Source organism: Magallana gigas, chromosome 6 (genome assembly GCF_963853765.1).
Source record: "Magallana gigas chromosome 6, xbMagGiga1.1, whole genome shotgun sequence".
In the NCBI taxonomy this organism is placed as follows: Eukaryota; Metazoa; Mollusca; class Bivalvia; order Ostreida; family Ostreidae; genus Magallana; species Magallana gigas.
In genome coordinates, this window is record NC_088858.1 from 619,125 (window position 1) to 680,446 (window position 61,322).

General features: G+C 34.9%; 5 protein-coding genes and 1 long non-coding RNA gene across 8 annotated transcripts; 2 read left to right on the forward strand and 4 right to left on the reverse strand.

The window, feature by feature from the left end:
- Positions 1-4,231: 4,231 nt before the first annotated feature.
- Positions 4,232-6,718, reverse strand: LOC105339255 (D-aminoacyl-tRNA deacylase 2). Its single transcript, XM_011444720.4, has 3 exons — positions 6,470-6,718; positions 5,824-5,893; positions 4,232-4,682 (listed from the first exon to the last, which is right to left on the reverse strand). The coding sequence occupies exons 1-3, from the start codon at positions 6,572-6,574 to the stop codon at positions 4,363-4,365; spliced, it is 495 nt and encodes a 164-aa protein (XP_011443022.3). The 5' UTR covers positions 6,575-6,718; the 3' UTR covers positions 4,232-4,362.
- A 52-nt stretch (positions 6,719-6,770) lies between these two features.
- LOC136276263 (uncharacterized) lies at positions 6,771-9,303 on the forward strand. Its single transcript, XR_010714723.1, has 2 exons — positions 6,771-6,926; positions 8,954-9,303. It is a non-coding gene; the product is annotated as an uncharacterized lncRNA (long non-coding RNA).
- A 1,718-nt stretch (positions 9,304-11,021) lies between these two features.
- Positions 11,022-22,615, reverse strand: LOC105339254 (protein phosphatase 1B). The gene is made up of 6 exons (XM_011444719.4): positions 22,270-22,615; positions 17,015-17,871; positions 16,792-16,909; positions 16,518-16,623; positions 13,948-14,002; positions 11,022-13,296 (listed from the first exon to the last, which is right to left on the reverse strand). The coding sequence occupies exons 2-6, from the start codon at positions 17,864-17,866 to the stop codon at positions 13,282-13,284; spliced, it is 1,146 nt and encodes a 381-aa protein (XP_011443021.1). The 5' UTR covers positions 17,867-17,871; positions 22,270-22,615; the 3' UTR covers positions 11,022-13,281.
- Positions 22,616-24,081: 1,466 nt separating this feature from the next.
- On the reverse strand, positions 24,082-42,031 carry LOC105339253 (FERM domain-containing protein 8). Of its 2 annotated transcripts, XM_066087815.1 has the most exons (13): positions 41,974-42,031; positions 34,157-34,250; positions 33,739-33,909; positions 33,415-33,516; positions 33,260-33,318; positions 32,988-33,154; positions 32,571-32,789; positions 30,956-31,091; positions 29,829-29,948; positions 29,505-29,537; positions 28,340-28,457; positions 27,933-27,998; positions 24,082-25,525 (listed from the first exon to the last, which is right to left on the reverse strand). In XM_066087815.1, exons 1-13 carry the CDS (start codon positions 41,992-41,994, stop codon positions 25,494-25,496), a joined length of 1,338 nt encoding a protein of 445 aa, XP_065943887.1. In that variant the 5' UTR covers positions 41,995-42,031; the 3' UTR covers positions 24,082-25,493. The 2 variants fall into 2 exon arrangements, with proteins under 2 accessions (XP_065943887.1, XP_065943886.1); XM_066087814.1 differs by lacking the exon at positions 29,505-29,537 and having other exon boundaries at positions 29,796-29,948.
- Positions 42,032-43,600: 1,569 nt separating this feature from the next.
- Positions 43,601-54,693, reverse strand: LOC105339251 (cap-specific mRNA (nucleoside-2'-O-)-methyltransferase 1). Its single transcript, XM_011444717.4, has 22 exons — positions 54,552-54,693; positions 51,679-51,818; positions 50,763-50,924; positions 50,557-50,649; positions 50,396-50,467; positions 50,114-50,208; positions 49,834-49,906; positions 49,531-49,723; positions 48,922-49,040; positions 48,287-48,383; positions 48,018-48,150; positions 47,593-47,778; positions 47,411-47,467; positions 47,219-47,276; positions 47,056-47,124; positions 46,783-46,923; positions 46,585-46,710; positions 46,197-46,288; positions 45,681-45,797; positions 44,315-44,433; positions 44,060-44,168; positions 43,601-43,916 (listed from the first exon to the last, which is right to left on the reverse strand). Exons 1-22 carry the CDS (start codon positions 54,571-54,573, stop codon positions 43,778-43,780), a joined length of 2,412 nt encoding a protein of 803 aa, XP_011443019.3. The 5' UTR covers positions 54,574-54,693; the 3' UTR covers positions 43,601-43,777.
- A 1,734-nt stretch (positions 54,694-56,427) lies between these two features.
- On the forward strand, positions 56,428-60,502 carry LOC105339250 (cylicin-2). 2 transcript variants are annotated; one of them, XM_011444714.4, is made up of 3 exons: positions 56,428-56,577; positions 56,942-57,233; positions 58,115-60,502. In XM_011444714.4, the coding sequence occupies exon 3, from the start codon at positions 58,520-58,522 to the stop codon at positions 60,356-60,358; it is 1,839 nt and encodes a 612-aa protein (XP_011443016.3). In that variant the 5' UTR covers positions 56,428-56,577; positions 56,942-57,233; positions 58,115-58,519; the 3' UTR covers positions 60,359-60,502. The 2 variants fall into 2 exon arrangements, with proteins under 2 accessions (XP_011443016.3, XP_011443018.3); XM_011444716.4 differs by having other exon boundaries at positions 56,942-57,210.
- The last annotated feature ends 820 nt before the right edge of the window (positions 60,503-61,322 follow it).

The following is a 61,322-nucleotide window of genomic DNA, read 5'->3' on the forward strand; positions in this document are numbered from 1 at the left end:
GAGGTAAACAAGTTTAATCTTTTCTATCTTATTTTGAAGAAATGCAAGTATTTGAAAAACAATATAAGAGAAGTTATAAAATGTGATACAAAAAGCATTAGTTCTCCACTCTTTTTTCCATATCATGTTTTTTTTGTCGAAAATCAAAGTCGATGATGTTAAATTTCCTTCTAAAAATCGGACGGAAGACCTCCTCGTTGCTCGCAACGAGATCGTGTCTAGTTATTCTTTTTTTTCTTTTTCTGACTTTTTTGGAGCGCTATTTCTCAAAAACTATCCAACCGATTCGCACAAAATTTTCAGGATGGATAAAGCATGATCGGCGCTACATTTAATAAAATTTTTAAATGATGACGTCACTTCCGGTTTCAGATATTGACGATTTTGTAAATTTTTTAGGGTCATTTTGTCCACGCATCTTCTCCGAAACTAATCAAGATAGAAGCTTGAAATTTTCAGGGATTGTAGATGAATGTATGTAGATGTACCCCCATGCTTCCAATGATGAAAATTGCTAAAGGCCTCCAAGCTCGCCTGAACCTGAAAATTGGCACCAAATTTGTTCACGAAATTTTTGCACATTTTCTGTGATATCTTTTGATGTATAAATATTTTGTTATAAGATGTAATGCAAAAGTTGTTTCAAATTACACGGGCTTTTGTTTGGTATCAAGAAATAGGGACTGGCCCCTCAAATTAGGGGCCAAGAGGGCTGTAAAGTCTTCTTACAATAACTCTTTACTGAATAATAATTTGTTATTAATTATAGAAGAAAAAATGTTCATTGTTCGGCTGTTTATCTATACAGTACCATACCTAAGTCATATGTTACGTAATAAGGGGTTCCAAGGGGCCAGAATTTCAAAATTTCGATCATTAATATCTGAAAAAGGAGAAATATTTTGAAAAGCATTGTAGAACAAAAGTTGCTTAAAATAATGTTCTGAACAATATGCTTTCTTAAATTTTTTTGTTCATGACCCCATTTAGGAGATAAAGGGCCGGCCCCTAAAACACATTTGTAAAGATATCCTAAGAAGGGTTAACATTTCGTGAACACTTGTTGAACAAAATATGTTTATATTTTCAAGACCTTTCATTTGATATCAAGAAAAAGGGGCTGGCCCCTCCAATTAGGGGTCAAGAGGGGTCTTAAATCTTCTTACAAGAACTGTTTACTGAACAATAATTTGTTATTAATTATAGAAGAAAAAATTTTCATTGTACAATTGTTTATCTATACAGTATCATAACTTAGTCATATATTACGTAATTAGGGGTTTCAAGGGGCCAGAAGTTCAAAACTTTGATCATTTTGAAATATCTGAAAAAGCAGAAATATTTTTTAAAAGCAATGTAGAACAAAATAATGTTCTGAACAATATGATACCATAAATGTTGTTATTAGTGGCCCCGGTAAAAAGTTAAAGGGTCGGCCCCTAAAATACAGTTGTTTAGATATCTCCATAACGGTTAACCATTCGTTAACATTTGTAGAACAAAATATGTTTATATTAGCGAGACCTTTTATTTGATATTAAAAAAAAAGGGCTGACCCCTCAAATTTGGAACCAGAAGGGCTATTAAGTCTTTTTATAATAACTCTTTTCTGACCAACAATTTGATAAAAATCATAAAGCAACAAAGGAGCTTTTATTAAGCTTAATTTAAAACTGAAATCCGTTTTAAAATCGGACGATGCATTACAAAAATATTGGGATTTAAAAATTGAGTTTTCCGGAAATTTTGTTTCCACGTTCTTGGTTAAAAAAATAGTGTTATTTTAAAAGTTAAATTAACTCATACCTTAAATAATTCGGAAATTGTTAATTCGTACTTGAAGACATTCGGGACTTTTTTTATTAAGTCGTTCTAGAAATTGTAAAGGTTTTTGTTAATTCGTTCTTGAAATCATTCAGACATTGTAAAGTCGTACTAAGAATTATTCGATTTTTTTTTAAAATTTTTTTTTAATTTTCTTTGTAGTTGGTTTTAGAACTCTGCTTCTTACAGGAGCTTCTATCTTTACTCTCGACACCACCGGAAGACCCACTCGTTGCTTTGCAACGAGCTTTGCTCTAGTTTTCAATACGTATTTTGTGTTTTACTAGAGAAGAAAAAGAATGTTTTGTTTTCCGATTCTCGTATTTAAGGACTGTGCACCATAAGAAATAAGCAACAAGGACTTAAACTTCGGAATTCTTAAAAAAAAAGAAATAAAAAACAGCATGTGTTCTAATTTTTTTTCTCATGAATTAAAGCTTCCTGTATAAACCAGCATACTTTCTGTGGTCACTTTATGCAAGTTTTAAGCACAAAGACTTTCGTTAAGTTGCCAAATGAAAACAGGTACATGTTAACATGTAAAGCTTTTTACACTCATACTACACAAATCACTTACAAAATAACATTGTAACGACCTTTATAAGATCCCAACAAACAACTTTTCCAGCGACAGCCATATCGAAATCCTAACCGTTTTTGAGTTATTCAGCAAAATCTTTTAAGGGCTACTGGCCCTTAATTGAAGGGGTCAGCCCTTTTTTATTGGTGTCAAATGAAAGCCCTTAACATTCTGCACAACTTTTGTTCAATATGTATTTAGGAAATATTTCAAACTAAAAAGTTACGAAGCTAAACCATGAGAAAATTTTTGCTATTTTTAGAACATAGATTTCGATTGATTAATTCGAGTGGAATAATTGGAAAAAAATTAAATACAAAAATCAGAGGACAATATTCAAAGTGTCAATAATAAAGATTTTTAACTATAAATTATTTACTACGGACCATTTCGGAGCCTTTGTCTGGAAACTAATGCCCCTAAAATTTTAGAAAAAGGGAAATAACTCAAAACTGGAAGTTGCGATATCAATTCTTTTTGTGCTCTAGCAACCTTATTTAATTTACAATATACCGTGAAAATTTGAACGAAATCGAATAACAAACAAATAAGTTATTGAGGATTTAAAAACGTCTAGAAGAAGAAAAATTATAATGAAGAAGAACCATCAGAATCAGTACAAGGTCTTCCGTTGGAAACGGAAGACCTTAATTAATCGCTCATATTTTGACTGTTACCTTCCTTGTCAGTCGTCAGTGCAAACCTGGACTGTATGCCATTGAAGGATCGTAATATTACGTCATGGGCAAAGGGGGGGGGGGGTCACTCACACTAAATATTTTGGGGCTTAAAAATTAAAGGTATGGTTGAACGTTTCTGTAAAAAATCAGCTCAAATACATAACGTCCGCCATGTTGCCGTATAAATTTTGACGCTCACCGTGAAAAGAAATTTATATGGCAATCATGTGACGCAATTCATCAAATGACCTCGAGACATTCTAGTCCGAGGCAAAACAAATAAACTATGTTGGACTAAGTCTTACAACCAGTTCCACATAAACTGTGTGAGGATTAGTCTCACAATCTGCTTCACATAAACTGTGTAATATATGTATTGACAATGATGCAGTGATGTGTGCACCATAAGTAGCACAGCCGTGGGTCAGTGGTTGTGATACCGTATAACGGGTATTTTCTGCGGCTTGAAATTTTTGCGGTTTAACCCCTAAAAAGTATTAAATTATATTCTGCGTTTTCAATTTCTGCGGTTACATTAGACCGCAAAAAACTACATATGTTTACCGGATTTGTCTTAGGGAATGTAAACTAGAGAACTAAACTTACATATCTTAAAATCGACATTCTTACCATGTTCACGGTGAATGAGAACCAACTCTCAAATGTTTTACAAGTCTACTAAATACTGCTTGTGAACTTTTCTCAGATCATGTTTATTTCATACTCGACTAAACACACAGTCCTTATATCTGTTCAGCTATAATTGATATCGCCTAGGTAACATGAGATAATTAGGTGTGAAATACGACGCAGAGCCCCCTAATAACGGACTGATCACGTTTGAAAATTATAGCTTGTATTTTAAATATTGTCAAAATTAGTGATTTTTTTTAAAGAATATTTTGCGTTTTGAATTTTTGCGGATTTTACTTATCCGCAAAATACCGCAGAAAATAAACAACCGCAGAAAATACCCGTTATACGGTATTGCAGTGGTGTCACCACCAACTTAGTGTGTACCGGTCTAAAATGTGGACCTGTGTCTTGGACTTGAATGTTGATGCTACTATGTTAATACTCTATATGGCAGCTGATGTTTTTATTTGTCAGGAACTGCAAGTTTTAAATAATTAACTATGAAAATGATCTTTTTTCTTTTATTGGATAGCATTATAAGCCATCATTGATGACAATGAATTTTTGAATGAAGAAATTATATGAATCAATAGTAAATCAGTAATAAATTAGAAAGTAATCAGCAAGCGTGTCAATATTTTGTCAGAACTTTATAAGATGTGTGAAGGGTCCATTGGTGTCAGTAGAAAACACTTGTCGGTTTCCATAGGTCCCTGCTTGAACTTCACAATCCTTTGATTTCTCTTGACCTTGAACTGTTTTTCTACAAAGGTCAACAAATGCACGGTACAGATTTTCTCCCTCTTCCTTGTTGATGTTTCTATGGTACTGCATGACCTTGCCCTTTAGGTTCCCGCCCAAGGTCGCCTGTGGAATAATAAGGACATCCCCGGGAAGGTCAAGGACAGACACCAGCTTCCCGTTCTCTGCATCACTCAGTCTTGTGTTCAAGGCTGCCTTCGCTTAATAAAAATAAACAAACAAAACAAATCTAATACTACTGATACATCTTATTCTTAGTTCTTGTTAAATGCAATGAAATTAAGGTATATTCATAATGACATTGTGAAGTATATTCAAAATTGACATTGTGAGGTATATTCATAATGACATTGTGAGGTACATTCATAATGACATTGTGAGGTACAGTACCGATCAGACCCAACCTAACACCAGAGTAAACTCCAACTAAACCCCTGGTTTACTTTCTGGGTTTAATTTTGGGTTTACTTTTTGAAAATTTGGGTCCACTCTGGGTTTACTTAGAGTTTACTCGGGGTTTACTTTGTGTTTACTTGAGAATTCCTTTTGGAGTCAACTATACGCACTGAAGTGTGAAGCAGACCTGTATTTTAACTTATCATCCTACTGCCTGTGCTTCCAGCCCCTTGTATATTCCGAATACACATGTAGCGTCTGCTATCAGGGTATACTTTTGAACGGGGTTTACTCTCTGTGTCCAATCTTGGTTTACCTAGGGTTTACTCTGGGTTTACTCTGGGTCCACTCTAGTAAACCCAGAAAGTAAACCCAGGGTTAAGTTGGGGTTTACTTTCTGTTAGGTTGGGTCTGATCAGTACTGTATATTCATAATGACATTGTGAGGTATATTCATAATGACATTGTGAGGTACATTCATAATGACATTGTGAGGTATATTCATAATGACATTTTGAGGTATATTCATAATGACATTGTGGATATATACATAATGACACTGTGAGGTACATTCATAATGACAATGTGAGGTATATTCATAATGACATTGTGAGGTATATTCATAATGACACTGTGAGGTATATTCATAATGACACTGTGAGGTATTTTCATAATGACATTGTAAGGTACATTCATAATGACACTGTGAGGTATATTCATAATGACACTGTGAGGTATATTCATAATGACATTGTGAGGTACATTCATAATGACACTGTGAGGTATATTCATAATGACACTGTGAGGTATATTCATAATGACACTGTGAGGTATATTCATTTAGGAAAAAAAGAACGTTATTTAGTGAACATGGCGTTATGAATAACAATTGCTCTGTTGGCATATTTTCCATGGTGCGCGCTAGGTAAGTGTGTAATACATTACCCATCTTTTCAACAATCTCCATATTTGCTCCTTGCAGGAAACAGACATAAACTATTAATCCACGATTAATCTGTTTAAAGAAAAATAAATCTTGTTAATTGCTAATTAAGACCCATCAGCTAACTTATCAATTTAAAAAAAAAAGAAATCATGTTCAGGCACTAATATATGCCAACAGTTTGAATAAAAATGAGATATAGACCCTAATAAAATCTAGTTGGCGTCTTTGTTGCCCATTTACGAAAAATATTTTATGGACACATTATATAGATCCTTTCCCCCAGTATATAACAGAATTGGTGTTGTGACTTGACAGCAAACTTGGAATAACAAAATCTGGCTTGGATGATTTTTATAAAAATAAAAATTTAATGTTGTGTATTAAAGATTTAGACCTAAATACTCTGCTTCTGGTGTGGGTTTCAATTCTTACTCCAATCCACACACACAAAAAATCTGATCATTAGGCCTATTTCCCACACATAAATTTATGTATGGATCACATTTCTCAGTATAAACTTCTGAGCACAAAATGGTGCAATCGAGTCTTTTAACAATCTATATAATTCATACACGTGTCCCTGTCCGTATATATACAGCTATAGTAAAAAAATCAAACCGTTTATGAGAAAAGATCGGATCTTACTGTTACATATTTTGCCTCCTCATCTTCCGTTGCTGGTTGAACCATAAGTTTAGCGGACAAACACTGCTGAAGAAGGATTCTTCCATTTGGCTGTGCACTTGTCATTTTCGGTCAAACCGAAACCGAAAGTATAAACCAATACCCGCTAAAACGTGGTATTTTGGTCTAATTTTCTCAAACGAGCTTTTTGTGCAGTTCAATAATCCTGTATTGCTTCATAAAATATTATTTTTAGGTTGAAATATTTCCTTTATTTTCAATAGTTTCTATCTCACTGAAATGAAATAAATTATCATTGTTCTAGGCGACAGTTTTTCAACCAAGCATGGTTTCGTAATCCCAAAAAATGTCACATCATAACAGAACAAGGCAGCCAAGCGAAGATGATGAAGAGGACGACCCTTTAGACAGAATACTGAAGAAATCTGGCTGTGCAGATCTTCACTACAAAGTACAGGTAGATCTAAATCAAAATTTCATTTTTAAACCAAGATTTACTCCGCTTCATATTATTCATTTATTGGAAAAGACTAACTCTAAGTTAGAGTTAGTCTTTTCCAATAAATGAATAATATGAAGGAAGCAACTTGTGGCTTTTCCAGATTCCCACGACCTTTTGATCACATATTTTCCATCACTGAATCAACTTTCATTCACTTTGATTTTATATTTTGCATTGATAAGTATCCTTGACATGCCTTTTGAAGTCAAGGTCACTAGATGACTTATTTTGCAGCGAGGATGGCTGACATTGAATGTCAACAAATATCTCTATGACATAGTTTAAAGGGGCATGGTCACGATTTTGGTCAAATTTCATTTTTCTGTTTTTATTATTTACAATGCTTTAGAAATGCATTTCTAATGATCAAATGAAATTTGGGTGTCAGTCATTGTGTTTTAAGCAAGATACAGGGCTCACAATTCTTCGTCATGTAAACAAGGCTCGTGCCCTTTTTTTGTATACATAGGTTCAATATACCAGTAAAAAATCTTTTTCAAGCTGATTTGTCTATCTTCTTATTCATTTTTACGAGGCCAAGTACAGAACGAGTACGCATGCTTTCACGCAGCGTTTCATTTGTATTGTGACGTCATCTTTTTGCTTGGTTGACGCCATGGCGTGATAGTTTCAACTACAGATATTCAGCGAAATTTGTTGAAAATAACTCGTTTGATGTGTAAAATTAATGTTGTATTGTGGAATAAACATATACTAAGTATGTCTCGAAGTATAAGCTATATTTGGGCTCGGGTCGAAAATGTGAAGAGGGTTCAGCAAGCCTAGCTCTCTGTCACGTTTTCTTAACCCGCCTAAATATGGCTTAATTCATATATTTCAAGACAGTAACCATGTATTTTATATTAATGACCCTTAATATGTGGTGTTATATATTCATTTATTACTTAAATATGTCTGAGTGTTTTAATAATACTATAAAGATTACCATTTCCGCCTTTGTCAAATAAAAAATAGCCATTATCTGACAAATCTGGGACAAAAATCAACTTTGATAAGACCCCTGGATCAAACCAGGAGGTAAAATGTTTTTTTTATTTGACCATTTGATGTCTTTTAGCAATAACTTTAATATGTAGAACAGAAAAAGAAATCCCTAGGGCAGAAGTTTTTAAAAAATGTAAAAAATGTGCAAAATTAATAAATTACAAGCAAAATCCCATAGGGTCCTATGTTAAAAATTAACAAACTTTGAGATGACCCCCTAAACAAATGGTGTGGTAAATGTCTTATTTTTTATCTTAAAATAATATTTATATCAGTAGAAATTCATGCAAAACATTTCATTAAAAAATCTAGGGCAGAACAAATTAGACCCGGCCTCGTTAAGCGTAAATAAACAGTTCCTAACGATTAGCACATTCATTTTAGGTCTAAAACTTTAATTTTCACTAATACATTCAAAATGTAAACAAAAGCTTTGTTTCTATAGTGAAGAATTGTGAGCTCCGTAACTCGTTATAACTCAACAAATGACACTCAAATTTTGGTTGCCCATTAAAAATGCTTTACTCAAGCATTGTAAACTTTAAAATTGAAAAAATAATTTTTGACCAAAATCGTGACCATGCCCCTTAAAAACAGTAGCAAAGGTCATACAACATCATCAATTGATTAATGATAAATCCTTGAAGATCTTGTTTGACTTTTGTGGCTTGATCATGGGTATTCTCTGTACAGTGCTCTTACGGTGCAAGGGGAATAAGCCTATTCTCTTGTAGGCTATGCCTGCATGTCCACTTCTCAAAAGAGAATAGGGATAAGTCATATTCATAAGCTTTACATCACTTGGTCATTCTATAAGTCAAATGTTATTAATGTGTTATTTCTAAAAATTACTGGTATACTGGAATCGTTGTTATACCCCCAGTGGGTTCATATTGGAATTAAGCTCTTTTCTATCCAATTCTTTGCGTCGTGATATCGTCAGTTATGTCAATTTATCATGGACATTTCTTCCACAGTTCTGCATGGCAGAGAAGCAGGATTGGCGACAATGTCAAGTGGAGGTTAAGGAATTCCGGGAGTGTGTGGAGAGGAACAAAACCAAGCCCCCAGAGAAGACCTGAGGCCGAGGCACTGGTCCTTACCTCCAGCAGCTCTGTCTTGTAGACTCCAGGCATCCCAAGACAATCAGGACAAGAGTCATATCCGGCAGCTCTCGGTCTTAATCAGTTGTGAACATTCTCTTCGTGAACATATTTTGTACATTGTGTATTTATTCTTATAATATCAACCATTGCCTTGTGATTTATTGATTTATATTTTACATTTGAAAACTTTTTTTTACCATACATAAAGTCACTAATGCATATTTGTGTGAACTTTTTTCAATGGTCAAGAGCTCATATTTAAGGAATAAGGAACCATTCTTTGCGTATAATGAGATAATACTGGGGTGATCAAATCCAATGAAGCCTGAAGGGCTTATCATAGATTTAAACAAGGCCGACCGTATTTGATCATCTCAAAATATTCAAAGATTGATTCCTTATTACTTAAAATATAATTTTCAGCAATTGTACAAATACAGAAAATTACAGAATATGGTAAAGTTTTCAATAGCTTGCTGAATTGCTATATATGGTATTCAATTTGGTCAGCTGGAGTTGTCACATATGTCTAAATCTAGGTCATGTGATTACTCGGGTTTAACTTCAAGAAAGTGAGTTATATCTTGTAAATGTTTGCACTTTTTTATTTTTTTATTAATGGAAATATATTTTCTGTACATTTTATCCAACAGTGTTGCTTTTGTGTGAACTAATTTAACAGCCTTAGCACAAAAATACCATTAGTGCTGTATGTTGTACCAGGAATTGAGGAACAGAACAATGAATTTTTTTTTGTTCTTTGTAAGCTTACACTTGTAAAAGTGTCCCTTTTGTTCTTCAGAAATGTCTTTTGAATAGCAGTTATGAAATATTTTCATAGTTATTCTTAGGCAGAACTGATACTCTAGAACCCAGTGCTGGCCAGCTGAACATTCTTTTCAAAAGACCTTGGATAGAGTAACTAACAATAGGAGAGAGTGTTCTCAGACTAAAGGATTTCTTTGAGCAATATGAATGGGTTGAACGAAAAATAACAATCTACACTTGAATAACCACAAGACTCAGATTCAGATCTGATGCGATACCTTGCTGACCAAATTCAATACCTTATTCAGCAATCCGACAAGCTACTGTAAACTCTACTGGTATTCTGTAATCTCTGTAAATATTAAATAGTCGTTGATGAAATGTACTGGACTATGTTACAAAATCAATTTGTAGTGTTATCAAATGAAAATATTAATTATGAAATATGATGACCATCACATGAGCTGACTAGGGGACTATAAAGCTTAGACAACCTCGCTTTTGATCTCTGTCTCATTTCCCAATACATGTACTAGTATTCCTTTTAAAACGGAGATCAATATTAAAAGCAAGATTGTCCAAATAACCTTCATCTCATAATGAATTTTTTTAGTCTTTTAGTGATTTGTGATGCATCTTGCTCCAACCTTATAATTAAGAAATAACAATTTAAAAAAGTCCAGTGGGAATAAGTTATTACTACCGGTAGCTCAAATCTTCTGTAAGCATTTTTGGCAGTGTTATAATAGGTAATTCAAGAAAGCGATTCGACCAGTCATAAGCCATAAAATTTTGCCGAATTTATGACCTAAAGATAGTAATTAAATGTACGGTATATTTTAATTTTTCTTCCTTCATATATTTCGATATAACTGCCATTGTAAAATGCTCCTTTCTGAGAGCTTCCATTAATTAAAAGTTTTCGTCCCATACATTTCATTACAAGCTTTTCACTTTCTAGCAGTGGAGCGAGATTAGGCATTAGACATAAAGGAGGGGTGAAGGGTGGACTCCTCCACTCCAGGATACTACAAGTGAGTCAGGTCTGATGATTCTGGGCAATTCCAGCCAGCATGCTGGCTTTGGTACAGGCCCTGTTTTACATTCAAACGTTTAGATGCCCCCTTGAATCTCGGTGTTTGTCATTCATTGTGATTAAAAAGTCACAAAGGAATATTTCAGTTTTATTGGCATATTGTTCTAGAGCTGAGACATGTCACTACAGAAATGATAACAGACACAAAGGAACAGAATCTAGCGGACATCTCTCTACTGAAACACACCAATCTAATACTGGACACCCGTCATCTGACCCTCTTCTAGGTTCATACACAAAGATACACGTCTCTCAAAGACTTTTACAGAAACAAAAATATACTCGTTTAATATACATTGCCCTATTCAAAACTTTCTCCATTCAACAAGTGTGTGGCTTCCATAAAATATAAATATGTAACTAGTACTACACAAGCAATCTGTACACATTTCATCATTTGATCATCGGAATGTACCTGAAGGTGTCATTTACCTGGACTCTGATGTGCATCTATGGAATTTTAGGTTTGATCATTATCCCCTTTTTTAGTAAAACCAACAAATTCAGTCATTGCACTGACATATTATGCAAAACAAAAATTAAATCATTTATTTCAGATTTAATAGCAATTCATAAATGAAAAAAGGGATAAATATAAAAAAGATACAATTTGTCAGCAATCAACAGTAATCTTTTCAATAATCACTAAAAAGGAGAAGAAATCAGAAATGAACAATTGCACAATAATCAAGTCAAATTAATAAAGGCCTCTGTTAAAATGGCATGGTCAAGATTTGAGCTGAAAGTTTTTGAATTATATTTTTCCAAATGTTTAAAATGCTTCATTAAAGTATTTCCAGTGGTCAACAAAACTTTGATTGCCAGTTGTTGAGATATAGGCAAAGATACAGAGCTCACAGTTTTGTTGTGTAAACACATCTTGTTCAATATTTTGGTTTACATACCGAGTGCTAGGTTTAAAACACAACTAAATGTGACAAACAGTAGAAACTGTTTACCTTTTTGTATTTATTGTATTCATAGTGAACAAGAAAGTAGAAAACATCTCCTTGAAACAGAATTGGGCTGAGCATTTAATATACCCAAATAAAGCAATGGTAAACATTAAAAGTGACAAATAAAATTTGAAATTTTCAGGTAAAATCATGAACATGCCGCTATAACCGAGAGCTAAAGAAATATTCTATACAAAGAGTAAGGTGAGAAAATTATGATTAACTATGATATAATAAAAACTGAATTAACGTTGTTCCTAGATTGTCCTGTCAACGACGGGCTGACTACAGAATGCTGCATTATTTGATGATGAGCCTCAAGTGGCCCCCTCGAGCGGGCTGAGGACGGGCCGGGGCCCCCTCACTGGAACAATAAGCAGTGAAGACTATCTAACAAAATCCAAACAGGGGCATAGCAAGGGGGGTAACTCAGTTCATGTCTGATACCATGTATTGCTACAGTAGAAATCCATTATACAGTAGTAAACACGCAACAACAATTTTGGTAGGTTATCTATCAATTATCATCAAGTTTGCATTCAATATACTATCTGATATAAACAACAACAAAAAGTCCATCAAATATAGCACTAGGTCAGTATGTTTGACAAAAGCAGACGGGCAAGTTCTGCCAAGAAGTCATGTTACAGAAGCAGAACATAAATACTGAAATTTAACACAATAAAAACTGAACAAAAAAAATTACAGAAAAAAGATTGTTATTACTTTGGTATCAATACATTTTAACCATGGCAAAAAATTTGAAATCATATTTTGCTTACAGAATTAGTCCTGAATCGTTGTGAAGACATAAACAAATATGTAACCAAGGTTGCCCGGGCCCGGGGTAAACACTTGTGTATACCTTGCATGAAGGAGCCGTTATAATATATATACATATGCGATATGAAAAACATGACATTTCAGAACAACACGTACACTGGTATAGAAACACAGCTCACACACTCAGCCTGAGAACCGCAAACAGGCACGCTCTCTCTCTCCCTCACACACATACCAAACTAAGGACAACAACTGCTCCCCGCCGAGAGAAACATACCGATAGCAACCAAAGACAGTGGGGATTACCAGAATTTCCACTAAATAAACATTTGTAAGAATATAACAAGTTCAACATTTGACAATCAGCTGTAAATTCACCACTGTGTGAACCTGAAGAGTTCCAGTATTACAATGCAACTGTCCATTCAATTCAGTTTATCAGTGACTTTTAGTCTGACTATAGATCAATGTTTAATCAAGGAAACCTCCAGACAAAGGTGTAATTGAGCAAGTACGAAATGTTAGAACATGTAGATCTAAATGAAATCACTCGGTCACTGGTACTTGAGAAACCTTCAGTCTTCCTTCTTGTCTGTCTAGCCTCGGTCTTCCTACAAAATAAGGCAAAACAATCACACTGAGGTGAAGGAGGAATATTCACTCAAAGTCCTTTATATAACTTCACCCCTATCCCATTCTCCATAGGGAATTCTTTAACCAGAGGCCTTTCCCCTCCTTTAAAATGCAGCAACTTTGACTGAATCCTTTCAGAACACTCTCCCACTTCCTTAATAATATAACTGGTTCATATGAAATACTTTTATCACAGACCCTCCCCTCCCTTATAATGCCACATGTTAATATGCAAAAGGTCAATATGGATAATTCACAGACCCTTCCCCTTAAAAACAAAACAGGTTGATGCATTTATTTATCACCACACCCCTTTCTCCTTTCGTTATGCAAGGCTAACATATAATATGACAAAATAAGGCTGCATCGGAGTGACTGTACGATAGACCTTCCTGTTTGAAACAAGGAACACTTGTTGGATGACTAATGGTTGTTTGATAACAGATTGATTCATGAATAAAACTGTTCTAAATATGCTGCATTTGCCTGCACGAATATTTTACATTGATAAAAGCAAGCTCTTTATAACATGATCATAATAAATGTACTGTAATGGACCTAAAGTGTAGCAAGGTCCCTATTAATTAACCCTTTCTCCGAGATAAAAAGAATAAAACCGCATGACTTACATCTTCTGTTGTGGAAGGTCGCAGTCTCTTTAATATGCTTTCTATTGTACTTCTCCTGTTTAATAGATAATAGAGTTGGTTAGAGACTACAAGGAAACCATACATCTGTTTTGTCAATATGAATTACAGTTTACAACCCATCTTCACCTGTCTTCACTGTATGTAAAACGGGAAATATTCGCCCCCTTTTCATTTTTGCCCCTTTTGCCCTCGTTGTCAGAGGGTAAATTTAAAAATGGGCGAATGCTATGTTGCAAACAATATTTCTGTTTGCACAACTGTATCTGGGCGAAATTAAGATAGGATGAAACTGTTTGCAAGTGTAAAAGGACGAAAATAACATGGGGCGAAAATAACTCTGTATACAGTATCAATTATTGTTTCCCTCGGACTGAAATGTCACACTTCCATTGGTTTAAAAACACAACATGTGACTGCCTCATATATCTCTACGTCCATTCTGTGAGAATTAATATTCAGCAATATGACAGTTATCAGCGGAAGCTTCACCTGCTCATTTCAACATTTCATATTCACCCCTGTCATTTGTCATTTAAATTTAGACCATGTGGTTTTATTTGACCCTTTCAGTTTCGCAGTAAAAATCGTGCCTCGTGTTTATAGTCTATTTTCTAGAATCTAGGTACTTGAAGTCAAATATGAAATCTAGACAGTTGTTGATTTTAAACTTTATCTTCATTAATAGGTGGATAATATGAGTTTTAGAAATAAATATGACAATAGAAATTATAGGTTTTTTCTGCTGTTGCAACAATTAACATGTTTAGTAGATGTCCTGACCTAAGGATTAATTTTCAATCCGCGCCTGACCTAGCAATAGCATCAATAATGAAATAGACTATATTATTTTATGCAATGTTCTTTGAAAATGGCTTGATACACTAAGTTTTTATACAAAACAGGCACGCATTCTTTCTTTTTTTTAAAGCACACCAAAAGCATCAAACATGGCTATGATTTTATTGAACAACCAAATGTTTTTATTTTCAACCACGTGTAGAGTGGTTGAATATGAACGATAACTCCGTTCTAGATACCATCGTATTGTTAAATAACCAGTATGAATCAATATGTAAGAGTAGAATGTGTCCTATTTAATGACCTTTCCCTTTTCTTGAAGAGTGGTCCCCCTTTGCTTTAATTCTATAAAAATTAATCTTAAAAAAATCTATACAGTATAAAATTTATTTTCAATAGTTTTTGTATTCCTAAGAACAAAATACACCTTTCCACCAGGCATTTATTGATATTCCTAGTATTTATTTTTTTATTTTAAAAAATGTGCTTGTCCCCTTAGACCATAATGCAATCTTCATTTATTAATTACTACTTAGTTAATAATATTTTTGAAAATCTCTCTTGGTAAATCTTTTTCTACTCTAAAATGCTTTAAATTAATATCAAGTATTAAATACATGATGGATATTCAAGGTTTGAAAAATTAGGTCCTAATATGGATCGGATACCTTAATTTTTAGTTAAAGTTTTTTAAATGAAATATTTGTACATCTATCTGCTGTACTTTTGACTGATGCTGAAGATCTCTATGAAGACTTTTGTCTTACTTTGAGGCCCTATGTACTTTTGAGTCTAACTTTGCCTTACACTGCGAGACCATCATGTACTTTTGAATTCAACCAAGTCTTACACTGAGGCAACATGTACTCTAGGTTCCATCTTTATCTGAAATGAACTTAGTGTCTAACTTTCTCTTACTCCGAGGCGATTTGTTGTTAAGAGTTTAACTCTTAAGAGATTTGTACAACAAACTGCTTCATCTTAATTTAAGGTGATTTTAACAGTAAGCATGGTAAGAGTGGAGTTTTATTTATCTAAGGTGATTTTAACAACAGAGTTCAATGTTTTATTCTGTGGTGTTTTTAAGAAGCTATGCATCCAATGTACATTTAGTCTTGAAATTAACATACCACAATATGATTAAGTACATTTAGTATTGCAGTGATCAGAGCTACGGTACCATGTGGCAGAGTACAGTGTCTTAATTTTTGGGGGGTGGAAGGGGATTTGAATTAGATTGCAGTTCTACACACTGTGTCTTTCTTAATAATGCAGTTTAGACTGTCTTACTTTGAAGTGATTTTTCATAATACAGTTACATGTAATACTGTCTTACTTTGAGGTGCAGTTACATGTAATACTGTCTTACATTGAAGTGATTTTTTCATAATAGTTATATGTCATACTGTTTTACTTTGAGGTGATTTTTCATAATACAGTTACATGTAATACTGTCTTACATTGAAGTGATTTTTTCATAATAGTTACATGTAATACTGTCTTACTTTGAGGTACTTTGAGGTGCAGTTACATGTAATACTGTCTTACATTGAAGTGATTTTTTCATAATAGTTACACGTCATACTGTCTTACTTTGAGGCGATGTTACGTGTAATACTGTCTTACTTTGAGGTGATTTTTCATAATATAGTTACATGTAATACTGTCTTACTTTGAGATGATTTTTCATAATAGAGTTACATGTAATACTGTCTTACTTTGAGGCGATGTTACGTGTAATACTGTCTTACTTTGAGGTGATACCCCCTCCTGGTGGGAATCCATCCATTTCCTCGTTAAGCATGTGCATTATGTAGGGTAAGTCTGCCTCGGCCATGTCTGGCTGTGCTATTATTTCTGAGTACAGGGAAAAAATATTGATTATTATACACATTTTGAAATATTTTGTTTGACTTAAGCACATAATCAAATATCAACTGAAATTTGAAACTCAGTTATGTACTTGCACACATATGATGTACTCTACTTTAATCATGTTTTCAGATATATAATTATGCGATATACCTTTAATTTTTGCCTCTATTTTTGCATCCAAATCCTGATCTTGTTTAACTGCTTCCTCTGAGAGTCGGGGCGCTCCTTCAAAAGCTACTATGACAATACTCATATTATCTCGGCTACCCTGTTGATAATCAGAAAAAAAAATTATGAATACTAATGGATACATCTCATAAACTATTGGACCATTTAACAGCATAGACTTGTATCAAACAAAGTGAAGTCCTACCTTATGAAGACAAGTATCCACCACCATATTACAGATCATCTCCAAACTGTCTGTAACTCTCATTCTGCTCCTAACAAAATCACAAAGTTCATCATTACTCATTACATCCCATATCCCATCACAAGCCAGCACCAAAAATTCATCTTTGTCGCTCCTGGGTTCCACAGAAATTTCTGGCTCAGGGGACACCAATTGTTCACAGGGACCCATTCCCTGTACGTTTTTATATTCAAAGTCTCCTAAAGCTCTTGATACAGCCAGGGAACCGTTGACCCTTTGAATCATCACACTGCCCCCTGCCCTCTGAATGCGCTCCTTCTCTGCAGGGTTGATTGGTTTATGATCACAGGTAGTGAAATGGCATTTGCCACCACGAGAGAGCACTGCTCGTGAATCTCCGCAGTTGGCAAAAAATACATGCTGAGGTGAAACGATGACACAGACAGCAGTTGACCCACTTTTATCCTCGCCGCTCACCATCTCTGGCATTCCCCGGATCTTCTCGTCCAGCTGAAGGAACCCTGTCTTAATTCCCTTGTTGACGTCTTCTAGAGATGGTTGGATCTCTGTGCCCTCTTTTAACTCCAATTTTCCCTTAAAATCATCATTAGAGACTATCTCCTGCAATAGCTGCTCTGCACATGTTGCTGAGACTTTAGCACCAGCGTGCCCATCAAAGACAGCAAAGAAAGACCACTGCTTCAGTCCATAGGGCAGCCCCAAGATGGCGGTGTGTGCGTCCTCCATCTCCACCCTCCAGCCCTGCATGCTGCTGAGGCCATAACGCAGGGTGTTCCCAACTCCTCCCTCATTGTGCTTGTCTGTCTTTGGTTTGTCTAAAAATGCTCCCATTCTGCCTGGAAAACAAAATTTGAAAACATCCATTGATTTTCAGTTTTCAGGATAATAATGAAGCAGTCGGTAACAGTTATTTCATGACATCACGAAGAGCCATAATGTAGTCATTTGGCCTTCCCTCTTTTGATATAATTATACCCAAGTTGTAATAATTACTGAAAAGCAATTAGCTGCTTCTTTCCTCTTGCTGCATTATATTTCTTATTATTTACTGTCTGTTTTTGTAAATTTAGGTTTTTCTCATTCAGCCCATGTTTTAGCTTAATCCTGGGAATTTATACACAAACACCTAATAAAGAAGACCATGTTATAAAATCACTACATGTTTTCTTGATAGTGTACAAAATCACTACATGTATCTTTGATAATGTACAAAATCACTACATGTTTCTTTGACAGTGTACAAAATCACTACATGTATCTTTGATAGTGTACACAATCACTACATGTTTCCTTGATAATGTACAAAATCACTACATGTTTTCTTGATAGTGTACAAAATCACTACATGTTTCCTTGATAATGTACAAAATCACTACATGTATCTTTGATAATGTACAAAATCACTACATGTTTCTTTGACAGTGTACAAAATCACTACATGTTTCCTTGATAATGTACAAAATCACTACATGTATCTTTGATAATGTACAAAATCACTACATGTTTCTTTGACAGTGTACAAAATCACTACATGTTTCCTTGATAATGTACAAAATCACTACATGTTTCTTTGATAATGTACAAAATCACTACATGTATCTTTGATAATGTACAAAATCACTACATGTTTCTTTGACAGTGTACAAAATCACTACATGTTTCCTTGATAGTGTACAAAATCACTACATGCATCTTTGATAGTGTACAAAATCACTACATGTATCTTTGATAGTGTACAAAATCACTACATGCATCTTTGATAGTGTACAAAATCACAAAATGTTTCTTTGATAGTGTACAAAATCACTACATGTATCTTTGTTAGTGTACCAAATTATTTCGTGATTCATGTGGGATATGAAAGTGGCAACATTGCAGAAAAAGTACATTTGGAAATTTTTTCGGCATTGATCGCTATTACCATAACATATATGAATCTTTCTTTTAACAAATTAATAAATCAATTGTAAAAAGTAAGTTACCCGTAAATTATCTAAATTTTTGTTAAAGCTGCTTGGTCCGATTTAATATCAAATTTTGTGGACGTTTTTAAATGATGGTTATGCTAAGTATATGTATAATAATAGACATTGCAGTAGTTTTCCTAGTTGGTAAAGCCAAATTTCAATGACAAAATTAAGTACAAAATTTGTTAACAAAACAAACGACATAAATAGGGTATTGCGTTATTTCGCTTCATGATAAAATTCACCCGACGTAGAGACGAGTATGGTAAAAAAAAAACGTTGTATTACGACTTTGACCTCACTATAAATAAATGTTATAATGTTCAAACAAATTACATATAAACCTTGCATGTTTTGTTCGCTAACATTTCTGAAGTTTGCTTTGTTTACAATTGGTGCATAGTATGCGGGTTGAATAACCCTAATCATTTGGGGGACGAAACCAAACAGTTCCCTTTACTAAACATCCCATGATGCAATTTGGTTTGTTTTTTCGTTTGCCCAAAGAGAAATTATTTTTATTCACTATTTCTAACTTTGAAAGAAGACCGATTCTGCTGGTGTAAATAGGAAAAAGTCCATAACTTTCTAAGATAAATCGTTTGTATGGAAAATTATTTGATACTATAATAACAAAAACATTGGACCAAGCAGCTTTAATAATGAAAGTCTCCCTGTCAACAATTTTTTTAAAATGTTTCAATACAGACCATGCTTGAAGCTTTAAGCTAAAATATTACAATAAATTTGTTTGAAAGGTTAATTGCTTTGTTTATAAAGGGGGGAAGGGGGGATGGATTGCATGTTTAGGCCTAGAAGAGTTGTGTGTTTAGGGTAACCTGACCTAACCTACAAAAATGCCCCTATCCTACAATTTTTAGATGTCAATTTTTATCCGATTGTGAATTTTACATTATTTCTATAAAAAATAATTTTTTAAATGTGACAAAATCATTCTTAGGATTCATGCAGAAAAAAATATGATAAAATAAAAAAAAATCCCTACCTAATTTTTTCATCAGTGTTACCCTAAACACAATTTATTTTTATAGGCCTTAGAGGATTCATTCTGTTGGTAATGACATGTGTCAACTTATTCAGCTCTTTCATAACCAAGGATTTTCCACATCAATTTGGAAATAAAGGCCAGGGCCCATAGGATTGGGGATTTTACAATTTATTTAAAATAGAGAAATCTAAATGTGCTATTGTAAGTCTAAATTTAAACTATTTAACACTTAACAAATTTTTTTAATTTAGTCTTACAATAGCACATTAAGAGATATCTCAATTTTTTTCCAGCTCATGAGCACCGCCATATTGGCCACCATTTTGTTCGACAAAGTTAACTTGGTCATCAAATGACCAGTGGTCATTGATGCATATTGGCCATGAACTTGCTTAAAATCTTTCTGAAGACTGAAAAATTGAGTTGAGGCCAGTCCACAATGAGACAAAATATTCCCTGTCATAAGATGTTTCAAGATTTCTCCATTGATACGCCCCCCTCTACATTGCCAGGTTAGAGAATGTGGCTAAAAATAACGTTTTCCAAAAAAAAGGCATTACAATTAGTGCGAGAGTAGTCAGATGACATCATATCCTTATTCAAATCATTGTAAGCAATTCATTTTCGTTCCTTTGAATATTGTCTGGTAAAACGAACGATCTATCAATCAAGAAACTTGGATTTGTTTCCTTTATATTGATATCAGTTGTACTTCTTTGTACAATAGGTATAATTTAATTTTAGTTTTAATATAAACGACGTCAAAGATGAATACCTTTTTGGTTGGTTTGTAATTTTTAAGGAAAGGAGTTAATGAAATTATATATTAAGAAATACTTCTATGTATAACCAAGTATGGCAAAATTTATTGATTTGTTTAATTCTGATTCTATATTTATGCTAAAAAAAAAATGGTAAATATGTGTATGAATGTTTCAATAAGAGGGATAACATTACCATCAGGCGTGAATAAGCTTTGTTTGTCTGTTTGATATTTGTTCATCAACTTTAAATATACATATATTTATATACCCTGCCTCCCACCTATACCCACAATTATTGTAAATTACTGCTAAATTTATATGGCAATGTATGTAATGTATACGCCAATAAACTACTACTACTACTATAATACATGTAAAAAAAAAATTAAATTGTCAACTAAGTTATAGAAACTTCCACGTGATGGTAAACTATAAAACTACTGTTACGGGCCAATATAGCTTTATAGAATTCCAGTGGCTGTCAGATAACACTGAAAAAGTTTGTTAAGAGTTTTTTTTAATATCGTTGCAGTCTGTAAATATGTTTTCAGGACACAATGTGAACTACTTTTTGTAAGCTAATTGTGCTATCCTGTTAGTGTATAAATAAGGACATATTATTATTAAGAGTAGTGGCAAGTTAAGCATGGCATGTTGTTTGTACATCTTACTCTTGCTATACTCTGTCCCAAGATAATCATAAATACCTTTGAGTTCAAACTACGTTCATCCACTAATATGAAAAATGTCCAGATTATCTGTTTTGAAACGCCCCCTCTACCGCTTCAGGTTTCAAAACACATCGCAAAAAAAAAGTCTACAGGGATTTTGCATTGCATCAGCCATTAATAAGCCCGGATGATAACGTTGAAAAATTGTGCGAGGTGTCCCGAGTACTTCCGAATGGAGAAAAGATGTAAACATTTCCCTTTATAAATCTCAGTAAGAAATTTGTTTTCGTTCCTGTGAACTATTATGAGTGAAAAATGATAATTTGTCAATGAAGATATCTTGGATATTTTACCTTTTATCGATTTCAACAGCATTTCTTTCACAGGTATGTGTTTTTTTGTTTAATATTAATCAAAAAGTGATGGAAGCAATAAATTGGGACAGACTATAAAATCTTTTTTCAGCAGCATTGGACTACTAGCTGTCACTTGAAAATGGAAATCCATATGTCTTCATTTCTAAGCAATCACATTTCTAAATATTAAGTCAAATAGAAAATATTCATATTTCATGTAGCCAACACTACCCGACACCCGTTGCTAATTTAACAATAGTTTGAATGCTATAATTTTCCGTATCTTGGGACAATATATAGCCGATTTCAAAGACATGAACACATAACCTTTTTGTTCAAGCACATTCACCTTAAACTTATAGTTAATCCGTTTGAAAATGATAAAACATTTTAAATTAAACAAAAAAATATCTAAAAGGAAATTCAAGTTAACATTGGTGTGCAGGAAACGAATTAACAAATATTACCTAATTTGTATTATTGTCAACACAGATCTGTATTATGGAATCCTTTCTGTTACAAGTGTTGTAACTGTTAACATCACTAATTCTCCGCGTTAACTGCCACTTGACTTGAAAACCAACGCCATGAATTCAAGCAAACTATGTCGCGCATATTACAAGCTTAAATTGGAGACGATGCTGCATGAGTAGACGTTTCGTAAGAAATCGTCTATCAAAACCAATTTACCAACTTAACGAAATTCGATAGATATGACAATAAAATGCCTCGGTTAGTGATTTTCAGTCAATTTTTCTCGTAGGGACCACTGACAACCAAAGGTCAATATGGCTTCTGCCATAAATGAGCATGCCCAGAGCCACGGGAATAAATCTTAGTCTTCAAAACGTTTCATGGAAGCGGATATTAATTGTAAAATCGAAGCGTATTTGGGATCACAAAATGAAGAAATGACGTCATTTATTAAACAGGGAAATTATTTCACAAAAGATATATCTTTGCGTTAACTGCAGATACGTGATAATAAGATTTTATTCAAATATTCTTGCTTATTTCTACAGAGATACTAAATGTTGACCTTTTCGAACTAGTTCATATTGATAACTTGTACATAAAATCTTCGTGAAGTGCTTTCCTATTGATAATTTGTACATAAAATCTTCGTGAAGTGATCTGTCACTTTCCATTTTTCTAGACATGTACATGTTGGCCTATTACACTATAGTTTAAATTTTGAACTTAAAGCCCAAAACTAAATACATGAATTCAATAACACGGTACCGTATCTTTTATTTACTGCTGTAGGCTAATATTTGATTCCTGATTTCCAACAATTTCAGTATAGATCTACATCAAAATTAACTCTTTTTTTTAAGGTACATGAACTTAATACACCTTACACTTTTAAAAGACACTACATCACAACATAGTGATATGAATGTTTTTTAAATTGTTTGTATCAACAGATTCCCTTGTATATCGTCATAGGGGCTAAACATTTTATTCATACTACTTACCGAATTAATTTTTTTTATAAATAAAATTTTAATCCAAAATTGTATATTTTTTCGCCTGTTTGACTTATATATTTCTTATCCATCATGCTAATCTATCATAATCAAGTACTTTTCTGCTAATTTGAGAAACCATTTCAAGGTGTAGTGATCCACCTGGCTATATAATTGTATTTTAAGCATGTTGGCGCATGCATCGACTCACCAAATACATGTACTATTAGCCAGCAACCTTAGCTTAATAGTATATTTTGTATTGTACAAAGTATATTTCTGAAAAAGCTGAGATTTTTGCTTGAAAGACTTAATTGTTGGTACCATTATAGAAAATGGTTTTCTTTAAGTATTTCTTTGTCTAATGAGTATTATGAAGTGATAATTTCGGTCGGGGCGTGATCAAATCCAATGAAGTTCTAAGGGCTTTATGATAGATTTCATCACACTCCAACCAAAATTATCCCCTCATGATATTCAAAGAATGATTCCTTATTACCGGGTACTTATATTTAAATAATTTTCAGCCATTCTGCGATTAAATGTTTAAATAAGCAAACCCCGCTGGCCCCCCAAGTATACATCATTTGAAGTTATTGGACTGAATAGTACAAAATCGTCATAAGTGTTATTACATGTAATACTAAGGCAAAGACACTAAAAAATGTAAATATAAAGAAGTTAACAGGACCTGGATTGTACCAATTAGTGCTAAAGAGAGACATGCAATCATACATGCTGTTAGTTTTCATCCCACGTCAGTGTCCGTGAATTTTATTTCAATATTAGAATGAGTTTATATATATCATAAAAGTTTCAAATAAATTTATTATCAATTATCAATAAAACATCTTTTGATTAATATCACAGTAACCTAAAGGATAAATAAATATTACATCAACCATAAAAATAATTATTATTAATAGGAAAACATAAACTACAGTCAAACCTCCCTCTGTTCAGTAAGTTATTTTGCAAAACACAGCCCAGTTCAGCAGGCATTGCTAAGATTCCAGATATTCGGGTTATAATCCATAATATTAATTATTCTAAAACAAATGGTAACTGGAATTTCCATATCTCACTTGGACTAATATTATAGTGGTATTTGAGTACTGAAGTTGTACATGTATTTGCATTGCAGATGCTGATGCTTATAATGATTAAATTAGAGTTCAGTAATGTACAATTAATTAAAACTGTAAGGCAATATCCAGATACTAACAATCATTTTCAAACATCAAAGAAATACAGACATATCTTTGTATATTTAAATTGCATAGCTCTGCAACTGTGTGAAGTTCCATAAAAAATAATTTTTGTAGAATAAATTGTGAACAAATACAAACTATTTCCATAAATTCTTTCCAGTTAGACACTGTAATGTTATATAAAATAAGAGGTAAAACACTGGAATGAAAAATATAATAATATTCTCAATGAAAGAATTGCATGTAAATGTGTATCAAACACTACAGTACGGTACAAAGTATTTATACAACCATAAACTCAATACATATAAATGAAAATGTGTATCAAACACTACAGTAGGGTACAATGCATTTATACAACCATAAACTCAATACATATACATGAAAATGTGTATCAAACACTACAGTATAGTACAACGTATTTATACTACCATAAACTCGATACATATTATATGAAAATTAACAAATAAGAATGTCCAAGAAGTAAAGTTAAACAATTACCAACATTGCCAGTAAAAACAGTTGCCGTATTATTAAATGTTTAATTCATAACATAAATGATACAAAATGCATTATAAACAGGTTGTACATTTTACACTGATCCTGTGCATACCATAAACATGTTCAAATCAATTTCCTTGGGTAGTATTGAATGGATTCTGTTTTTTATTATGAGCACAAAACTGGAGTGAAGAAACAGATACACATACCAGAATGTGGTTTTTTTTTGTATAATGACTCCTCCAATGCAAAGGTACGTCATACAAAAATGCGCAAAAACATGTGTTGAGAATTATCTGAAGTCTTGCTAATCTAGAAGCTGCATGATTCCAATAAAGACGTCTAGTTTAACATTTTTCAAAGTCTTGCTATACTCTATCATAGTTGTGTCCTTGAAGTTTGATCTTACGGTTTGCTACTCTACAAGGTCACAACCTTTGGACAGGAAATCAACTAAAAATTCTACGGTTATTATGCAAAAAGCTTAGTTAGCCGACCACAGCGACCTCCTCAATTACTGTCTCTCATGGGGATCTTGTCTCCTGAAATAAGAAATGTGTGTGATAAAAACAACTCTTATAAAAACAACTCAACATGTATACTTGGTATATGTATTACATACACACAATAATTAACCATTGGTATAGGTATTACATACACAATGATTAACCATTGGTATATGTATTATATACACACAATGATTAACCATTGGTATATGTATTACATACACACAATGATTAACCATTGGTATATGTATAACATACACAAAATGATTAACCATTGGTATAGGTATTACATACACACAATGATTAACCATTGGTATATGTATAACATACACACAATGATTAACCATTGGTATATGTATTACATACACACAATGATTAACCATTGGTATATGTATTACATACACAAAATGATTAACCATTGGTATAGGTATTACATACACACAATGATTAACCATTGGTATATGTATTACATACACAAAATGATTAACCATTGGTATAGGTATTACATACACACAATATTTAACCATTGGTATACATATTACATACACACAATGATTAACCATTGGTATATGTATTACATACACACAATGATTAACCATATGTATAGGTATTACATACACACAATGATTAACCATATATGTATATGTATTACATACACACAATGATTAACCATATGTATAGGTATTACATACACACAATAATTACCATTATGTATAGGTATTACATACACACAATAATTACCCATATGTATAGGTATTACATACACAAAATGATTAACCATATGTATAGGTATTACATACACACAATAATTAACCATTGGTATAGGTATTACATACACACAATGATTAACCATTGGTATATGTATTACATACACACAATGATTACCCATATGTATAGGTATTACATACACACAATGATTAACCATATGTATAGGTATTACATAATTGGTATAGGTATAACAAACACACAATGATTAACCATTGGTATATGTATTACATACACACAATAGTTAACCATTGGTATAGGTATTACATACACACAATAATTAACCATTGGTATATGTATTACATACACACAATAGTTAACCATTGGTATAGGTATTACATACACACAGTAATTTGGTATAGGTATTACATATATACAATGATTAACCATCGGTATAGGTTTAACATACACACAATAATTAACCATTGGTATATGTATTACATACATACAATGATTACCCATTGGTATTTGTATTACATACACACAATAATCACCCATGGATCATCAAAAAATGTCCACAGTATTCAAAGGTATTCAGCAAAACAAGAGGCAAAATTAAATAAATATACATGTCTATTTCAAAGCTGAATACAACTTATAAATAAGCAACAGCACAACTGAATCAAATGGGTGACATGTACTTTTGCTAATGTAGTCTTAAATTTTGAGTTTTTACTTCTTACTTTGTGTGCATTGTCTGTTTATAACAATGTATATAATGCATTGACGTGAATATTTGATGTTACTTTTCTCCTGGCTTAGAATAATTGCATAAAATTGATTAGTTCATTGCGACCAAGTAACACAGCGCTGTAAGATGTATGTCCACACACTGTGTGGCACACAGGTGAAAGCTGCCTTGCGAAATACTTTGGACTGTTAAGAGATCTGTGGTCTATATAGGGGTTGAGGGGAAAGCGATGAAGAAAGAAATACAACAGACAATGCCTTTTAGAACTCATGTTCATTTTTAAGTAATAGGTATTGCCTTTTACTGATTAATTAGCTGACCTACTTTTCAATAATTCATTTGTTGTCCTTACCCTTTAGTGAGTAAGGTATATGCCTTACCTTTCAGTGGGAAAGGTGTTGGTCTTACCTTTCAATGAGAAAGGTACTGGACTTACCTTTCATTCAGTTTGCTTTGACTTGCAGTGAGTTGTTGGTCTTATCTTTTAGTGGGAAAGGTGTTGGTCTTATCTTTCAATGACAAACATGTTGGTCTAACTTTTCAGTGAGTAAGCTTTTGGCCTTGCCCTTAATAAGTTGTCAGTCTCATATTTCAGTGAGTAAGTTTTTTGCCTTCCTTTGACTGAGGAAGGTGCTTGTCTGTTCTTTTACTGAGAAAGGTGTTGACTTTACCTTTTACTGAGAAAGGGATTGGCTTTACCTTACCTTTCAGTTTGCTTTATTTTTCAGTGAGTAAGTTGTTGGCCTTACCTTTCAGTAGGTAAGTTGTTGGCCTCACCTTTCAGTAAATAGGTTTTTCGCTTTATCTTTGGTGAGTAAGTTTATGCCTCACCTTTTAGTATCTTGTTGGCTTTACTTTCCATAGAGCAAGTTGTTGACCTAACCTTTCACGTATTAAGTTGTTTGTTTTGATTGAGTAAGCTGTTGGTCTTACCTTTAGTGAGTAAATTGTTTGTCCTCCCTTAAGTAAGTGAGCTTTTTGCCTTACCTTTTAGTGAGTAAGTAGACAGTGTCATTTTTTCCAGTTTGTTTGTTATTTTGCTGCAGAATCTCTCTGAAACAGATATCACAATGACGTTAAAGATGAAGAATACACAACCAATGTTTCAGTACATTCACACAGGAACACTGTACATTTCAAGTATATGTATTTGATATATCTTGCATTTTTTAACATAATCTTTTAAATTCAAATACCATTAAAAGCAAACACTAAGTTAAACTTGTCTCTAGCTAGAAAACATCAAAACATAGATTTGAAATTAATGTTTGTCCATATAAAACGGCCTGCTGGCCTTGTAACTGTTGTATCGACACTGTATATGTTTCACACAATTGGTTTTCTAAGACTTTTTTTCAGTCTGTGCTTGTACGCTGAGATGGAGAGAGTCTTACCGTTCCTGAACTTCTTTCCGGCTCCATCAGGGACACTGATTCCGTCCCGAGCACTCTGGTCCCTCTGCTGATGTTTCCTTTTCACACACGATTCAATCAATGCATCCATCATCTTGGCCTGCAGACAGAAACAAAAAATCAAGGCTTCAAAGTGATTTTTACAAATAAATTAAGATTAAATCAAATTAATTTAATTTAAATTAATATTTAATTAAATAAATATCAATTATTGAAATAAGGATAGCACATATTTTAAAATATGTCACATTAAGACCTAACCATAAATATATCACTATAACAAGATTAATTTTATAATTAAGCTCTCTTTCAGGTAATCAAAAGCTTGATATATTAATGCTATATCTACAGGATTTAATTGCAAGAACACCTGTAGTACTTTGGTCACTAGTTCCCCCACCCTCCATTAATAACCTGACAGATTTACCTGACTGTATAACACCTGTAGGACTTTGGTGACCCGTTCCCCCACCCTCCATTGATAACCTGACAGATTTACCTGACTGTATAACACCTGTAGTACTTTGGTGACCCGTTCCCCCACCCTCCATTGATAACCTGACAGATTTACCTGACTGTATAACACCTGTAGTACTTTGGTGACCCGTTCCCCCACCCTCCATTGGTAACCTGACAGATTTACCTGACTATATAACACCTGTAGTACTTTGGTGACCCGTTCCCCCACCCTCCATTGGTAACCTGACAGATTTACCTGACTATATAACACCTGTAGTACTTTGGTGACCCGTTCCCCCACCCTCCATTGATAACCTGACAGATTTACCTGACTGTATAACACCTGTAGTACTTTGGTCACTGGTTCCCCCACCCTCCATTAATAACCTGACAGATTTACCTGACTATATAACACCTGTAGGACTTTGGTCACTGGTTCCCCCACCCTCCATTAATGACTTGACAGATTAACCTGACTGTATAACACCTGTAAGACTTTGGTCACTGGTTCCCCCACCCTCCATTAATAACCTGACAGATTTACCTGACTGTATAACACCTGTAGGACTTTGGTCACTGGTTCCCCCACCCTCCATTAATAACCTGACAGATTTACCTGACTGTATAACACCTGTAGGACTTTGGTCACTGTTTCCCCCACCCTTCATTAATAACCTGACAGATTTACCTGACTGGAGAACACCTGTAGTACTTTGGTCACCTATCCCCCCCACCCTCCATTAATAACCTGACAGATTTACCTGACTGGAGAACACCTGTAGTATTTTGGTCACCTATCCCCCCCCACCCTCCATTAATAACCTGACAGATTTACCTGACTGGAGAACACCTGTAGTACTTTGGTCACCGGTCCCCCCACCCTCCATTAATAACCTGACAGATTTACCTGACTGGAGAACACCTGTAGTACTTTGGTCACCGGTCCCCCCACCCTCCATTAATAACCTGACAGATTTACCTGACTGGAGAACACCTGTAGTACTTTGGTAACTTCTTCCCCCTCCTCCTTGACCAGGAACTGCAGCATTAGAACGGCCATCCTGTTCTCCTCCTCTTCGTTCGTGTCCAGGGCCCATGACAACTCCTCATAGGGAACGGCTAACATTGGGTCCTACAAACCAAGAGTTGACTTCCAAGTGTGATGGACTCCTAATGTTCTTGTTACATTATTTTGATTATTGAACTTCAATTACATGTAGATTTGTAAGTTACTGCAAAAAACCTTTTTATTCAGGGCAACTTGATTCTACAAAGATTTGCTATAAAATACAGCTGTCCCAAATAAAAGCTTGATATTGATTATCGTAAACTAATTGTACATTGAGTTAACTTTCCAATATCATAATGTCAAAATGATATTCAGATGATCCGCTTTTGCTATGACTGAAACTGAAACATTACTGTTTTTCCAAAAACATTTACAATGTGGGTTAACAAATGTTAGTGATTGAGATGTACAAAACTTGATATGTGACCCCTCTTGAGATGAAAATATTATCCTCTTCTCATCTTCATGCAGGACAATATTTTGTCTATTATGGTTTCAAATAATCAGTTGCCCACAACCAAAACTGAGGATCCCTTGTCAATATTTGTGTATAATTTATAGCTAAAATGTCACCAGGACCTGACTTTCTATCGGATTACATCAAATCATTGTGTAGCAATCTACAATAATTTAGTGATTTTAATTAAATTGACAGTTATCACTTGTACAGCAAATCCTACAGGTACCTACCTCCCTCAGCTGGTCAATGATACAGATCCCGTCTGTGTTCAGGGTTAGAGTCAGGGTTAGATTTACAGGTACCTACCTCCCTCAGCTGGTCAATGATACAGATCCCGTCTGTGTTCAGGGTTAGAGTCAGGGTTAGATTTACAGGTACCTACCTCCCTCAGCTGGTCAATGATACAGATCCCGTCTGTGTTCAGGGTTAGAGTCAGGGTTAGATTTACAGGTACCTACCTCCCTCAGCTGGTCAATGATACAGATCCCGTCTGTGTTCAGGGTTAGAGTCAGGGTTAGATTTACAGGTACCTACCTCCCTCAGCTGGTCAATGATACAGATCCTGTCTGTGTTCAGGGTTAGAGTCAGGGTTAGATTTACAGGTACCTACCTCCCTCAGCTGGTCAATGATACAGATCCCGTCTGTGTTCAGGGCCACCAATACTTCCATGTCCTTCTCCACCCCCGGCAGGTGACCTTTAATCTTCCCCACCTGTTTCTGAATTTTACCTTCAAAGAATGCACTCCTACAAAAATGATAGCAAAGAAACTGCTTTAAACATGTACATCCATGAAAGCATCTATACCTAGTGGCCCCCTTTTATACAGTAGAAGATAACGGTCTGGTCTCTCTTGGTCAAAGCATTCAATAAGTTGAGCTTTAGCAAAGTAAAAAGGGTTGTATCAGTGAATCATTGAAGGGTTGAATCAGTGATTCATTTTGAAAATTGTCTTTATGGGTCCAGAGGACCCCTCTTAATCATAACTACGAGTTCCAAGGCGAAAACAATGAGTCCATAATTTACTCCACAAAGAACATTATTATAAAACAAGCTACATCTATTTCACCTAAAATTTTAAATGACCATACTAAAAGACCGGCTTATTGCTATCACTGGGACCCTTCCAAGTTTTCTCTGCTTCTTTATCACCACAATCATTTATTTCACATACTCAGGATCAGTCATGAGTGTCCCTTTTAGCGTGAACCTCTTGTTTTTATTAATGTCGGATTAATTGCCACTTGTCTCTTTTTTCATAAACCCTGGTTCGGGTGTAATATTATCTTTTTTATTTCGTGGTATAGTGATAAACATCAACCCCCCCCTCTTTGTAATGTCATGTGTCGTTGAATCTCATTGGTTAATGCACTAAGTGTTGACAATAATGTGTCCTCTTTTGTAGTGTTTTTTTTTATTAGGAACATTTCGGGCATCTACTTAGTAGCTTAAGAAAAGATTGAATTTATAAATTTCTTCGCAAGAAAAATGTGTATGTGTATTTCAAAATGTATTGCGTCCTTTGGGAAGTACATATAATCGTGTCCTAAGCGAAATTTGTCCGTATTTTTACACAGGACACACATCAAAATGAATTATCACTGATACAAATTTTCATAATTTCTTTAGTTGCAAGTACAATTGATGTTGAATCAGTAGAATTCCTGGTGGCTCAATTTTCTTGGATTTCATGCCGGGGAACCTCTCATCCACTAATTAACCTCCACACAAAATTAGAAAACCTAATTTGACTTGAATATAATCAAACAATTTAGGACAAAAAATTAAGTCCCTAAAAAACGTTGAAAAATTGGCAACCCATAAAAACTATCCCCTACAAACTCTAATCGTTCCAGAGGATGTAAATACTGTAGAGTCTTGTGTATAGCACGCACATGTGTATAATATGCACCCCCAAAACTTGGGTGTAGAATTCTGGAATAAAAACCCAGCTGTTCCTGTGTATAACACACACACACATAAAACAAAGAAACTTTTAATTGAGATTTTTGTTAAAATCACCCATGTGTATGGTTTGATAATGTTTCTTAAGCACTCAAAAGTAATTATGTCTGCAGATCATACCCAAAACAACATCAATAGTAATGACCTAATTAATAATTAGTCCAATATGCATCCCCCACTTTTGATCCAATTTTGGCTGAAAAAAGTTTGTGTTATGCCTGAGACTTTACAGTATCTGTTGTATTATGTAAGAGGACTTACCCATAGAAGGCATACTGCCAACACACCTCTAGATACGTCCTGTAAAGGGCGGGCAGAGCTTGCTTTATGTCTTTGTCCTTGTAAGCCCCACTGATCTGGCGGTGGGCTCGCTCAACTCGGACCTCCAAAGGTTCCACTCCATCATTTTTACCGAATTTAAAAAACTTTGAGCTTTTGGGCTTTCGCATGAACTCTGGATAAAATTTGTGAAGTTCTTCTCTGTTACAAAAAAAATAGCAAAATAACATCATAAACTATCTTATAAACTGCAGTTTTTTTTAAAACCAATTTTAACTGAATTTGTTTAACTCATTCGTTTTGTTGATTGTATCTAAAAACACAAATCAGAATTAAGAGGACTGATTTTTTTAAATACAGAAATTAAAATTCCAATTTCATCCGCTTGGCAGCACGTACTTGTAATGGTCCCGAGTGTGTGTGTTGGCGTTATAATGCTCCAGATGGATCAATGCCTGGATGCCAGCCAGCTGGTCATATTCCTCTGGTTGTACAACATACCGTCCCTCAATTACATTAAATTTAGCCTCGTGGTACAGCAAACTCAACATCACTTCGTGGCATATCTTGAAAGTCAAATCCAAAAATTAACATAACTTCTTAAGTTCTTTCACACAAATCTTGAAACAAATATCATAAATAAATTTCATTGATAGACAAGTTAGACTTACATTCATTTCTTCTTCCAAAGTCAGAAATACATTTCTCTGAAACATTACAACAGGTTCATCTACAAAGAAAACACATTTTTTTAATTTGTCTATGTTTTATATCCCTACAAAAAACTAACACCCTGTATCCTTCATATTTCAAATCAAAACCTCACCTCTAGAAATTTCATCTGGTTTGGAGTCTGTGTAGAGCACACAGAATTCATCCCACATCTGGGCAAACTGGAAGGGTTTGTGGCTCTTTTTCAATCTTAATTCTACAGGAATAAGAACAAGTCTTCATCAATAATGCACATGATTACTTTTTCAATTATCCATTTATGATATTCACAGTACGAAATTCAATTAAAATAGAAAACAAGGTAAAAGATAATTTGTGAATTAGATGTTATGGTAGTAACTTGATGATATTCAATAAAGATCAATCTAGACAGAAACTATAGTATCAATGAATGGATGATTCTTGGAACAAGTCTTACCCAGAAGAGGAGAGACGAGCCAGATGGAGAAAACATTATCACAGTCCTGGGGCAGATTCCTCTCCTTAACAACCACCTCAAACAAGTCTTCTGCGGTAGCTTCGTGACCGGCACACTCCAGGGTGACATGAATTCCAACCCTGTCCCTCATCCAAATCACAACCTCCACAGCTGTAAATTAAAACAAGTCAGGGAGTTCTCTATTAGTATGTACAGTTAATGTGTACCTTGTCGAATATTGTAATGGTTGAGTTTATTCTGCACTCGCTGCATCTTCGCTAGCCAAGATTCTGATATGATGAGAATAAAGAAATTGAATTCTTGGCTAATGAAGGTGCATCCACTGATAATTTCCAGTTTAGGATTTCAATCATTACGTTAATGATTTAATATTCAATAAAATATTCCTGGTACGTACAGTCATCTGTTGCATCGTCTTGCAGCTGATGCTTTTGCACCAGTCGCCTGGTCTCTTCATCCATGGAGTCTCCCATGTCCATTTTTTGTAAAGACTAAAACACACAGTACAGGAGCAATTAGTAATACATGTACTTATAAAGTGGACATCATAGATTATGTTAAAATATACACCGTGTTTAATGTCAATAATAATGAAGACTCAACATTAGTTTTTTACAAAAATTTTAATCATTCAGACATCTTATTGGCCACATGCCTATCACTTTATAACTATTCTGTAATGCCTTAGGTATCATTGACCGATTGAGACACATATAATTTATATCTGTGAATATCAACTATGTGTCTCAAATCCTGTGAAATTTCTTAGTGCATCAATTCTGTACAGAGTTGCTATACTGTTCTTTATTTCTTGCCAAATATATGATTGGTAACGGCACGTCTTTTAACCCCAAGGAACCCCAAGGAACCCCAAGGAAACCCCAAGGAAACCCCAAGGAACCCCAAGGAAACTCCAATGACAGAAATAAATAACTATTGATACCCAAGGGGGTCTCATTAGAGTGCAAGGGTCACCCCTTACCCTTGGTACCCCAATTATACCCCAAGGAACCCCAAAGATAACCTAATAATACAGATTTATAACTCCTGATACACCATAGAACCCCAAGGAACCTCAAGGATACCCTAATAATACAAATTTTAAACTCTTGGTACCCCTGGGGACTCACTGGTATTCCAGACACACCTCTAAGAACCTCAGGGAACCCCAGGGATATCCCAAGGAACTCGAAGAATACCCAAATAATACAGAATCATAACTCTTGATACTCATTGAACCCCAAGGATACCCTAATAATACAAATTTAAAACTCTTATTAACCCTGAGGACTCATTGGTATTCCAGATACACCTCTAGGAATCCCAGGGAACCCCATGGATATCCCAAGGAACTCCAAGAATACCCTTATAATACAGAATTATAAATCTTGATACTCCATAGAACCCCAAGGATACCGTAATACGTTGTAATACAAATTTAAAACTCTTGATAACTCTGGGGACTCATTGGTATTCCAGATATACCTCTAAGAATCCCAGGGAACCCCAGGGATATCCCAAGGAACTCCAAGAATACCCTAAAAATACAGATTCATAACTCTTGATACACCACAGAACCCCAAGGATACATCAAGGAACTTAAAGGATAACTTAATAATACAAATTTAAATTCTTGATACCCGTAGGGACTCATTGGTATCTCAGACAAAACCCACGGATACCCCAAGGAACTCTAGGGATACTCTTATACATGTATTGGTTATATAAATTTTATAACTCTTGATATCCTATGGAACTCCAAGGATACACTATATCTCTTGATACTTTTTGGGTCACTTTGATATCCTAGACAAATCACAAGGTATCCCAGGGAACCCCATGGGTACCCCAAGAAACCTAAAGGATACCCTAATAGTACTCTAATAGTAATAATACAGATTGTTATCCCTGACACACCCTATGGATACATCAAGGAACTCCAAGGATACCCAGTAATATAACTTTTGATAACCAAATGAACCCCAAGGATACCCTAATAACACAATTTTATATCTCGGGGCTTTTTGATATCCCAGACACCATTAGGTATCCCACGGAACCCCATGGATACCCCAAGGAACTTAAAGGATACCCTTATAATACAGATTCATAAAACTTGATACCCCATACAACCCAATGGAACCCCAAGGATATAGCCTAATAATTCAAATTAAAAATGCTTGATACCATTGGGGACTCATTGGTATCCCAGACACGCCTCTAAAAACCTCTATAAACCCTAGGGAACCCCACAGAAATCCCAAGGTACTCCAAAAGATACCCTAATCATACAGATTTATAACTCTTGATACACCATACAACCCCAAGGATACCCTAATATGTAATACTTTAAAACACATTTGGTCTAGCCGAAAAATTTTTGTCTATAAATTTGTTTCGGACTTGTGATATTGCATTACATTCTAAAATATAATGAAATTCATCGGCTATACGTTTTTTGTAACAGAGAGGACAAAATCTTTCATTTAATGGGATACCTTCCCATCTTCCCACTTCAACTGGTAGATGGTGATTTGAAGTACGAAAGAACTATATATATGATATGAGTTAAATTTGGCCCCCATTATTCGCAATTTTTTAAAGTGTTTCAGGTACAATAATATGTTATGTTATATTTTAGAAGAGTTGATGTAAAATTTATTTTTCACCTATTTATTTGATTTTTTTGCACTCACTGGCAGAAAATGACGTCAGAAGTGACGCTATTTCAATCAAAATCAGTCAAAAATTTACATTTTTCTTATCTTTTTATGAATGGGAAATATAGAGGGCATGCTTGAACAGGGAAAATTTTTTTGTCACTTATTAGCCTTGGCTAGATACATCTCTGATTAAAATATTTTGTTTGTTCAAGCATGCTCTCTATTTTTTCTGAAAGAAAAACTGCTTGAAAACAAGCTGTTTTATCATGTTTTTGCTAAAAATGCAAAAAATGGCAGGAAAAGGTTGTCTTTACGATGTCATATTTCTAAATTCTGGGCAGTTGAATCAAAATGAACATTATGTAAAAACATCACATATATATTTGTACAAAGAAAAATGATGTTCATTTTAGGGGGCCATTTTAGGCCCATATCATATATATAGTCCTTTTACAAGAATTTTTCTGAATTTCATGGGTAAAATATTGAAATAGTTCCATCAGTCTGAAAATGTAGTCCTAAATGTACATGTTGTTGAGCATTTAATTCTTTTATATCATAACCACTATAGCCAAATTGTATGATGTACTTGATAATTCCTCTGCATTTCTTATAAAATTAACATTTATAGTTTTTTTCATTATTAAAATCAACAACCCAAAACTTGAACCATATAATGTTTATTTTTTCAAGGTTCTTGATAAGGGACATAGAAGGGGTAGTAATGACATAGTTTTCCTTCTCCTTAAAAGAATGAATATTGAGTAATTTTACATGAAATAAAAATTAGCTTGTACGATCAATCATGATAGAACAAACCCTTTTTAATTATCAAAATTTACTTCTATTACAAGTATCTAATTAATTTTTTTAACTTTATTTTAAACATAATCTAAAAAAACTGCCTGTTATTTTTTTTTTTTATTAAAAATTTGCTTAAGGTCAATAATTGAACAGACTATAAATTACCTGTAATTAATTTCCTTTGTTCTTTGAAACCCTTACCTGAGCACCATTCCCACTTAGCTAAAATCAGTCACCCATAAAAATTTCAGAATTATAGCAAAGTGAGAAGACACCCAAAATTCACAAGGGTTGTCTACCAATAAACAAGGAGATGTAGGTGTAGGTAAATATATTGCAACAGTGATGGTGAAGCCATTGTGTATACATGTAAAGGGTTATGTTGGCCCTTTAATCCCTGTCCAAGAACTACCACCAATATACAACGGGTGTCTACCTGCAATTAACAGGTATTTTGGTGCCTCTCAGGTGAACATTCTGCACGCATAATGGGTCAATCCATTGTGTTGTACCCACGAAGGGGAGATAGCCCCACTCCACACTTCCATGATCACTTCTCAAAAGTACTCCAATAAGGGTAACACCCCCTTTGTCAATAGTAAAACAAGTTTGGGTCTTTGTAACTGAACAATATCTTTCTCCACTTCATTTGAAAATTTCACCGAAGAAACATTGTCATATTAAGTGTTCATATGAATGGTTCACCGGAAGAATTGCAGACTTCCTTGTGGTAACATAAAATTTAATGCCCTATTTTCATGAATTTGATATAATTTGTTACTGATTCAATATTGGCTGATCATCAGTTGGTAAGAGACAACAAATTCTGCCAATTAACGGTATTCGATTATGATTTTCAACCGATTTGACAACACTAATTGTTAAATTCATCCAAAGTGAACAGATATTGGAGAAACATTATTTTTATCATACCAGTATGTATCGGGGTATCACAAGTGTTCCTTGGGTTGCCCAGATGTTTTTATGATATTCCATTGAGTAATTGGGTATAATTGGGTATTAATTAGTAATATGTTTTACAGTACAACCATTGGGGTGGTTATTAAATTCTATCAATTGGGTACCTTGCAATTGGGGTTCCTACAGGTATCCTTGGGGTACCAATAGTTGACCTTTGGACTCCAATGAGTATCCTGGGGTATCACCGATAGTTATCAATTTTTATAATTGGGGTATCCTTGGGGTATCAGGAGTGACCCTTTGATTTTTAATGAGACCGGCCTTGGTCATCAAATTTACTTTCCACCATTGACTTTATTTGAGATATCTATGGGGTTCTCAAGGGTATCCTTAATGGGTTCTCATTGGTATACTTGGGATTCATTTGGGTTCTTTGGGGTACTTATCACTTTAAATACATATGTATAACAGTAATATATTTACAAATTAATGTATCTGATGATATTTTTTTTTATTATTTAATTGTTTTAATGAAAAACCAACAAAATGACAATAATCCCACCCTTTGCAGTAAATGGAAATACCGGTAGCCAAGCAATGCTCTTCTGTTGATAAAACTTTGAATATCTTTCTAATAAGAGTCTTAACAGATGCAGTTAGTTGTTTCAAATTTTCCTCACTTTCTGCTATGGCCTATGGTACAATGGAACTCCATATCAGAAAATTGATCCCATAGGACTTTATATATGATTTTCTTTGACAGGCTTTTTAAATTTAATAAACTCCCAAAACATTACCATAATTACCATACTATGTAAAAATATGTAAGAAAGAAAATTTAATATTACAAACAATTTTAAAATTGCAGAAACACTACAATCATATCAGTAATTTTAATAAATCTAATTTAAATTAGATTCCCTATAGGGTCACTTCATCAATTTACTTGCATGACTAATAAATTTAAACAACTTCTAAAAATAGTTCACTTCGTTATTTTAATAATGATATTATTTATTTCCTTTTAAATTAGCCCCAAAGCCACTGCCCATTTTACAGATTATCAATTTTCCATACACACATGCTCCATCTAAACCATGGCTCAGATAATGGCCCCTTGGGACAAATGAATTCAGCCAGCTCCTAAGAATTTATCATTGACAAACAAAAATTCTGCATTGTCAGTTGATAGAATACTTATAAAAGATAAATTTAGAATACTTAGAATAAATTTAGTTAACGCATAAAGACAAAAAACCTCCATTTGAATGTATTTTATATAAATATATTTTAGGGTGTTTTAATGCTATAAATTAATAAAATCTGTAAGGATTACCTCCCTTACTTTTCAACATCAGTGAACAATATATAGAATGAGGAAAATGAAAACTGTCATAAAATCATTAAATCTTGTCTGATCCTAAAAAACTTACAGGTGCACATCTTCAGATGGTGATCAACATATGTACAAATTTTCAGACTGTTCCATGCAGTAGTAAAAAATTCTATAGGGGGGACAAAGTTGCATATACAGAGAGACGGACAGACGGATGGACAGGGTGAAACCAATATACCCCCTTAAACTTCATTTGTGGGGGTATAGGGGTATAATGAGACTCCTGGGGTATCACTAGTTACTAATTTCTATTATTGGGGTTACTTGGGATTCTAATGAGTATACTTGGGGTTCCTTGGGGTATCCTTGGGGTACTACGAGGTGACCCTTGGATTCAAATGAGACCCCTTGGGTATAAATAGTTATTAATTTCTATCACTGGGGTACCTTGGGGTGAGCCTTTGATTCGAATGAGACCCCTGGGGTATCACTGGTTAATAACTTTATCATTTGGGTTCCATGGGGTTCTTACGGGTTTCCTTGGGGTTCCTTGGGGTACCCTTGGGGTACTAAGAGGTGACCCTTGAAGTCCAATAAGACCCCTTGGGTATTAAAATTTATTAATTTTTGTCATTGGGGTTCCTTGGGGTATCCTTGAGGTTCCTTGGGGTTCCTTGGGGTTTCCTTGGGGTTCCTTGGGGTTCCTTGGGGTTAAAAGACGCACCCAAATCGATTGGTAATATCATTTCCTTCCTTATGTGTAAAAAATACTAAATTCTACCGTCTTGTTTTAAGTGGGGCGCATCTAATAATATTAAAATGCACCAAGTTTTGCTACTGGTATATATTTAAAGCATTACGATAAAGATTGGTAAAATGGATTTATTCAAAAAATAAGAAAAATGTCCCCAAGGATAGCATAATTCTGTGTACAATATTTTAACGGTGTACAATTTACTTTTTCTTTCATGTTGTTTCTTATAATGTACTCCTACAAAGCTTCATTTTATCACTACATCATTAAAGCGCAATGCTCCCCTACCGCACAACAGAAAAATCGTTTAAAAAACAAAAATTTTCTTATAAAATCTAAATATTTTTATCTGTATTTTGTTTATTGTGTTCAATTTTATAAATGACATCGTAAAAATTTACTAAGAATATCAATCCACTGTATTATACTAGAATGCTCAAAAACATGCGCAATGAAAACTTAAGTCTGCCTCCTTAAATTGTTATTTATTACTATCAATATATATATATATTATATATGTGTTATTTTTGTATGTATTTTTCAGTAACCTGCATGTCATTCTCCAAAATTAATACAAATTATTCTGTAAACATTTGAGTTTGTACGCAAGAGACAAGATTTGTAAGGACTGGCCGTCCATTTTTGCCTTTATTTTAGTATTGTTCACCATTATAAATGCTATAATAAGACATATGTCTTTTGCAATAAAGAAATTGAGTGTGAAAAGTACTTTTTTGGATTACTTGTTTCTGACAAAAATAGTGTACACTCCACAGATTGAAGACTAAAGTGTCAGTTTTGTAAATTGTGCAATGCTCATAAAGACATCTGAAATATTATGAAACCATTATGAACATGCGGTAAAACATCAACAAATTAATAAATTTTAAACCCTTTTTCATGTTTTAAATGTTTGTTAATTGAGAATGAATGTTAGTTTGCCCTTAAAGGTGTTCGCCCATTACACCGTTTGCCCTAGTTTTTGTTCGCCCTAGATCCGTTTGCCCAAGGTCCATTCGCCTTATAATTTATCATTTAAAAAGTAAAAGAGAATTTGAAATAAAGATTTTTATCTTAAAATGGCGATGTGGATTATAAATGAGGTTTAGGTGAAGCAAACAAGGTTTAGGGCAAACGAGAATTAGGGGTGAACGATAATTAGAGCGAACGAACTCAGGCAAACAAGTAGATAGGGCGAACGAACCCTATACCGTTAATTGAGTTGCAATGTATTGTGATACATTGTATGTATTGTATTGCATCTCAGTATGTATTGTGATTTGTACTGAATCATTAAGTACACTATTATCCCAGCCCTAGGGTTGGCACAGCACCAAATGTAATGGGATAGAGGAAATAGAGACAGCCGATTGAGCTACCCGGCCCGGTATTGGAATCTGACAGCGTTACAGAACGACTTTGATATGGGACAATGATTTGCATGAACAGTATGGTCTAGATAACAGGAATTTAACATATTTTGCATATTGATTACATTTTAGAAAACACAGTAACATGGTAACAAGTTTCTCTTTAGTGTTTACACTAAACTAGTAAACTGCATTGTTTGCTTAGCGTAGGCGTCACAGGCGTTTGTTTCATACAGGAGGTCAATTATAGATAACTATACACAGTTATTGTGTATAGTTAATAGACCTCCTATATGAAACAAGCGCATGTGTATAGGCCTAATAAAAAAAAGTTACATTGGTTAAAATGTTTGTTTTGTTTCTCACCCGACCGCTACTTCCTGCCATATTGAGTGTCTAATTTTAAAACCGGAAACGCTATATATGCTATATAGTTCCGCATTGCAGAGAGAGAGAGAGAGAGAGAGAGAGAGAGATTTCGCAGACACGTAGCATCGTTTTTTGAAAGTGGGGGGGGGGGGGGGGTCACACTCATCCCCCCCCCAAAAAAAAAAGAGCCCGGGGGGGGGGGGGAGGTTACTTTCCAAAATCCTGAAAATCCTAATGGTGTGGGGGTGGGGGCAGAGGCAGGAATACTTTTCACTACTTCAATTTCATTGTTTATTTCCTTCTTTTCAATTAAATTTTTACATGGTCACACACACAAATGGTGGGGGGGGGGGGGGGGGCAACTCCATGTTGATTCAAATGAAGTTTTTGTATTTTGCTGTGCCCCCCCCCCCCCCCCCCCCCCAATGCTACGTGCCTGTTTCGTAGTATAAATTTCTTGTATGAAATAAACAAAATGCCTGTGGGCAACATCACTGACATGACAACATTATGAACAGGAAGGAAGCCTATCACATATATAGCCCTTTGTCTGCCTGGATTCAGATTGATGTCAGGACCAAAATTCAGAAAAAACACAAATATATTATTAAAATTATTTATTCAATGTCATAAGCTATAACCCATTTGAGTTGCAGAAAGGTCATGCAGGCATCAAAAGGGAAAAAGGGAATATCCTTTTTTCAAGGGAAACTATTTGCTAGTGCTTCTTTTACCGGTACCCATTCAACATGTTAAACAACATTTATTTGTAAAACCTCTCTAATTTATCCAAAATTTTAAATGGTCCATATCATTTTCCAAAATCATATAAATCCATAATCTCTTACTTGTTTGTGAGCTATGAGAGCGATATTACAGCAGGACCCTTAACTTGGAGTATTTATTCGTTTTAACCACGTAAATTTCATCAAACAAATTATAAATGAGTAACATTCCATTTTGTATCAAAGTACCAGTATATATGGTCGTAACCGATTCATTTAAACAACATAATTTTTAGGAAGAAGTGGTTGCTATATTTTATTTTTTTTACAGTTTTAGCCTCCTAGTTTTCTTTGGATTTAAATGTTTGCCAATGTTTGGTGGGCAGTGAAACAAATCAATTAAGGGCCAATCAGTTAATGATCTCCTATCAGCAAGATTCTAACAATAATGTATTTACTGTAATTGTGATAACTATTACTTATGTACAGTATTCTTTACGAAAAAAAAAAATAAATGGTAGTATTACATGTATAAACCATGGCTCATAATTTGACACCAACTGACTCGGTCTCATAAACAACACACGACAAAAATTCAAATGATCTTTCATTATTACAAAACTAGGACACATTTTTCTTCTCTAAGAAATATGTCAGTCCCTCCTGGCGGCAGAAATGCCCCAAATTCAAAGTGAAATTCAGGAATTATTTGCATCAGCCATGTTTTGACTTAAACCTTCAGGGAATTAATGTTTGACATCTGCATTGTAGATGAACACTGAACAATCAGCTGTTACATGCACAAAATTTATATTTAACTTTCTAAAAAAAATCCCATATTTCAAAGCCATCTCCGCTGTATTTGAATTCTGCAGCAAAAAACAAGTAAAAATTTGATTCACAACAAGATGTTTATATAAATCATACAAATTTATATAAAGAGTCAATCAAAAACACATTAATAAAATTCTCAGCAACATTTCATGGCTCATGTTGCACAAGAAAAAAACAAATTGTTCATGAGCGTTGAGGATGAAGATGAATAATATATATATAAGATGTAGGTTTATGTAAGGTCACCGAGGAGACAACATTTGAATGTAGTCCAAGAAATTGTCTTTGGAGATCTTTTTGGGGTTGGCTGAGAATGCCTGATTTGGATGGATTTTCACTCCTTCCTCAAACTTCCATAAATAGCTTGATTTCTTGCAGTCACTGAAAATACCAATAAAAGTTTATCAGAAAATGTCAAGGGATCAGATAATATTATTATTGTAAAAAAATGTTGATCGTACAATGGCAAGTGAGTAATGTGTAAGAGCTTTGTAAACATCTATGATTTTTATTACTCAACTAACCTGCAGTTTGCCATACTGTTTAAAGGACAGCTAAACGTTGATTCTTTTGTAAGAGTGTTGTAAAAGTACTTTTGATTGGCTGATTTGCTAAGCGCCATAGTCCAGGGATCTAAAAAATAAGCAAAAAATAAGAGAAAACAAAACCAGTACAGTGAAGCCAATTTATTTATTTGACTACGGTAAGTAAAAGTGATAATATCATTAAAGAAAGTTAATATCTTTTAAAAGATGTAAGCTATAGAAAACATTGTGTACCTTTGACAATTTTGACGATACAGAGACCAGAAGGCAGGAAGCATCGTCCGTCGTCACGGTCCGGGGGGCAGTAGCACAGACGGGGATTACTGGAGCCCTTCACTCGCCGGAACTCTAACCTGTCACAACAATAAAGACGTATCACATCCCAGGCAATAACTGTCATAGAATAACAAAATCACTGTACTGACTTCATAAACAGGGTTGTCTCTATGACCTGGGGGCGGGGAATTCCCCTGCCTATGATGACGTAATTACCCGACTATTATTGCATTTCAAACACAATCTAGCTATAAGCTAACCTCCCTGACCCCCTTCTATTTTTTTGCTTCTTCCTCCTACTTCAAATTTTAGTAACATTTCTGATGAATCTTGTCATAGGATTGGAAGAACAATCAAATTTTTAAAAAATCATTTAATCAAAATATGTGACGTATCAATAGGATCTTGATATTATTATTTTCACCATTTTGTGCATTTCCATTTAATCCAGATTTCAGCTTTACGTCCAAACATTTTACAGAGATTACTCCCTATATTATTTGCCATCCTTTCATGGAATAATGATTTGAACACACTTCAATCTACACTACATAGGGATGCTTCCCCATACATGGTTTTTGAGAAGATTTCTTCAGATTTTTAAACTTTATATGTTCCTAAATGAATGTAAAATTTGACAACCCCATTGGATTATGATTTCAACAAACTTAAGTCTACATTATCTGAGGATGAATCATTTTTGGTTTCAACTTTTCTGGCCAAATAGTTTTTGAAAAGATTTTAAAGATTATACCTTCAATTCATATGAAAAAATTGACCCCCCTCTCCTATTGTGGCCCCAACCAACCCTGGGGATCATGATTTGAACAAACATGAACCTACAATAGATGAAGAAGACAATTTTTCTGTCCAAATGGTTTTTAAGATTAGAGATTTTCCCCATGTATTCCTATGTAAAATTTGACCCCTCCATTCATTGTGGCTCCATCTGACTTCCAGAGATATTGATTTGAACAAACTTGATATTAAGCTACCTGAGAATGCTTCCATGCACATATGTATCAATTTATAGGCTGATGGCATCTGAGAAATTTTTTTTTTGAAAACGTCATTAAATTTTCATTAGTTCCTAATTATTTATATCCCCTTTACTCAGTAAGGCGTTGCCCTTCATTTGAACAAACTTGAATTCGCTTGGCCTGGGCATGCTTTGTGCCAAGTTTAGCTGAAATTGTCCCTATGGTTCTTGAGAAGAAGACGGACATGTTTACGATAACGACTCCAACATCAGACATGGACAAGTTGTGATCAGAAAGCTCACTCAAGTGTTCGGCTCAGGTGAGCTACTAGTGACCGGCCTAACCTGTCAAACAGCTGATGGACCTCCTCCAGCCTGTAGATGTATGGGATGTGGATCTTGGTCAGATCGTTGCGAGTATGTTTGGTGATGCACCGCACAAACTTCTTCAGCCGCTCAATTCTACAGAAATTATTAGATGGTCATTATAATCACAGAACAGTTACATACATGATTTTTTAATGATTGTTTTAATGAACTTAGATTAATCAAGTTCACAGACAGCAGAAATCAAACTTATTAACCCTGTTAACCTTTTTACTCACAAAGAATTTACAATATTAACTGAAGTGGAATCTTTCTCTGGGTTAGTGTTCATGTACAGTTTTAAGCAAAAGATAAATAGAGTAAGCAAACTTTAAGAAAGAAAATCAATAATCAATGAGAAATGAATTGTTTGAAATTAGTGTCTTAATTAAAAGAAAGATAAATTGAGTACAAATTTGTTTAAATTAATCTTTTAATCTCATGCATCAAATTCAGTTGACCAGGCCCCTTGTCATATTAAAGTTGTAGACTTGCCTGTCGCTGAAGGCGTAACTACGGACATCTTTGCCGTACAGGAAGAGAGCGTCTAGAGCATGCAAGATCGTCACCCTCCGCTGGCCTGTCCCCTGGGGGAGAGAGAGAAAAGTCAGGGTAATAGCATGCTGTGTCTTCATAAAGGTCACAGAGGGTGACATATGTACCCCTGTGTTTGTTTATCAATCAGAAGAAATTAAAAGAAGATTAAAAACAGCATCAGTGATGCAACAAGACTGTAGTCAATACACAGTACTGAGAAGGAAAAAAATAGGCAAGTCAAAATTAAAAATCTGCCCAACCCAATTTTTTTTCTCACATGAATGTAATGTTGAAATATCTTATTATATTTTCAGGCTTTACGTGAGAAACATAAACTCTGAAATACCTCGCCTTTCATCTCCTGAACGATCTCCACCTCGATCAGTGTGTCCGTCGGTAGTTCGATTCGTATCTCATCCAACTTCCTCCAACGCGATTGAGGATTTCCATCCCATTTAAATACATGCGACCTCTGAAATTAACATTAGTTTTTAACAAGAAATAGCAGCGGTAGAAGTGATAGCAAACAATGAAAGCTGCATACCCCACAGCCAAGTAGGTACCAGCGCTTCCTCTCTTGGTTCCCCACCACATAACATCGGTAATTGTACGGAGTTTTGATATTGGAGAGTGTGTCTGGGCTGAGATCCTCTATGTCATGGGAAATAAAATCCACATCACTCCCCTGTAACCCAAAAATCAATCTATAACTTAACATCTAACGAGCTACAAGTACATTAACAAAATTCAAAGAACCGGGTTGTCTCCTGTGGAATATTTGGATGCATTGTACATTTAATTTTAAATGCGTCAATACCTCTGTGATAGATTCAAACTTGTCTTTGGGATTTGATTTTGTAGGAGCTTTTCTGACTTCATCAGGGAGCTACAATATAGAAAATAAGTCCTTATGCACATCATATTGAAATTCAGAACTTTAACAGTTGTTTGGAGATATAATGAACTTTAGCTAAACCTACATTCCATCTCTTCAGGCAGTCTCTGCGAACATCAGCCTGCCTGGTCTCGTACAACTGACTGAAATCAAATGAATTCAAACAAATACACACGCCATCTTGAATCTTATTTCACTTCATAATTCAAACATATATACAGGCCATCATTTCATGTAACTTTTATCATCAAAGAAGTTTTAAAATGTTCATAAATACCCGTTCTGAACAAAAGCTTGAATCTTTTTTAAACCTGAAATCTGCATTTGACCAAGTCTGCAAATAAAACAAAAACATGGCTATATTCATGATAATCACAGGATAAAAGAGTAAAGAATGTCATATCAATTAACAAGGCAGTTTCAATTAAGAACAAGATGTTAAGAGCAAATTAGACTCACTTTACATTAGACTCATAAATGTAGTTGATAAAACACTCGTCTGCATGAAGCTCATCCATTGGAACAATATGGCAGACATCCTGTGTTGAAGATGGGACCAGAAGACGATTTAGATCTAGGTTAATCTCATGCATGTACTGTCTAACTGGGTCACAGTCATCACGGAGACCCTGGCAAACTATGTACCTGTTACCATGGAGAAGGTCAAAGTTGACAAATTGACTAAGTTAAACTAGATCTGGCTCTGCAGCATCAAAACTTTGATGAGCTCACTCATTATTTCAGCCACATCTTTTCACATAATATGCCTTTTGCTTAATTTGAAAGTGATGCTCATATCAACATTTAGCTTGTCATAGTGTTTTGGCCCTTAAGCCTGCTACGTTAGGAGACAAAAGTAAGGATATCTTTTTAACGAGACAAACCTCTCTGAGTTTGCTGGGCGGCTGGTGACGGGTTTACAGATGGAGACTTTGTGGAAGATTCTGTACATCAGATAGACCAGCCCCACACTGAACGGGGTGAACAGGTCAAACAATTTACACACAAAGTGACCACCTGTCAAAACAAGAAACAACCAATAAATGAACGCCAATGAACAATGTAATTCTCTACAGCACATGGTAATTTCCTACTTCTGTTCTGTTGATTTTTTGATATGTTCATTAATAAACGAATCTGATCTGAGCCTTACCGGGTCTCAGGATGGAAATGGCGACCAGGAACTGACAGAGATAGAGCTGTTTGGACAAAATCTCCTGGATGTTTTCTTGACCTTCCACTGAGAAACCCTGAATTAAAGTTAAAATCATTCTTCTATATGAATAGTTGGGCAAGCGAGGGAGGTGCACCACTGAAATCACTTCTCACTCCTTCTGCAGCACTGTTTGAGCTAAACTGATTTTTGAGGAGAGTCAGTAATATAATCAGTGTACATCTCCCTCGCACTCCTGTTATAACTTTATCAATAACCAATTTAATCAGATTGATCAATAACAAACAGTGCCGGTTGTCATCAGTATGCAGAGAGAGTTGTCCTTCTTTGAATGAAATGGCATGACTTTATTTCTTATTTATAAAAAATAAATCTCTTTTACTTATACTATTTGAATCTACTTTTTAAATTCATAAAACAATTCATGGGTACTAAGTGCGCAGTAAGATGTACATTAGTATGTACATGAGTGAGAAGAACTTTTACAACAATGTAATGTATGTACATGTAAGAGTACAAAATGAGGTCTACATTTAAATATATGTTTTTTGAGGCATGCATATCTTCAAGTTCTTCAGCCCAACAGATACCTTAAACACAATTTGAACACCTACCCCATCAGCCATAACAAAGTAGACCCCTTTGCCATCAGTGTTGTCCTTCACAAACTTGACAAACTCTGCCTGGTTCTTGGGGTTAAATATGTCCCCATCTCCTTCAATACCTCCAACACCTGGTCAGGTTTAAAGAAAATTTTAAGATCTTTAAAAGAAAAAAATATCTTGTTCTTTGTTGAAGAGTTCATAAAAGTATAAGGCTTGTAGAAGGTACATGTATGTTCTCAATCACATTGTGCATTGTACATTGATGTGGAATTCTCCTTGTCCAATAGCTACTGTGGTTTCATTAATATTCAAGGGTATCAATTTTCGTGGATAAAGTGAAAATCACAGTTTCAAGGATACGTAAATTCGTGGCCATTGGTCTTATCAATACAAAATGTTATTAGAAATTGCACTTCAATGAACACTTAATTTCGTGGATCAACTAAATAACGAAATCCACGAAAATTGGTATTCAACGAATATTGATGAAACCACAGTATAAGATACGGAGGGGGTTCATACAAATATTTTGTTTCGTTGGGTGTCAATATGCAATAGTACATTGCACAAGTTTTTGTATTTTCATGAGTAGACAGTCTTGTATTGAACATTTCCTACCATAATGAGGCTCAAACATTTCAGGAGGTCCTGCAAAAAAGTCTTCCAGTTTGAAGTCACAAGGACCTTTCAAGGTCATTCCGAATCCCTTGGCGTCCCCCTTGGTTCTCCACAGCACGTACTCACTGAAACCTCCCGGCCCCGCGCAGATATCAGCGAAGAACAAAATGTCGGAAGGCTTCAGTATAGGTTTCTAAAAAACACGACACATTGGTGTATATATACATGTAGGTATAAAAATAAAACTAAAGAGCTAACTTAAGTCAAAATACCACAGATACTAATACCAGATATGGTACTGACCCCATTTGCATCCTTCGGTGATGTAAACATGTCATCAAGCATTGAATCCATGTTTGCCATTTTGACCGCTGCTCTTTGAAAGAGAATTGAATTTATTAGTACTGTATGTCAGTTATGATAAACATCGTTTTTGTACAGGAACATGACACATATTTGTAACTGGTTGAAATAAAACAAACAACTCTCCCATATCTTGTAAGGATTATATCATGTTCTATCAAAGGGACATGTGTAGGGTTGGAATGGGTAATACATGCATGAATATATATGTAAAAGTTACCTGTTGAGAAAGAACACTCCCCGTATCGTCTCGTAAGGATTTGATCGTGTTCTTGCTCTTCTCATTTCCTCTGGCTCAAGTTCATCAAATACATTCTAGGATGTTAAGAATTTCTTTTCAAAATATTATTTTTGAACAAATCAATTTTTAGGTGTACTGGTAGCAAACAGTAAAAAATAAAAATTTAAACAATAGATTCCAAATAAGTAGAAGAGGCGGAGTTCATGTACATTGTTCCTACATATACATGTATCTTTTCGATGATCAAACACACTATCCTACCTTGCATTTTATAATCGCTGATAAAACATCTTCATCGCAGAACTCTATTTCATCATCTATTGTTAACTTTTTCTGGAAAAGAGAGACATTTTATCATTGATGTAAACAACTTCAGAAGTTATGTACGGATCAGTAAATGAAGCACCAGGGGACTCCGATACCTTGCCCACGACTTTCCAGTTCCGCATTATCTCAATGCTGGGAACTGGCTCACCACATTTTGGGATCCAAGAAATCTCCTCTTTTTCAATGATCTGAAAATAGAATTTGAGTTTAGCGAATCAATAAAGTTTAAAATCAAAGGTCTTACAATTAAGCTCGACGTAACCAAAGGTTCATTTGTTTCACCTCAGTAAACAACTTTTACCTCCTCGAGCTCGAAGTTCCAATCCACTTCCCTCGACGGCTCGAGTCCTTTGATGCGTAACCCCAGACCGCGCCTCCCTCTCTGATTGGACGCCTCCACAATCTCGGTCCGCCCCTGCTGTGCCTTACCCAGGCCCATTCCCTCTTTGTAGCCCATCTTGGCCTGTAGATGGAACAAGGACAATGCTATGTAGATGCAGAACAAGTTTGAGTGTAGGTGCAGTGTTATAAAGATATAAGATCAATTCATCATTTGGTCAAAATTCATAATCTTGATTTGCAGTTACGAAATTAATTTAATATTTATTAGTTTATGCTTCAAAAACCGGAAACCACCGGAAACCAGTTTATAAAATAGTGTAAACTATTCCTAAACATTTTATATTGTATAAGACTAATAAATACATGTATTAAATTAATTTCTTATTATTCTAAATTAACTTTTTGCATTAATTGCAGATAAAAACTGTCATCTGACTTTTAAAATGACTGCAATATGTATACAAAATTCAAATGTAACGTTAGGCTCATTGATACGTATTTGACGTTAGTCTTACTATGACGTAGGCAACATTCTTTATATCATAAATGATATTAAATCATTTTTTTAGCCAATCAGAAAACCCTTTACAATCAAAATTAAATTATTGAAAAATAACTATGAAGCACAGCATGAAGATATAAACACCCAGCACACGTCTTTATTACACAACACTTCATTAATACCTTATTTTCTATCAGAAAAGTTTTAAGAACTACCGGTACAATTAACTGCTTTGGTCTATTGGTTACCATTGCACCATACAGCAGACTCTTCATCACAAAATATATCTATATCACCAATAAACTATTAGAAACACTTTAAGACACAAGACCATCAGATTCATAGCTCAACCAACAACATTTTTGCTACTGACCATCATCCTGGCTGAGAAGTCATTATACAGGCCTCCGCCCACATTTTCCACCTTCTTCTTTTTCTGGGGCGGCTCACCGAGGTCTCCATCGTCATTGTTAGAGCCGATGTGTAGGGCATCCTCAGGCTCTGAGTCTGAGTCTACAGTACATGTATCATATCATATGAATCTATAGTACACAATCATCATATTATCTACAGTACATGTATCATGATATAAATCTACATCAGTATGTGTATCATAAAATAAATCTACAGTTTGAGCACATGGCTCAGTGGTCATGGGTGTTAGGCCAGTAACCGAAAGGTCGCTGGTTCAAACCCCGCTGTGGTCACTTGATGTTGTGTGTTGTGCACTTAGACAAGGCACTTTATCTACATTGTCTCAGTCCACCCAGCTGAAAATGGGTACCGGCTTACGCTGGGGGTTAACCTGCGATGGACTAGTGTCCCATCCAGGGGGAGTCTAATGACTCTCATCAGCTTAGCACCACGGAAACCGGGGATAAGCACCGGCCTTATGTGCCTTCATGGCACGGAGAAGGATTTAACTTTAACTTTATCATTATTATAGATTGAAGAGAAGTAGAGCATTTCTTAAAAGTTTTCTATTTTAATGTTTAAAAAATAAACAACAAGAGGCCCAGGGGCTACATCGCTCATCTGAGCAACAATAGCTGAAATTCTGATTAAGGTATTCAATGTATAATGAAGGGGTATTGAACAATTTTGAATCATTTTAAACTAGTTAAATATGTATTGCTAGATAACAATGAAAGTGAAATGAACCAAATTTACATGACTGACGACATATAAGAAGCCGGTCATTTTGCACCTTAACATTTTTTAATGATTTATCTCCCCTTGATAGAAAAAGAAAATTTTAATTTCCTCAAAATATCTGCGGTAAGTGATTCATTTTATTTCATATTTTAATAGAGAGAACGTTTATGCATGTATTAACCAAGAGAGTTTTAAGAATTTTAAGTAACATTTTACAATATCTTAATAAAATATATGTTTCCCATAGACTTCAATGCAAAATTCAAGGTGTAATTAGCTGGACCATAATCACAATTTTGAAAATTCCTTTGGTGGAGTATTTTCATTTGATAAAACCTTCAAAATGATATCATGATTAGGAATATTGGACCATTCATTTATTAGGTACAAAATGTGGTCGTTATACATCGAATACCTTGACACCTACCAATTTTTATCCACATAATACCAAACCCCTTTCATTGTTTTAGATTTTTCTTTATTCCTATTTACCCCCCCCCCCCCCCCCCCCCCCCCCCCCTTTTGGCACCACTTTTCTCCAAGGAATCACGATCGAACTTCAGTATGTGTTTCAGTTTTTTTGGCTGAATGCTTTTCCAGAGGATCTTTAAAGATTTTTCTTTATATCTTCCCAAATGAAAATTTAAAGTAACACTTGCCCCCCCCCCCAATTGTTGCCCCACCATACCCAGGGGATCATGATTTGAACAATTTTAAATCCACACTACTTAGGGATGTTTCCACACAAATCTAAACTTTTCTGGCCTAATGGTTTTTGAGAAGAAAGATTTTCTCTACACATTCCCAATGTAAAATTCCTCCTCCCATTGTGCCCCCACCCTACCCTCGAGAACCATGATTTGAACAAACTTGAATGTACAGTAACTGAGGATGCTTCTACACAAATTTGAGAATTTCTTACCTTATAGTTTTGAAAGGAAGATTTTTAAAGATTTTTTCTATATATTCCTATGTAAAACTTGATACCCCATGATTTGAACAAACTTGAATCTAAACACCTGAGTATGCTTGATCCATACCAATTTGAACTTTTCTGGACAAATTGCTTTTAAGAAGAAGATTTTTAAAGATTTTCTCTGTATACTATTAGGTAAAACTTGATCCCTCCCCCTCACCCCTCCATTGTATCCCCGCCCTATATCCAAGAACCATGATTTGAACAAACTTGAATCTAGAATGAAATAACTACCTAAGGATGCTTCCACAGAAATTTGAGCTTTTCTGGACAAATTGATTTTGAGAAGAAGATTTTTGAAAAATACAAAAAGATTTTCAATTATTTTAAATTATCTCTCCTTTTCATAGAGCTTGATGCGCGACCCTTCATTTGAACAATTTTCAATCCCATTCACCCAGTGATGCTTTGTGCAAAGTTTGGTTAAAATCAGTCGAGTGGTTCTGGAGAAGAAGATATTTAAATGTGAAAAGTTTACAGTGACAATAACAGTTTTCTACAACAACGACAGACAACAGATAAATCTTGATTATAAAAGCTCACTTGAGCCTTCGGTTCGGGTGAGCTAAAAATGTTGACTTTGAAATGGGAAACAAGTTTTTGAGGTAGGTATTTTTTCACATATGTATAAATTTATATACACAACTATGGTGTTTTGGAAATATAAGTTTCATTACTTTTCTTTTAACACTACATCACCTACAAGTTTATTACATTTGATTTGAGAAAGATGAAATAAATTTTTGTAGAACAGGTTGTATAAAGCAAAATAGTTAATTTGCATTTTATCAACTTTCTAAACCGTTGAAATTTTCATGCGAAAGGCATTTATGCAATTATGAATGGAATGCGACTGGTAATTGTAGAGTTTATGAATGAGGGTGCAATAGTGATGTAAACATTTCATTCCGTTTTAGGATACAACAAACTACGTCTACATTCAGCGCTATAGTGTCAGTGTCTTGAATCGGAGAGTACAATGTATGCGATTCATGTTATAAACTTATCAAAATGGCCTTTAAAATCGTCAGGTGTTAAAACACGATTATTAACATTTGCAAAAGACAATACAACTCTCCTAATCTATCGCCAAATCGTGTAAAAAAAATAATAACCTGATAAACTTCGAGATGCCATGAAGTTGATCAACTTCGTAGAAATTCTACTTTCACTTTATTTGGCGGTTGTTTCTGTCTCGATTACAAAAGATTTGAAAAGAAAAGAAAGACAACCCATGTTTTTGCAATGTTACTTATGCAGGAATAAAATAGATACACAAAACATTATTACCAAAAAAATCAATTAAAGAGTAAAAAGTAATAAAAAAATAAATTAAGTGTACCGATAAATAGAAAATTTCAGTGATACCGATAAATAGAAAAATTCAGTGCTTTTTAAAATTACCAAACTATGACTGAAATACATGTACGTCTCACTTGCGTGTTTATTATAAATTGTAGTAGCAGATTCGCTAGATCCGTAATATTTACAAAATCTCTGGATGATTAATATAAACATAATCTCTTTAACATTATCTCAATATTTCATAAAAATTAACAGAATCTCTTCAATACGATCATATGATCTCTATAATAAAAAAATGATTACTATATAATATGAATAATATCTATATCATTTATACAGAATTTTATCTCTACGGTGTATTCGTTTGGTCGATTGAAGAGTTGCAAGAGTAATTCTAGTTTGCTCGTTTGCAGTGTAGAGATCTCCGGTAGATCAGTCTCCATTGTCTACTTTCCAAATAGCAAGTCAAACGAATACATCCCCTAGACCAGAATATCTATATCATTCTTTACTCAGACTATGGGCCATTGAATAGACAGAATCTCTAGATCATTAATATAGACAGAATCTCTAGATCATTGATATATAGACAGAATCTCTAGATCATTGATATAGACATGCAAAATCTCTAGATCATTGATATATAGACAGAATCTCTTAATCAATGATATATATAGACAGATTCTCTAGATCATTAATATAGACAGCATCTCTAGATCATTGATATAGACAGAATCTCTAGATCATTAATATACTAGACAGAATCTCTAGACCCGATTAATACAGACAGAATCTCTTGATCGATGATATATATATAGACAGATTCTCTAGATCATTAATATAGACAGAATCTCTAGATCATTGATATAGACAGAATCTCTAGATCATTAATATACTAGACAGAATCTCTATACCCGATTAATACAGACAGAATCTCTTGATCAATGATATATATATAGACAGACTCTCTAAACCATTAATATATATAGACAGAATCTATAAACCATTAATATACTAGACAGAATATTTAGACCATTAACAAATATCTGTTTAGATCTATTTTTGAGCACAATTTTAAGATCATGAACAGAATCTCTTGTTCATTTTATAGAAGTGTTGAACATAATATAAAGATAGTCAATGTGAACAAAACGTTTACATCGTTAGCGCCTGGAGCATGTGGGTAGTGACAACACCCATATTGACAAACATTTTAGCAGATTCGTGACTTGCAGTCAAATTAAACCCTCTAGCTGTCAAAAATCGCATTGAATATCCGACTACAAGTTATTGATGATTATGAAGTCAATATTTGCTCAGACTTTATTTAACGCATAAATTCCACCGTTATATTAAATCCGGCAAATATACGAGATTGAGAACTTCAATCAAACGACACCCCCTGTCTACTGTGGAAAGTAACATGTTCCTGGGTATACGAAAACGATGTTACAAGCCATGCAAGACAGGTGTACATGTATTTTTCATTTATTTATTTTTTTTTATATAAGAAACCTCTCATGGAGAAATCGTTAGGTCGACTTTTTATTGAACGGCCGTGCCTCTTCCCAGGCGAAGTCTGATGGTCTAGTGCCGATAAGTAAAATTTGATCATAACTTGTCAACTCCCGGAGAGGGTTACTTGACAAATAAGGGTCCGGACGTGTCTACGAATTAATTCTGAGAGCCCTAACCCCCCGATAACTACATTCTGTTCAAACACACTGTGTACATAAGAATTCTGTCATACGAGACATCAGAACAAGCCAGATTAAAAGAAAAATAAAACTACAGTAAAAAGTCACAAAATAAGAAGACGGAAGAACTCGGACCGAGGTAAGATCGCCAGATACACTAGATTATTCAGGTCTTTATACGCTGCAAAAAATTCCATCAAAGAACCCATTTCATGTCTCACAAAAAATAAAACGTGAAGCTTGGTGAGATTTCTACAGAAAGTGGCGAGTTTAATCAATGCTACTTGGTCGATATGTATTCAGATTTTAATTACTTTCTGCTGATGCCTCTGATTGCCTTTCAATTTGCGTACAGTGGAGTTATAAAGTATCGCTTAATTACAACCGAATTTATGTAAACTGTTTTATTTAGATCGATAAATACAAAAATGTTTCAAGACTTTTTTTTATATTCGTTACGTCTTAACTCTGAACAGTTTTTTTTTTCTTATTTTCTAAATTAGCAACGTAAAGAAAAAAGTCAGATTGCTTGTCGACGGGGATCACATTTCATTTCATAACAAGGCGCTTTGTGATTTAATAAATCTGTCATTGACTGTGATTGGCGTTTTCCCTATGAAAAGTCTGACATGCTACAAAAAGTGAATTAATTGCCCCCCTGTGGGGATTTAAAGTGTCGGGGGTGGACCTACCAGTTCCGTCTTGTCGGTACAACCGAGAGAGAGTGGGAGAGACGGCTACCTGGGCTATCACGGAGGGACGGGAAACCCAGGTAATTACATCATCATTACCCAGGTAAGTTCTATGAAATATACTCAGTTGAAGTTAATTAATGGAATGTACACATGTACGTTAAATGAAGTCATTAGCTAGGAAAATACACAGATACGATTATGAAATTACTATCCATGATATATAAAGGTAAGCTAATGATGTTAACGAAATCATTTTCTGCGGAGTATACACAGGCAAGTTTTTAAAGTAATTACTCATATTACATGTTATGTTAAAAAATCATTGTCATTGATTGGTTATCGTAGAAATATCATAGACCAATTGATTTGCTAAAGTACACGTAGGAAAAATTCCGTAATAATAACTTACAGAGATATTCATGTATTATATACGCTTGTAATCATTTCTATCGTTCAAAACATGCAATGTTACACAATTATATTAACTTTGGTTGGATTTTAGTCAAAGTTAATGCATATCAATGCAACGGCAATCGGACAAAACGCATGGAATACTCGATCAAAACTTATTTAATTAAAATTCCGGCGTCATATATATATATAGCCACCTCCCCCCCCCCCCTTTTCTCTATCAAAACATTCGTTTAAGTCTCTAAAATAATTCTCCAAAGAGTAAATGTCTTGAGTTCTACAAACGCCGTCGACTTTTCTGTTCTGTCTGTAAACTTGAAGTACCAGGCCCTGTCCACTTAATTCACTGGGTGAACAAATATTTTTAAAAAGCATTATCGTCTTGGAGACTGTCGTTTTAAATGTCAGGGAATCTCCAATTTATGTATGAAGTGACAAGACGTAATCACGGAAATACGTCTATTTATGACTTTGTTACTTATACAATCAATACAAACCCAAACATTGTTAACTCCACAACTTTAAACCAATTGCCAAAGAAAACAAACAATTTAGGATTTTTATTTCCAGATTAAGCGGTGCTCCAGATTCACTAGGCTCTGTGAATTACTGAGACAGACAAGGATTTAGGGGTAGCTGAAATCTTCAGGGTGCCAACCAGTGACAGAAGATCGAAGCGATCAGCTAGCTCAAGAACGCCGAGAAAAAAAGTGGAAAGTGGACTATCTCTACCATAAACAGAATGGTGAGATCTCTCGGATAATGAGTTTAAAATCCAAAAACTTTAAACAGCTGAAGAATTTAGAGCGAGGAGTAATTATTTTCTCAGCACAATACTGGCATTGTCTGTCAGGACTATCTGAAGAACAATGAACAAGAGGCTACAATGTGATATATGAATATTAATGAAAACAGGAGAACTCCCTACAAAGAAAAATAAGCTGGATATTAGAGGAACGATAAAAGGTGACAACCATGAAACAAAAGAAGTTAGAAGCAAGTTGTTCTCGGAGACGGAATTTAAAACAAACACGGCCAAGGAGTCAGAATTCCGAGTCTGAGGACGGCCCTACAGAAGACAACAAAAGCCACGCTCCCTCAAAGACAGAGTGTATTGTAGTACCCGCCGTCACTCTGGACAGGGACACCAGTGAAGGAAAGGACCCCGAGATTACAGAATGTGACGAATCGGAAACAAATGGCTTGGAAGTGATTATTAATGGAAATACTGATCCCAAAGATTGTGAAGAAATCGATAGTAAAATCTGTGATTCTGATCTTATGATAGATAATTCTGTTAAAAATGAAAAAGGAAATATCAATACAGAAAAACTGAATAGTGAAGAAAATAAAAAAGAAGCAGAAAGTGGGAATATATCACAAACATTGGAAGACTTCAGCACAGGTAGTGATTTCAACGATAAGACAGGGGAGACAAAAGAGAAATCGGAAAATGTTCGTGAAACCGACAAAGATCAGGACATTGACTCAGATGCTATTGACAAACAAAAAACAGACAAGGACATAAAAACTGAAATGAAGGGAACAAAAACCGATTTACGAACAATAGAGGAGGAGAATGAGGGACGAACGGACGCCGGGTCGGAGAGCAGCGCATCCCGGAAGTCGACGAAGAGGGACCGGAACTCACAGAGGAGATCAATCAGCGCCATGTCTACTCCCAGACACGCTTCCAGTAGGCACTCCTTCTCCTGTGTGGAGGGGAGACAATCTCTCCTGGGGGGTAACCGCGTCCCCCGCAGATCCCAGTCGGCCCTAGAACGACCCAAGTCCAAATCACGCGCGTCGCTGGGCGACCCGTTCAGGTTTACAAAAGCCGAGCTGGAGTGGTACCTACCCCGGAAGAGTTTTTTCGACTGTCACGACAAGGCCTTGAAAGAAGCGGGCGTGGAGAGCGCTGAGACAACAAACCGAAAGGAACAAATGAAGCAGAGGGTGGCTGAAAAGATCAAGAAAGAGAAGGATCTAAGGGAAAGGCGGAAAGAGCTAGAGAACCCTAAGCCAGAGGAAACAAAGACCGATACTACTTCAACTCAAGAAGACAGCCAATCCATTAACGCGGACACAAGGAGCGAAAAAGACGCAGACACCAAGAGTGAAATTGACAAGTTCGAAACAGAAGATGATGTAGTGATAGCAAAGCTAGAGGAGGCACAGACATTAATCAGCAAACCTTCACCCTCTAAAAAAGTGTCGCGTCACAAGAAGAAGACCCACGACTACGACGAAGACGAGGTTCGCGTGGACTACCAGCCCCTTCTCCAATATCTCAAATACGTCCAGGAACATCCCGACGAGTTCCACGCTCACCGTAAGCAAAGCATCCAGCAGGATCACGTGGGGTCCAGAGCTAGCCCGTGGATCGTCAGGCTAGCAGAGATAACTGAGAGGCGAAACATGACCACGGCCCAGTGTCTGGTGACCAAGAGTGTGGTATTAGAGGCAGCGCGAGACATACGGCCACGGATGACCGATCCGGGCCAATGGACCATGTCGCAAAAGGAGAGGGCGTTGTTAGGAAACTTGAATTCTGGAAAAGGAAATCTGTTTGCCGCGGTGAAGCAAGACTTGCCGACTCACGACTCCCAGAACCAAGATGACGGAAAGTCGGACTTTGAAAAGGAGAAAGCGAAACTGGAGAAGTGGCTGAAAACAGTGTCCACTGCTGGGTTAATAAAAGCTAAGGAGCTGGCGCTGCGAGATCTTGGAGAAGAAGACATTTACCAGAGTAAGTGGTGGTCGTCTCTACAGACCTGCTCCTACCTCCGACAGAAGGGGATCAACTCCACGTAGGCCCTCTGTATGTGCTGTATCTATAACAAGTCCGACAGAAGGGTATCAATTCCACATAGACCCTCTGTATGTGTTGTATCTAAAACAAGTCCGTCCAGTGCATTTATTCAAAAGATATTGCATTAAATTTTTATTATTTTTTTCTACTTTAGTTGAATTAAAATTCAATAACATTGAAGAAAAAAACCATCGTTATATTTTGGTGGATTTACTATAGAAAGCAACCTGTTTACAGTGCTTATTCATTACTGCTAGTATTTCTATTTCCTTAGTTTTGATGTTGCACATGAGTACGTTTCCGGAATGGAAATAACAATGCATAAACCTATTTAAATTTTATTGATCAAAGTCATATGGTTTAAGGCAATAGTCAATTGATAATTCAATATAAGTATTGAATTGCGAATCTGATACATTTCACGAACAAAAAAAAATCAGGTTTAAATGGAACGTGTTTTTTTTTTTAAATCAATAGATCGTGGTAATGCTTGGCGTAAAAATCTGAATTAAGAAAAACACCCAATTACATATAGAGGAATTCTCAGTGTCTGATTCTCCACTTAACTTTTAAATGAATTTTGGCTGAATGGAGCATAAAAAGTTAATGTCTTTTCGAGAGTTGTAAGAATAACATACAGGGTAATAGATATCACTCTGAGAGAGAGACATGACACGACACAACTCATTATTTTTAAATCTCTTTCGAAGATATATGAGATCTTTTTTTTCTGGATTTTGAGTATATCAAATAACCATGAATTTTAGACGAATGAATGCACCCGTTTATCATGGTCCATGGCAAATTGAAATATCATATGTTATATAACATTTTTTAAAAATCAAAATCAGTAATAACATATTTATCATCTCATTTACACGTGTATATTATCAATACATCTTCATATCTTACAAATCAATGTAGGGTGTTTTGTGAAATGTCGATCGGCGCTTTAAAAAAAATCAA

Excerpts from the sequence above, each read along its gene's own strand:
- LOC105339255 (XM_011444720.4), bottom strand. The coding sequence starts at position 6,574 with ATGACAAGTGCACAGCCAAATGGAAGAATCCTTCTTCAGCAGTGTTTG. Across the intron at positions 5,894-6,469 it reads AGGAGGCAAAATATGTAACA|ATTAATCGTGGATTAATAGT; the intron begins GTAAGATCCGAT and ends TTCTTTAAACAG. Across the intron at positions 4,683-5,823 it reads GGAGATTGTTGAAAAGATGG|CGAAGGCAGCCTTGAACACA; the intron begins GTAATGTATTAC and ends ATTTTTATTAAG.
- LOC105339254 (XM_011444719.4), bottom strand. The coding sequence starts at position 17,866 with ATGGGAGCATTTTTAGACAAACCAAAGACAGACAAGCACAATGAGGGA. Across the intron at positions 16,910-17,014 it reads TGGATACTTGTCTTCATAAG|GGTAGCCGAGATAATATGAG; the intron begins GTAGGACTTCAC and ends GATTATCAACAG. Across the intron at positions 14,003-16,517 it reads GGAGGGGGTATCACCTCAAA|GAGAAGTACAATAGAAAGCA; the intron begins GTAAGACAGTAT and ends TCTATTAAACAG.
- LOC105339253 (XM_066087815.1), bottom strand. The coding sequence starts at position 41,994 with ATGGCAGGAAGTAGCGGTCGG. Across the intron at positions 29,949-30,955 it reads TCATTGACCAGCTGAGGGAG|GACCCAATGTTAGCCGTTCC; the intron begins GTAGGTACCTGT and ends CTTGGTTTGTAG. Across the intron at positions 29,538-29,828 it reads TCAAGGAGGAGGGGGAAGAA|GTGACCAAAGTACTACAGGT; the intron begins GTTACCAAAGTA and ends TGGGGGGGATAG.
- LOC105339250 (XM_011444714.4), top strand. The coding sequence starts at position 58,520 with ATGAAACAAAAGAAGTTAGAAGCAAGTTGTTCTCGGAGACGGAATTTA.
- LOC105339251 (XM_011444717.4), bottom strand. The coding sequence starts at position 54,573 with ATGGCATCTCGAAGTTTATCAG. Across the intron at positions 50,209-50,395 it reads CAGCGATTATAAAATGCAAG|AATGTATTTGATGAACTTGA; the intron begins GTAGGATAGTGT and ends TTAACATCCTAG. Across the intron at positions 47,277-47,410 it reads CAAGCTTTTGTTCAGAACGG|TCAGTTGTACGAGACCAGGC; the intron begins GTATTTATGAAC and ends ATTTGATTTCAG.